This window comes from Varroa destructor, unplaced genomic scaffold (assembly GCF_002443255.2).
Source record: "Varroa destructor unplaced genomic scaffold, Vdes_3.0 BEIS01000003.1, whole genome shotgun sequence".
Classification (NCBI taxonomy): domain Eukaryota; kingdom Metazoa; phylum Arthropoda; class Arachnida; order Mesostigmata; family Varroidae; genus Varroa; species Varroa destructor.
Window position 1 is genome coordinate 10,520,637 of NW_019211456.1, and position 51,718 is coordinate 10,572,354.

Genomic DNA, 51,718 nt, shown 5'->3' on the forward strand with positions numbered 1-51,718 from the left:
CAATATTTGTCGTTTTTACATATTTTAAGTACAACAAAGAAAACCACCCGAGTAGCATTGAGGTATCTCGGAGGATTCCAAATGACATCGCTCTGTTCCCTCCTCATCTCAAGCTCCGTTTCATCAAACCACATCCACTCACTTCTAATTTCAGATGGCAGACACACACTTTTACAAAAACACTACTCACACTACTTCTACTGCTATATTCCTATTAAGCGATCATATATTTATATACGCGGCGGATTATAGTGGCGGGAGCTATTGGGCAATCCAAGTTGCTTGACACTTCACCCTTTGCCAGTTAGTAAATGATATTGTGTGTATAGCCTCCGTGATAGATCCATTTACGAAAATTCGTAACGGGATGATCGATCACGAGGAACTGCTACTTCAAGGAGTCGTTTATCTGAGCAAACGAATAAGTTGTATTACTTTTTTTTCTTTTAATGCCACTTTTTTGAAGTTGCTTTTTTATCCTGATCGACCTGTTAGTGCGATCAGAATATATGCCATAAAGATGACATTATCAGTACTACATATGTCATACGCATTCTGATGTTTTTATCTCAGATGTTCACGTTTTTAAATCTATGTTTGCTTAGCGGTCCGCCCGTATCTTTGGATCTATTAATAGAGTAAGATTACTTTTATTCACGCTAGGCAGTGACCGAAATAGTTAATAAAAAAAAAATCATCAATTATTATTATAGCAATGATATTTATGAGTAAGAATTAATGTACACAGGACAAAGCATAGTGCTTTGCAGATCATTTTTTAGAGATTTTTTCGAGATCTTCGACGCGGGTTAACTAAATCGTCGCATTACAAAGTATTTTGTGTTTGCGTCTTTCCTATTTATGTGTGATAGCTGGCTCTTTTTTGATCCAACAAAGACTTCGGTGAGATAACCGGCATCCTTCCTCATATATTCGATTTTATGTACACATTCTCCACATCACGGAGCCGTCATCCATTTCAACAAGCACACACCCACACATAGAATAACCAATATAATAATAATAATAAAAATTATTATTATTATTCTTTTCTCCTTCTTCTTTTTCTTTTTCTTCTTCGTCTTCTTCTTCTTCTTATTATTATTATCATTATTATTATTATTATTATTATTATTATTATGTTGTATTTAGACCATTTACTCTCATTTGTTAGAGCAATCACATACGTTTTCCTTGTTACCAACCCCATAAGAACTCACGTACGATACCATTTTCAGAGGTTGTGCTTACGTTGTTCTCGGTTAGTAGCTTATTACATACACAATTTTTCATGAACTTATTCTTTTTGATACGTTACATCGAACGTATTCTTAAACAATTGTAATTTCAGTTCTCCTTCGAGTGTCTCATTCGTGTTAATGTTCAGGATGCAAATGGTGCTACGTGTTTTATTACTCAGGTGGCGAATGATCAGAGAACATATAAATCTCTTAAGTGCAAGTAATATAATGGTATATACAATTAGTTATTAATCGTACTTGAACGTATTCCCACGTTGTAAGTGATCATCCGCATATAGGTTGAATTCAATATTAAATGGTGTAGCATTCTTTTGCCATATCATCAGCATAGAGTAACATAATAACACTATATTATAATATTATTAACGAATGAAATTATGCTTAACGAATTAATACACGGGTTACTTATTGACTGAAAAGCCGAAAACATACTTAATGCTGAAAAAACATTAGGTAAGTATGACTTGTCGCGTTCACTGTTGACTTTGCTAGACAACTGTTTTACGCTATTCACATCATTACCATCCTAATCATCGCCATAGTAATAATTCAATTTTTATATGATAATAAAGACTTTTATGATCTTCGATATTACCATATGCATCATACACCTATAGTGGCTCTTTTTCGAAGGGATTCTCTCATTAAGCTTTTACATTCGGACGATGCACTCCTGTGTTCGTGATAACAGCCCATCAAGACAGTCATCAGCTATGCCCTAGTTGCTTTCGCTTTACTGTGAATAACATTCTCTTATCCAAAATATAATTTTGGACAGAGCCACCTACCTTACCGAATCTTCGGTATCTGTGGCACACCGCCATATTAACGACGATATTTGCACACTCTACTTCCTCATATAAACGCATGTAATTCCGCCGCCCTTCTCACCATTGTTATGCACACATAATTAATTGTTTTTTTTACATTAATATTATTATTATTATTGTTATTATCCAGCTTTTTCAACTGCTCCGTCATCACGTATAAGACTACGTAGTACTAAAATACAACTGCTTTCTTTTGCCGTTTGGTGCACATGTCTTCTTATGCTTTTTCGTTAATCTTAGGTGACCACTCATTGTTATTATGTTGTTAGCCTCGATTTTGATCGCGACGGCAACGATGCTTGTGGGATTCTTTGCCTTAGCAACATTACGACTTCGGCGCTCCTCAGACAGCGTCTAGGCAAAACAATAATCTTTCGTGGGACATTATTAAAGACTTTTGACGAGGGTTTAAAAGCCCCACCGCCTGCAGTCGCACTGGTCGTTTTTGAATGTAGCATAACCCGTGGCGTTGATCTCCCAGTAACAGGGGTTGTTAGCGTGCGGTTGAAGCAATGGCGGCGCTGTCACCTGGCATCGCGAAGTGCACGCGTGAAGTCTCTTCTCAGCTTAACAATCCGGCCTTTTGACGAAGTGACAACGGTATCCTCCGTTTCGTCGTCGTCGTTCTCGTCATCTAGAAACTCATCTTCATCGGAAGGATCCTCGCGATAATCAACCTTATGGTGAGATCTTCCCTTTGTACGAGTCACGCGTCCTGAATATAAAATGGACAGAATAAAAAAAGAAACGGATGCCGACCATTAATGATTATGATAAATCGTTTGATGTTCCTTTTTATCTTCTGTCTTTTTGTTGTTATTCAAAGAAGCAGTCAACTGAAATCTTACTTAGATAATAAGGGCATATTTATCAGAAACAAAGATCAAAACTGAAAGATGATACGCTCGAAAAACTTTATTCAGCTTCACACGCCGGATAGATACCGGTAGAGTATCTCCTTACATAACTTATACGTTGCAGCTCACCTGCATCGGAAATTTGGCCAGGCGACGTCTTTGTCGACAACGTAGTTACCGCTTTTCGACGTGACTGAGAACTTCCGCTCCCGGACTCTGAGCTCCTTCCGCTTGCCCTAGATGCCCCGTCTGACTGAGGCGAAGAGTGCCGCTTAGCTCTTCTCCCTACGGAAGGTGTGAAAACATACACTCCACTGAGTTAGGACTTCACACACCGTAGGATTTACTGAATCCTCCATGCACTAGCTAGCGTCGGTATTTTGGATGGGTATACACGATGAAAACAGTTAGAAATCTGGTTCAATTATGTCGATGAATAGTAATGAACTGCACCATTTACAAAGATATTATATATTTACATGCAAGTTATACCTCTTGCTTCCTGCTCAGTACTCACCATTACCGTTGGAGATAGGCGAATGCTGCTGACGGACACCTCTCGGTGCTGTTGCATCCTGGTGGGTACTGTTTGCAGCTCTCCGCTTCTTCGATGGCGGGGAACCGTATCGACTGCCTTCGTCGTCTAAGGCGTCGTCATTTGCATCGCTCTCCTCATCTACAACGATTCGCTTTGTACGAGCTGCCGTTCGCACCGCTCGCGGCCGGTCAGTGCCTGGTCCACCGCTGCTAGACTTCGATTGTTGGAATGGTGTATGCGAGGTCTGGTCCTTGTTTCTCGATGACCGTCTCGTCAAGGGCGATAGCGTTTCTTCTTCTGCGGTTACGCCTTCGCTTGTCCTGTCCGCGTCATCCTCTGCATTGTCATTGTCTGCTTCATCATCATCCGATTCCGTAACCATCCTTCGTGCCGGTCGTGAAGAGTTACTATTATTATTATTATTTTTATTGTTGTTATTACTTGTCGATGACGGTGGTTGCTTTCTCGACGTCCGCCGGCCTCCACCGCCATCCATTTGTTGGCCACGTGAGCCACCGCGTGCTCCACCTCTCCGGCCCGGCGATTCCTCCGTTGTTATCTCCTCCGAGGTCCCGTCTTCCTCCTCGTCGGCCTCGTCTTCATCCTCCTCCTCCTCTTCGTCCTCGTCGTGTTGCTCGAAGAGATCTTCTTCCTCGTACGAAGACTCCCGATGAGCCCCGCCTCGCTGCGAGATTCGTGCCTTTTTAGGGGGCGGCGGTCGATGCCGAAGGCGCGACGAGCTGGCTGTGGATTTCTTGTTGTTTCGGGGAGACAACAGGCCGGAGTCGTCGGAGGTTGCTGGACTCGAACCACTGTTTGATGCCGAGGTTGACGGAGACGTGATCGTCGATGACGACGCTGACCCGCTGGTACCCATAACTAAAGAGGGCCACAACAGTACGTATTATAAACAAGCTCTTTTAGCCCATGTGTTCTCTGTAGGATACCACAAGGATATCACAAATAACGTAAGCAGATTGCCGATGGTGTAAACGAAGTATTTAATATTTCTCTCCTAATAAACCGGACAGTTTCGATACATTCTTTATTGTATTAATTGTGCATAAAAGAAATTCATCCTTTGTGCTACTTACGTTTGACCGTTCTGCCACTCCTGGTTACGAGTTGTCTGGTCGGTGTACTGCCGTCCTGACGCGGCTGTTCGTGGCTTTCCCCGGAGCTCTGCGGCTCCTCGTCCTCAGTCGACGTCGCTAACATCATCGGGCGCTTCCGCTGCTCCCGCTGATGACTTGATGAAGATAATGACACTTTTCCCGAGCTTGGCCGAATCTGATGACGCCGCTGTGCTGAGCCCATAGGTCTTCTGCGGTCTGAGCTTTCCTGCGATCGGCCAGATTGCCTGCTGCTTTTACGGCTACGCTCGGCTCTCTCCGCGTCGCTTATGGACACCATGTCTCTGAACAGAGTTGGCCGTACGATCCGTCCAGATCTCGTACTCTTGGCAGAGGATGAATTCACCCCGTCAGTATTTTCCTGATCGAGATCGTCTTCTCCATGGTCGTCGTCACTTTCAATGACACGGTGATGCCTCCGTAACGAGCGACTTCCCGCACCGCCACTCGTTGACATGCCCGACCCACTTGCAGTGTGGTGCCCATTCCGGTGATAGCCGTTGGCGACAATCGAATGTCCAGAACGTCGTCCGTTGCTATACCCAGATGACCCTGTGCCGTTCCTCGAATGTTGCTGCTGCGGGTGAGATCGACTTCGGGGTCGGATCTCTTCGGAGTCAATTTCCTCCATATCATCATCGTCCTCCTCATCACTGTCGTCTTCCCCGTAAGTTTTGCGTCCTTGTAATCGCTTCATGGCTGCACGATGCTCATGCATGATGGCTCTCATTTCATTTTCGAACATTGCTGACAGCCGACATGTCATCGAGTAGATTCTCGAACGCTTGTTGGTGTTATAATTTTTTGAGTTGGTAAAAATGAGCTGCATATCGCTAGCGAATTCTTCGGGGGTAGCATAATCGGCGTTTGTCAATTTTTGACTCACGGTTGCTGAAATCGTAGAAGAAACATCGAAACGTAGGAGGCTATCGATTGCCAGTTGTGCAATGAAGCAGTCGCACTATGTCAACAAAGATTTCATAACACAACTTAATGAGAAGAGTTATCCTTTTCTCATAGCGTGACCGTTCTTGAATCAAACAACCCTCTCAGTATTTAATGTATGAAGATGGAAAAAGTTGCGCAGAGAATTTTTCACTTACATAGATCCATAGGCATATCCACTACTTCTAAATAATCTTGAAATTCGTCTAAGTCAACAGGTTGTCTGAAGGGCTGAGAATCTTCAATTTGATTCAGCATGGCAATTAACAAGGCGCAACGATCACGCCAATTCGAGGTCGTACGAGTTGTTGGACGACGAACCTCTTCACGTGCTTTCTTCGGACTTGAGCGTGACGCCGAATATAGAGAACCGCTTAGGTACAGCCTAAAATAAACAATATACGCTGTTGATCAATTTTGGCAGCAAAAAAACAATACTTTCTCAAATCATTTATCGCTTGACTCTGTAACGTATTGAGTTTAAGTTACACTACCTGGCTTTCGTTGTATCCTCGCAAGGCATAACAACTTCTAGAACCTTTTTTTCCTACTCACCTCCTACTTGGTCCAGAGCATCCAGAGTCGTCCGAACTAATGTTGCCTTTCGGCGCTACAGTCTCGCCATTGAGACGCTGATAGATCGTGATCGGATCGTCACAAGTCATATCGTTTACATATGCCAACAACACTCGCGTTATCAGCGAGGCCTGTTTCACAATTGCCGAGTTGGGCTCATTGAACTTGTTGGCATTGTATTCCACATACGTAATATCAAATTTAATACCCTCTTTGCGCCGATAGAAGTTGTTCTCAAGCCGAGAGCGAATTGTTGTAAGATCGATGGGGTATGCAATGATCATAGCGTAATCAGGATAAACGTTCAAATCGACAGGGACTAGGAATGGTTCAGCTATTGCCAGTCCCATTACCCTATCTAAACCTGTCATCATTCGCGTTCTGAATGCGTCTCGAGACTCGATGTTGAAATCTTCCTGCGAAGGAACGTATTGCATAGCTTCTCGTTCCTCAGGACTGATGTCTACGCCTGTGCCTTCCACGGCCGGTAGACGGGTGTGGTCGATTTGCTCAAAGTCCCACGGGGACATTCGTTCTTCCTCGCCGTTGTCCCAGCGAACAATGAAACACTGGAACATTGAATCAGGAAACTCTGACTGTATTGGCTCATGTTGAGTAATCGTTCCAAGCCACCACTGATCCTCGATGATGGAGCGAAAACGATCACCCGGTTTCCAGTCACGTAGCATGGCCGTCTGGAAGCTCTGGTACAATACGAGAAAGTCGATTACGTCTGACGTATCATGGTAGCGGATCCAGAACGGCTCAGCACAGCCAGCATCGACGGGATCTGTGCACTCAACCTGGACACAGCACAACCGCGGCGGTAGTAGTTCGAAGCGAACATTCAGAACGCGAACCTTCTCCTGTTCGCGCAGTCGTTTATTCCAAACGAATTGGTGATGTTTTCCGGCCTTGTAGAGCTTTAGACGACGTACAGCATCGCAGTACAACTGATGACCCTGCTGGAAGTACATGATTATATCGCCCACTTGCGGTAAGTACGGCGTTCGTCGCGGCATCGTATCCGTGAGCCAGTCCGGAAATCGAAACTTTTCGGGAACTTCTCGTACGTTGCCGTTACCGCTTGATGTTCTTGCTGACGAACCGTGCGAATGGTCACCGCCAGCAGATAGCCGATGACGATGGTGATGCTGGTGATGGTCCCGCTGGTTCTGGGGACTCAGGTCATTGACCGCCTCGCCGTCATGTTCCAGGCTGTCATCATCTTCATCGTCACGGCGCCTGTCACGTCTCCTTTCAGTCGTCCTCTGGCCAGCTCCGCTTCTCAAAGGTTGTCTCCGTTTAGCACTACTACTACTACCACTGCTGCTATTACCGCCTCCGGCAGCCGTCGCTGATCTCGAAGTTTGGCGACGCTCTTGTGGCCGTTTGCGCTCGGGCGGCTGACGATGGCGAACAGATCTTCGCACACTGGCACTGCCACTGCTTCCGCTGCTGCCACTAGTGCCGTCATTCTGTTGATGATCCGACGTTGGCGTATTGTCGGCGTCACCGCCGCCGTCCGCACCCCCGGTATCGTCGTCCTGGCTACTCTCCTCTGATCGCTCGTCTGTCTCCTCACTGCTACTCGGTGTCGATGGCTGAGCACTGGTTGGCTCTTCCCGCACAGCATTACGTCGACTGCGTGTTGCTAAAAAATTCAACAAAAAGAGGATAATAAAAAAAATGAAAAGACCAGCTGCTGTAGCGCGTGCAGCATTCACTAACTAACACCTTGTTGCATCAGATAAAAAAAATTTATCCCTAACCCAGTCTCGATATCATCAATTCCAGTGAGGAAAAACGCCCTTATTTTGGAATAGAAAATATAAATATACGCGAATTCATCACTATGCAAGTCAGCACGTCACCCAGAAAAAATCTGCGATTCGGCACCTAATTCCACTCCTGCGCACTGATGGTCATAACGAAGAACGAAAGATGGTTTAAAAAGAGGATTGATGCAACTCTTCGTTACCATTAGAAGAATGGCTTGACGAAAAGGAACCGAGTAGACTTCCGTCGTCAGAATCAAACGTCGCATTTGCCCTGGGGGCTTGCCTTGGACGAAGACGATAGTTCCGGGCTGTTATAGTCATAAAAAGGCTTCAGTATCGAAGTGAAGCGAGCGTCATAATCGTAATCGTTGGCTGTTGCTGGTCGTAAGAATAACAAGCCGCCGTTAATACAGCGACCCCCAACGTGCATTCACTCGTAGCTTATCATTTTATTCTAACGAAAAAATGCGCTAACCTGGCAAAGAAATTCAACTCAAAACAACGAAACACGAACGGTTCAGGCTGGTGAACAAAACAAGTTAGTCAGAAAAATTCGGACAATGTTTAACGATCCCGTGTGTCGTTCCGCCAACTTACTGCCTCTCTGGCGACTCGAGCCGGCTGGGCCTGAGGCGCCACCGCTGCCGCTGTGGCCAGTTGCGTCTCTGCCGCCGCCGCCGCTGCTGCTCCCGCCACCAGCACCACCGCCTCGACCTCCACTACTCGTCGCATGACTGTTCCGACTGCTCCCGTTTGTGTGACTGCTGGCGTTGTTGCGGTTCCTCGTGCGATCTCTTCCGGATGAATCTTGTTCGTAATCAGAATCGCTCTCTCCGACCTCCTCGAAATCGTCGTCATCCATTTCCATCTCATCCTCAGCGACTGCGGCAGCGGCCGAACGTGAAGCTGAAAAACAGATGGCAAAAAATTATAGCCCAAAAATGATGCAGTATTCCGTATTGTACAGCACGGAATGCTATGGAATATGGAATGTGCCAACCAAATGGTGGCTTCAAATGTTCAGACTGTTCACTTAATCGACAATCTAATTTACATGGGAACGAAGTTTTGGGTTTATTAAAAAGTAAGGTGCAATACGCTAAGCATCAAGGCAATGATAGGATACGACATCACTAAGAATCATGTTGGAAATAAATATTTTTTTAACTTGTACATACATCGCGAGCTGTTCTGCGATGATAGTAAGCTCAAAGTCATAACGCCGCGTCGGCTTCGGCTAGAGCCGCTTGTAGCTGCCTTATTCTCTTTCTGCCGTAATCCGTAACTGCGCTGTCCGCCATTTTCAACAGGCTGATCCTTACGTTTTTCCCTTATAAACTCTACAATCTCAGTGTCAGCCAACAGCCGCATGCGCTCCAGTTCACGTTCGAGTTCCGCTTCTTTCATTTGCTCCATAACCGGACGCTTATTCAACCCTGATGACTGTGCACTTGAAGTTTCAGACGTTGCGCCGGATTGGAGTTGTTGCCAGTTGTTACCTCCTTGTCGAACGCCCTCGACCTCTCCATCACGGCGCATGCCTCCTCGACTTGACGGGGTGCCAGGCATCCCTCGAGCAGGTGGCATCCGTGGACCGTCATTAGACGGGATAGCTGGTCCCGCCTGCTCTTCGCCTTGTTGCTGCTGTAGCCGTTGAATCATATCGTCAATGTTCAGTCGCCTGTTCACTACCCCAATACCAGCTGGCTCCTGTTCAGGTCCGTCAGCGGGGTTGTCGCGAACAATCTGTGCCATAACAGGGACAAGCAAATTTTCAGGACAGTTTTCTCGACCAGGTACAAGGCGTTGAATTGCGGCCGGATACGGATTACCGTCAATGTCAACAAGAAAAGGTGGCGGTAGCAAGTGCGGAGCTAGCTGGCTCTGTTCATCGAGTACGTGATGATTAGCATCACGTATCAAAGGGCGGTAATCAGTGTGAAAGAACTGCTCGACTGGCACTTTCTGGTAGGCCTCGCCGCTACCAATACCATAGATCGAGAGATGGCCGTGCGAGTCAGTAGCACAGAAGGTCAGTCCGTTAGGAGAAACTTTCAGGTCGAACATCGCACCGAAGCCTTGGCCCTCAAAAAAGTTGAAAAAAGTTTTAATTGCTTTCGACGTCGTCATATCCCAAATTATTACACGACCATCGTGGCCGCCTGTATACAATATGCGTCGATCTGTCGGGTGACACTCAAGTGCATACACGTCGTCCTCATGACCTTTGAGAACGGCCAGCAGTTGGCCCGTGTAGCTATTCCAGACCTTTATGGAATGGTCTCGCACGGTAGTGAGCACTTTCGAATCATCCCGAGTCCAAGCCACCATGTTGACCTTCATCGTATGGTTGGGCGCCGTGCCAGCTTGCGGCTCCAGGACTGTTGTCATTTTGAGCGTAATAGCCGTCCACCGATTCGCCTTGAACGACCAAATATTCGCTGTGCCATCCTTGGATCCACTAATGAGTCGCATGTCGTTATTGGCAAACTGAATTGAGTCTACACGATCCGTATGCCTAGATAGCTCGGCGATTCTCTCAGGTTCCTGTTTGCAGCTCAACGATTCGTTCGGTTTAAAGACCTGGTATATTCGCACCATATGATCTTGACATCCAGTCGCTAAAAGTGTGCCTCCTGGACTGAAGGACTGACAAAGAACTTGAGTCCTCGTGCGATCTATGAAGCGGCGCGGTTCGCTTTGGAACGTCCTTTTACGTCGATCATATTCCCAGAAGCATAGACCGTCCTGGGCAGTAGATGATAGAAAAGATTTGTCCTGCCGTACCGAAGGGCAAAATTTCAAGGAGGTGACCGTTGTTCCGTGTCCTATCAGGACGGCCACAGGTCGCAGAGTGCGCAGACACCAAACACGAATTGTTTTATCTAGGGAACCGGATGCGAGCAAACTGTTGTCGGGACTCAGAGACAAATCGGTGATTTCCGATTGATGACCTCGTAGAGTTGCCCTCAGACGGCCATCCGTTGCGCTCCAAATTTTGACTAGATGATCATCGGCTCCCGTGAATATGTACCTTCCGGTATGATCGAAAAGCACACAGTACACTGCTTGCAGATGACCCATAATTCGACGATACAAGCTCGATCCACTGTACCAGCTTATTGGCACGGCGCTCATCATGTTTCTGTGCGGGTTCACTTTTGAGCCTTCGATGAGCAGCGCTAAAGAAGGACACTGAGTTGTGGACATGTTCAACGGACGACGATCGAGTCGCTTATGGAGATATTCGCCCGTTCGCAGCGGTCTTTTCGACGCCACCGACTCCTTAGTCCGAAGAACTGAATATCGGCCACATCCCAAAAGTGTTGGCGGTGCACGAGGCAGCGTTGTGGGTACTGTGATAGATAACTGGGTGACCAGGTTTTCGCACATCCGGAGAAGATGATCCGACTGTACTGGCCATCTCTCCACCTATATGAACAAAACAAAATAACGGAATACAGGTTATGATACAAGACTAACGAGCACTTAGAGCCACTCCTAAGCTATACCAAAGCACTACTATTATCTACTCTAAACCATATCTATGAAATCTTACGTACTAACATACAATAATATCTTATTGTATCCTCATACAAAGCTAAATATGAATATAAGAAACATCAGTGATGGTATATGTACTATCGATAGATCCGCAAATGTCAGCTTTGTTGGAGATTCTGTGCATGTTAGATGTCCATACCAGGTGTGTAACGACACTCACCATTTCTTCGACAGTAACATCGTGGCGTCCGTTTTCCCAATCTGTTCGCTGTGGCAGTAGCTAAAACGCACACAATTGGAAGCATCGTGACTTAATAAATCAATATTATTCAAGCATGCGTTTGATTTTATATAGACGTGGTGTATATGTCAAAAATTACGGGTGTTACAATGATTTATTGTTGGAAATAGCAGATTTGGCCTGTCCACAGCACGAGCAACTCTCAAACAAGCCATCAAAGGTCAAAATTATACAAACCAACGAGTAATTCTAAAATTCGCTACATTTGTTTCTACATTCGGTATAGTGTTTTCAGTCAACAGCGCTCATCTTTAGCAAACAGGGTTAAAGGCGCAGTATTACTTCCTCTTATCTATCGATCTTCCCATTCATATCGATATTCGACCATTTGTGTTTTGTTCGAAAAAAGGCCAACAAATAAAATGCTCGCTACACAATTTGAAAAACACACGTTCCTAACATAGTTCAACGCCTATTTTCGACTTCTGTATCTATTTAAACGATGACCTCCATCTAGACAGAGTATGTGGCACACGGTCACATATAGCCAAATGGACAAACAAAACATGGCTATCTTTGCGTGTGTATTGCTTCATAGATATATCCACGAAACAAATGTACAAAACCTACCCTGTGTTCGTTGATTTCTTGTCGGAGAACCCTTGCAGCCGCTTCGCACGGTCCCGTCTCGAGAAATCTCGCTATCAAATAGTAGAGCTCTGTGAAATACAATTAGCACTTTTCAGCCATTAGAGCCCACATTTTCCTATTGCTGCAGATTCTAACCTAACAATTTGCACCAAAAATCGCCGAATATAATTTCCACTCAGAATACACCATCAATGCGATGCCTATATGTGTTTATATGTATATATGAATGAATGCTGCGTTGACGAACACCATATCGCCCTGACTCATAGCGACTCAATTTCCCGTCTCACCAGTTACATTTTATAAGCCCAATTTATTGCATATAATAGATGCTCCTAGATAATCATTATGTGAGAAATCATTTTAATAACATTAAAATATAGCCTCTAAAAATGGCATGAATTGGCTAGCGACTAATTCCTCAAGCAAGATCCGTTCATGGTTTCGACAGCTGCACACCTAAAGTCCTGTCTGCTCAGGCTGATTACACACAATCGACTTCCAAGAACATTATTCGTTTTGATGCAAATAGCACCAAGCCACATAGCCCTAACTCCTGAAACTCAATAAGCACTACAGCCATCTATGGAAAAGCAACTTAGGATTGAAATAGGCACGAACATCGATAATACGATGGTCTAAATCGTGCATTTGGAATCTACTTTGGCCTCTTGTCCTAGCTGCTGCTACGGCTGTTTATACTGCTGTTTGTTGTATGCAAGTCTGTTCGACTCCGTCAATGGCCTAACGGTCCTCGAGAGTTTTAGATCCGAATTCGACCTACCTTGCTCCAGTCGGTCCGGGGAAGGCATCGCGACTTCCCTCTCACGTACACTGCATATTATAGCCACTCACACACACTGCAAACCACCTCAAAACGCTCAAAAAGCCCACTGAATACGCTCCGTAGCTACGGATCTCTCGCACACTAAATGCAGCACTGCGTCCAGACCGCATCGCACTGGGACAGGCCCGTTCGGCGCGAGCATCTAGAACCGGAGTAAACATGACTTTTTATAGCGTTTTGTTATTGCAAAGTGTTTTCCACATGAGCTATTGTCAACTAGAACCTTTAGCCAATTGTTTTGATGGTATATTTGTTGAAAAGTGCAATGACGCAAAAGACCCAAACGTTGATGAGGGCCCTCGGTGAATTCGCCTGTCTTACGGGGCTCGTTGGAAGCGCACGTGCGTTTGTTTATGGGGTATAAGCCGGTAAGGCTCTTAGTAGATGCAAACATCATTTTTGTCCAGTCGGACATCTATAGCTGTGATCACTAGCCGCCGGTGATCATTCCTGCCAAAAATTGGGCACTATTATTTTGTACATGCAAATTTCAACATTTTCCATACTTTTGCCCTCCCCGTTAGGGGTCAATGACCTTGGAGGACAAAATGTGTCGATGAGGTGAAGTGGTCAGAAATAGGGCATTCGACCCCTCAAACTTCGTCCCACGTCACAGCCGATAATAATCCGCCAAATAAAGATTTCGAAAATTTGACTGAAAATTTTGACAAAACGACGATTTTTTTGAACGCTGATCGAGTTTCTTAGGCGGCCTGCGCCGTTGAAAAGTCCTATTACATGCTTAAAGTCAAATTAAGACAAAAAATCGTAAATAACAAGAGATTAAAGCCTTACTTGGGCAATATCTTCACCTCAACAACTTAATTATATCAATACATGACAGGAATACAAGTATATCATACTTTACGTTACGTGTTGACAACGTAAGGTCAAGGTCCTTCCATTGATGACATAACTGTCAATATCTGTAACCCTTTATGTATTTCCATCAATAGCAAATGATAATCTATGCTATTTTAGAATCTAGCATAGAACTGCGAGTTTCTCGGATCAAAAAAAGACTAATAACAGTGCGAAATGCAAAATCTAGTATTTTTTTAATCTCCACTTTCTAGCTTGGCACTCAGCGCAACGATATGCTCACTCGCTCGAAACCATTGGGCATCTAATCATTTACCTAGCCCATTAGCTTCTATGTCATAGCCCCGCAAGTAACAGTTCAATTAAAGGAAATGAAGCACCCGGACGTGCGGTATTCGGCCAAGTGAAGTAACCCCCGGATATTCATTATAATACGTGGCTAATAATAACAGTGTGAATACAACTAGTGTTTGATATAATCTCGTAATTTGCCTTCGATTAGCTTCCACAAACAAAATGTTAATTTATTCCTTGTATGAATTGCACTGTTCGTATTCAGCTGGAATACGCGACTTCCGGGCGCAGATGAAGGCAGTTTGCGTCATTGACGTTATTCTGTTTCGAACACTGATAGAGCAGAGAACATTGTACATGCGTAAGGATTGTGAAAACTAGGGTAAATCATTAGGTGCAGTTAGGCACTGAAAGCAGTCGATAGTTAGAAAATATTTTATTGTTGACTGTGAGTATAATTCATCACGTCATACAAATATTAATATTTGTTCTGAAATAAACACTGTAGCTCAGTCGGGGTTTATTTAGCTTGTCCAATGACCTAGATCCGAATAGAAAAGTTTTTTTGCATTTTCCTACTCTTAAAAGGTGTTTAACGATGTATGTGTTATTGGACGCTGCATTCAAGCATACGAATCAATAGAGTGTCCCCTCCTGAAGGCGACGGTATTTGCATACGCGAATCGCAACTAGCCTGTGGTGCAGCGTGTCGCACACAGATGATTACAGGGTCAATACACGCAAAGAGAAGGATTTTGCCGAGAATATAATACTTATTGCTGTTCAAATCGGAACTTCTTTTTCCTTCCATCGTGTAGTTTTACAAACATGCCCGCATCTTAATTTTGTTGCGAATATTTTCTGATAGTAGCTATAAATAGTAGAAAAGTACCCCCACATGAACGTGTGACCAAAATGTGAAAGACAAAATATGCTTCTAAGGAAGCTTCGGCGTAACAAATAATTGCGATGCACGCGACCTGTGAGAAATGCTGCGAATATAATCCAGGCAAATTAGCCTTTCCGTTTGTTGTCAGCTAACATATCTTGGTCATATAATAATAACCGGGAGTTATTTACGTAGCCTTGTCTCCGCGTTTCAAAAGTTGTGTAGATCAACACAGTTAGGCTATGCTATTCTTTGGTTTTTGCCAGCTAATTAGCAATTATCTGGCGGCCTACCCTCTGACGAGCCTTAACTTCAATATTAAATACACTTCCCCTTTTTAGTAATTGTGATGGTCCAGTTATACACGATCTGTTCTAATGTGTTGTATCATTCTGTATATGGCATACAGGGTAAGTTTTTATTTCTGCCATTACCTGTTCATGTATTCCTTCGCCGCTTATTATTTCCTAGCAAGTATAAAATCTGTGTGATGCTAACAAATAGCAAACGCACCCGTCGGAGGAAAAAAAAACGATAAATGCCAATTTTGCACGCTTTTTGTTCATTTTTATGGGGCTGCTCATTATATACGAGAGATTTCGCCATTCGTATGACTACTGAGCTCTGCTAGGATATGAATAAGACCATTCTGTTAGTCGCCGTCACAAGTGCCTACATTGCAGTTCCGCTTGTGGTCTGATTGCTGCGGCTACTGTTTCTTTATGTAATATAGGGTTGAATAGATTGCTTACAGATAATTTTTGTACAATTGTTTATAGCAGTTAACTATCTAGGCATATACATGGTTGCGAGTAACTTGTTTTTATGCAGTCTTCGGATATAGCCCTATTTTCCTTGACATTATAGTCGTTTCAGATTCCATGCCCACTAACCAGTCGAGAGGCTATTTTGGGTCAATTTCTAGTCTTGAAGTTCTCGCAGCTTTATTAGACAGTATCGTGTATTTGTTTCACACCTCACTTTGTTGCTTCAAGCCTATGCTTACTGATCAAACACTTAAGTACCCGCGCATATCTTTCATATTTGATTCGATATTACAATATTTAAAATTTGGTGTAATAGAAAAAGGTATGACACAGTTGGAGTGGTTTTGTTTGCGCGTACGTGGTTGAACCGCGAAAGAACCATTTGCGATGTCGGTATGTGCCGCATTAAATGGTTGAGCTGAAAATATGCCTTTTACATTATTTGTCTGATGTGTAATAATCACAACATAACCATCTAATAAAACTATCAAATACTGGAGTGTCAACCAAGCGTTAATGCTCGGACGTCCTATTATATCGGCTATCATATTCGGCATTAGAATGCTTTCCTTAACTAATACGTATTTTAGCGTTTATAACAATGAAACTAACTAAGTGCGTAAATCAGAAACGTAATTCAGAAATGCGCTCAGCATAAAAGTATGAACTTAGTTGTTTCCGATTCGGAACGTTATTTCTTTGATACAACATATTTCTTTAGTATTACACTGTTCCCTTCTTAGATTTTTTTTTACCAAATATAGCGGTAATAACGCACGTCACAAACACATTCATCTACTTTAAGCATTGTTTCATACGCAACTGAATAATGTAATAGTATCACTTTTCAATATATAAGTTTCGGCCTTCATGGCGTTAAAGTAGCATCCAATATTTCGGCTAAATTCTCAGGGTAAAGCTACCACTACTTCTCACGTTTACTGTTACTTTGCTTAATTGTTCTTTGGCTTTATAAAATCATTCCTATTTGTTTTGATTCAATAGTCGATTTGAATGTGCTTCTGACTTTTTTTACCTTCATTCTCACTTGCCTCAATCATTACTCTGCCCATGATTTGTCTATTCAGCTCATAAATTATATATTCTTTTTTACCGATTCAATTTGTAGCAGGCGCATGCATATACCGCGCAGTTTAATTATCCTGTAAGTACTCCACTCATTATCGACTATTGACACTATATATGTGGTTTAATTTTGCCTCGCGATCGAGCTTAGGTTGTGTTTTCCAAAAGAGAATTAACTGCATTCTTCATGGTATTGATGAGTATTTTTTAATGAAGGCCCCTCCCGTTTCATCATCCTTCTAAATATGCATATATTCATAGATTTCTACGTCACTTACGCTCCACGTAAAGCATACAAAGTTAAGAATAGTCTTAATTAATTGTATGGAGACTATTCTTAGCTTCGTTTTATTGTATACTATAATAGAATACGCTTTGCGTTTCTACTGGCTTCATCTCCCACCAAATTCCTAGATCTTTATCAGTTTTCCTTTACTTCCATGCTCGTAACCAATAACCTGTAATTCAACATAACACTTTGATTAACACTTAATAGTCTAGCCACTGGCACGCCAGTGAATTAGGAAAACATTTTCCAATATTTATACGCCTTACTTTCTTTAATTAACATGTACTTGTAGCGCGTGAATTCTTGTGTGTATTCCCGCATTCCTATTTATTAGGGAGAACTATTCACTTTCCATTTGCCGCATTTGGCAATATAATCGTATTGATCGATCGATGATCGTGAGTCATACGAAACCCATAGTCATAGTAAAATGATTTTAAAGATTCAATGGTAAGAGTGTTTAAATTGTATTCATCATTTTCTGGGTTACAACGGGCTGCGACTTAGCTCAGATGAGTGCTTGAATAGCGTTATATGCTCTATAGTTGCTACTAGCTTCCAAGTGTAACCGTAGTGTCTACATGTGAATATGGTATAGGCAATTATTCGTCATATTATCACACATACACTGTATGAGTAGAAGGTGTCGTGCAGTGTGGAGGATGCGTGCCAATCGATATACAATTACATTATGCCATATGAAGTGTTTTTGGATTACAGGACGTGTCTGAAACGCTATACCCTTGGTGGTTGGCTGCCTTGATGGGGTCATCGGACCGAAGTGAATTAATTGTATCTTCAACTTGGTTTCGGTATAGTCGCCACTTACAAAGCTTTGCTAACCGCATTGCCGTTGCATAAAGGTGCATTTTATTTGTATTACAGTTTTATTTACCTGAGAAGAAGCGAAATGCCGCCTGTCCTTCGTATTATGATGGTACAAAAGGGCTGTGCCAATCGACCGTTCTATCACATAGTAGCAACGCATCTTAGAAGGCGGCCTGATCAGCCTACACTCGAGCAAATCGGAAGCTTTGACCCCATGCCAAATGAACACAATGAGAACCTCGTAAGCATCAATTACGACAGGTACGTCCCGTCTGCGTTTAACCTGATCTGAGTAAGGGTTCTGAGGTTTTCACCAATCGCCAGTGATTAACGAGCAAGATTCTCATGAACAGTTTATGGGTTAACTGTACTAATGTGCTACACTAATTAAATATGGAACCACAACTCCATCCGTTCTTTTGTAAGGATGTGGCATTTGAAGACACTTCATGATCGAATTAAAAATAAGCTCATAGATATAAGATTCTAATATAGCAGATGAAATTTAGAGAACCATAGTCATATTAGATTGCTTCGAATATTTGTGATGTTAAAGTGTTTTTTGCGATGATAACAAAACCCACATCCATAATTTGAGCAAATTAAAAAGACTTAAAAACATATTGCCGAGAAGCAAAACGGTAATTTATTATGAGAACCTTTGGGATCCCGCATTACCTTTAATGCAAGTAGGTAAGCTTTTGTACTATATCTCCAAGTTATATTAGTTACGTATGCTATACGTAATAAACAATTAATAGACTTCGTATGACTAATTTTTTAAGTATAGTACATGCCGTTTGGAAAACTAGCATTTCTAAAATATGTGAATCGATATGCATTAATTTCAGATTAAACTATTGGCTCGGACAGGGCGCAACACCAGCCCGTGGCGTTGGCATGTTGCTTGGCATGGCCGGATATACAATGCTGCACCCGTACAGTTATAAGCGCGCATGGGAAGTTCGACTAAAAAATATGGATATGAAGTCCTCAACAACGGACGTTCCCACGAAACCGCCGGAGGCTTAGCATAAAGCCACAGCAGAAGAACTCAAAGAAGCGGTATCCGCTAGTAATTAATTATCTCTTTAGTATATATTATGTTACTGTAACGAATTATACTGTTTGAACGAATATTAAACATATTTTTAGATATGACAGCCAAATAATTACCAAGAAATCTTTATTTTTAAGCAATTACTCTCATTTAAAGGGCAGTTACATGTGCGGTCGAGCGGGTAATATCCAAAAAGGTATTCAATCTCAACACGGCATTAAATGATCCTAGTATACTCAAAGAAAGTTGCAGGGTGAGAAATTTCACATGTATCGGCATTTAATTGCACGGCATATCATCGAGATCGACAGTTTTCAGGAAATAATCACACTGTTGTACAAACAAAATGATTTGGGCCCATTCATTGACTATCTGCTATGCTTAATTCTAATAACCTATTTACTCAAGATATAGACTGGCTGCAAATACAATATCTCTTCGAATCAACGTGGATGCTTGTTCAACTTTCTTATGAAGTTCAGGATTGCCTATTACCTTGGCGGCATCCTTCACGTGTCCTAACAGCTCATCAAGTCGCTGGATACACCGCACGATGGTACCTTCCTGCTGATTGGCTGCCAATTGCATTATTTGTGCAAACGTCATGCCACTGGCCCAATGGTAGACGATGTTGACGAGGCCACGGTTATACTGGTCGCAGAAAATGGCAGGATCTTCATCGAAGCCACATTCGCGACGCACTTTGCCTACGTCTGTGACTAGAGTAAGAAACTGCTGCATGATCTCTTGAAGAGATAGCGGGATTTTAGCATTTTCATTGTCTTCAGCTTTGCCCTGGTAGACAAATACCGACAGCAGAGCTGCCACTTCGTTGGGCTTGCACTTGAATAAGACGTCACCCACAAGGACCTCTGTAAGTACGACTTCATGATCACTCATAGTGCGAGCAATACGGCCTTTAAGTTTCAGCGGTCCATTAGGCTCGACATAGCCGAGCTTTTCCAAAACCTGTAAGTGCTTGTAGTAGTCAGGCATCATTACCATGCCTTCTTCAGAGAGCAACAATGAAACGCGGTAAAGTTCAGAATTTACGGATCGACGTTTTTGGGCAATTTCCAAGTGAGTTTCAAACAGTGGACACGATGAACAGGAATGTGATAATACATTTTGCTCTAGCAAATCTACATTTTGCATCTTCTCAGCAAAATCTAAATCAGCATTCTTTATCTCTTTAATTAAATTGACTTTTTTGAAAGTCCAAGATTCCACTATGTCAAACATATCCTGACCCGCCTCACGAAGACCTTTCGGCGTGTTCAGTTTCTTAACGTCTACTTTCAGTTCTGTTGCACTCAAGTCAAGCATGTCCTCTGGACTTAAAACAAGGAGCTCACTCTTTGGAATATTCGATCTAGTTATTTTCCTTGAAGCGGGCCAGTAACTGCGGCCTTCCTCCTTCTCAGCTAGGCTAATAACGTTAAGTTGATTTTGTTTCACATTAAAGGATGTTATCACCCCGAGTCGAGTTGACTCCCCTACCCGAGCAAATACAACTACTTTTCCAGGTGAAAAAATTTTACTTGATGCCGCAAGTTCAAACACCCGCTGCCATAACGTCAGTCTATAGGCAGCTAGATGCTCAAGATCAGCTAGGCATTCGCTGATGCTCGAACAGGAATTACAATTTACAGGTTCCATTGCTGCAAGCTTTTCTGTTAACTTTTCTCTATCTTTAACAAATTTATCCTGCTGCGATTGTTTTGAGTCTTCAACGAATGAGTCGCGCATAACTTCTTCAACACGCATTTGCAGTCCAGCCTTCAGATTAAGGATCATCGTATCAGTCACCTTGAATTTCGACTGGAGCAATTGTGGTTTGCCGGTCATCATTACCTGCAGTGAACGTGAGTCCGGTACGTCTCCTTTAACCATAATAAGAACAACGCCAACGGTATCCTTGCCGCGACGACCTGCTCTGCCAGCCATCTGAATGTATTCCGCTGGCAGCAAGTCGCGAAACTGGTAGCCGTCATACTTACGAATGCTATCGAATACGACGGTCCGAGCAGGCATATTGACGCCCATCGCAAAAGTCTCGGTTGCAAACAGCAGCTTCGTCAAGCCTTTCTGGAACAACATTTCGACCACCTCCTTCATGATGGGAAGAATGCCGCTGTGGTGGATCCCAATGCCGACCCTGAGCAACTGCTTAAGCATTTCGACCTGCGGCAAACGACGATCTTCCGGAGAGAGTCGTGCCGTGCAGTGTTTGATAAATTTATGAATCTGGGATTTTTCCGTGGCTGACGTCATGTCTACGCTTCCAAGGGCTCTGGCGTTGTCATCGCAACGTTTCCGAGACAGCGTGAATATAATTGCCGGACAATAATCATTTTGTTGCAAGTATTGCACAAGACCCAAGTACCGGCTTCGTTCGTCTCCGCCCTTCCATTGGTTAAAAGAACCCCTCTTAGCTGCGCACACCTGCAAACCACAATTCAGACCCAAGCAAAAATATTCGTATTCGTTATTATTATGATGAACACATAAAAATCCAGGTAAAAAAAAGAAAGACGACGCAATCAACGTACGGATAAGAATCACTTTATGTTAAGTAATCTGAGTGTTACCACGAATGCCTGCGTCAGAAGTCACGTGTCATTTCAGGAAATATAGGTGTACTCAATAAGTCCATTGAATCTGGTCTAATAATATAAGCTCTCGCGATATGTTTCTCCGTATATCTTTATTCAGTTATGTCTGATAATCATCGACTGCATACGAGCATTACCTGTAGGTAGTTCTTGCTCTTAAATTGGTTTGATGAGTCAAGGATCAGCACTGCTTGATCTGGCAATTCGACAGCCTGAGGTTTTTCCTTGGCTTTGAGCAGAGCCTTTTGTTCTTTCGAGGCGCCTATTTTTCCTAAATAAAGCATATGCTCCAGTGCGACCGGTCGTTTTGTCGTTGAAATAACATAAATGCTTTTCTGCTTTATGCGGCCGATCCAGTCAGCCAGCTCTATAGCGTTAGGAACCGTTGCTGACAGCAGAACCAGGTGAACATGTGGCGGTAACATAATCAACACCTACATGCCCATAAACACCTCTTTTTTAGATGAAATAATTTTTAAAGCAACCTTGTAAGATTATAAAAAAACACTTATTCAGATGTGCCACGAATTATCTTAAATTAACTGTTAGTAACAGTAATTACCTTAACAGAATTTCACGAAGTACCTACGAGAGGTAGAAAATGCTGCTCATGCAGGCCTTGATAAATCCAAATAACTTGCCTCTTCCCAGACTACTCCACGATCTGCGTCGTTGATGTAATGACACTCATCAAAAATTACCCATTCGAGATCATCAATAATCGAAGCCTTGTTGTAAAGCATCGACCGAAGGATTTCAGTTGTCACAATGAGAGTCGCAGCATCCCGCTTTATCTGTACGTCTCCGGTAACGATACCGACATCTTCAAACATTTCCCGAAAATCCCGGAATTTTTCATTTGACAGTGTTTTGATCGGGGAAGTGTAGATTGTCTTTGTCATGTGCTTTTTCGCAAGGGCGATTGCGTATTCTGCGACAACAGTCTTTCCTGTTCAACCGAACCATATCACACATTTTTATTACTCTGTCCTGGTTAGCCTGATGTAAAATAAACTAAAAGTAAGTTATATGTTATGAAATCGATAGCAAATAAATACAAAAGCCATTTCAAATAATCAACATTGTTTGTTTACAATAATCTAACATTGATGTTTTAGAACTACAAATAGTCGCAAAATGATATGATGTAACGATGACGGAGCAAACAGCATCTATGAGTGAGTTGTATGCACATCAACTAAACAAATATAATCGAAAACTTAAAGCTCTTTTTACTCTAAATAAAACTTCTATCTGCTATGTGTAATGTCTGTGTAGTTTATTAAGGGGCTAGACGGCAGCAAGAGTTTACTTGTTTAATAACTCATTTTTGCACAGTTACTTACCGGCTGACGTGTGAGCTGATACAAAAACATTTTCGCCTTTCTCTATAAGTAGAATCGCTTTCTTCTGAAATGTGTCAAGCTCAAATGGCCATGTATATGCAGGATTTGGGTTTAGTTCGGCATAGTTAGGCACTGTCTCCGCAATGTTCACTACCTCAGCCCATTTGCGTCTTCCAATCGAGCCTTCTTCCGTCGAGGGCAAGTCTTTAATTCGAAGAACTTCATTTAGATTCACCTGAGGTGGTTCGTCTAACTGTTCTTTTGGAGGCTGAGTACAGGATTCAGCTTCTCCGAAATGTTGAAGATTAATAGAACGATCTGAGGCTACCATGTCCTCGAGGGGCGGCAAGGACGCAAGGAAACTCTGCATGTCATCTGAATCGGGTGATAAAGTGCTACTCGCCTTGTCCACATCGAACTGACATGGAACTGGCAATGAGGTTTTATCCAAATCAACGTCATGGTTGAAACCAGGAGGCTTACTGTAAGTTTCGTCGAAGTCAACTTTGCTGATCTCAAGTTTCGGAATTACCTCACGGACACCCTTAATTTCGCCAGTTGCTAAATCTCGTACCGCGTGTAATTCACCTATCTGTGGCGGTTGCTCAGTCCTACAGACGAAAAAGACGCACTTGATTTGTAAGTAATAGTGGATAAGTAAAAAATGCTTTACTATGTACTTAACAAAAAAAACGTATACGGTTGTAAACTGCTATAGCCAATTGACACGATCGAATCCGATATCATTTCTGAGGTTCAAAAAAAGTATGTTCGATATTCCATGCATTATGGGTTGATTTCTGTACAGCCACAAACATTTCGAGATCTTACTGTAAACTAAGGAAATATTCGAATCGGGGTTATGTCGACATCTTCAAACTCTGGAGCCTACCCTTTGATTGAGATGTAATTAGCTTTAGAATAACAACGCGGAGGCTGTTAATGTACAAACCGTAATGGAATTCAACTACAGATTACAGCAAAAAAAATAGCAGTGAATAGGCAGATGAACCTGAGCAGGTTGAGAATATTTGGAATGATCCGGGGTAGGTGCAGTTTTGGTGGTTTTAGTAGAAGTTCCTTAAGTTTTTGTTCGAAATCCGCTTTATCGGAAAGCACTCGTAACGGCGGTGGAGAAAATGGACAATGATTAAGACCAGATGGTCGTGGAGGGCCAATAGAAGAAGGTTCATAGAGAAGATCCGCGCTTAGTGGATTGGCGAGTTTCCCTACAACACGCAAATCTGAAGGATCAAAGACCAACTCCATTCTGTAAATAGACGCATTCTAGGACCAGTTAGAAAATATAACATAGCGAAGTAAAACTTTTTCGCGCTAAAATTTAAGGACAAGGCCTTTGCATTTTTAGGATATTTTTTTCTATAACGAAATATAACGAAAATAAAAACTGTTTTATATTTAACAGTGAAACTATGTCTTCTTTTTAACCCACACAGGCACGAAACTAATACGTATCACTCGTCCTGTAAAGGAGTATTCATAATTAGCCAGTTAGCAAACTCTTTTTCGACCATTGTGAAGTTCATCCATTGACTACATATGAGATTTTCCCACATCGCGGACATAGAATTTAAAACATACCTCGACCAATTTTTGGTGAAGATTTGTTTCCGCACAAAACCAGGATCGTATTTTAAAATAGTAAACTAGCGTCATATACTTGGTAGTGGTAAAACAAATGACTATTGGTGGGTCTTATATTCAATGAGCTTCGAACAGTTTGGTCCTTCAATACACCAAAAAGCAAGACGTAGCGCCTGTTAGGCGGCATAGACTGACGACACTTATAAACAAAGGTGATGGCGCTAATATTCGAATCTCATTTAAAAACTGCTGCGCATGTTCCTCAGAAGAAACTCTTAAGACCAATTACGAGCGTAGGACAAGGATAAGCTGTACAAAGGTATACTTATAGCTCAGAAGCCATTTTCCACGAGTATGATTATTCCGATTTCTGCGGCGGAATAACTATGTGATTTTACCAAATAATTATAAAAAATTACTAAGCAGATTGCGCGTCGTTGCAATTTCATCATACTCATCCGAACCAGTTTAAAAAAAATAAAGGTAAGAAGTATGACCATATTCATTCGATAGAACGAAACTCGACAGTGAGCTGAGCGAATCTACCCGATAAGTCGAAAAAATCTGTGGATCTGAGCCAGATGGTTATGAGTCTGGCGCCCATAGATGGGTAGTTCTAACCATAGATGGGCAAGCATCTTTTCTACAGCGCGAAATTTTACAAAACAACAAATTAAATACAATAAAGTTCTATACAATATAGTAAACTATAGTATTTCTTGTTCACTAATTAGAAGTATTTGAAGCCCTAATTTGTGTTATTTAAAAAGAAAAGATAGCGTTTTGATGCCGTTTTATAAAATCCGTTTATCATATAAGCTTGAATTTTGTAGAGATTGGATTTCAGACAACTAGAAATAACTCTGATAAAAATATACCAATGAATAACGTGATAATCTCTGTGTGTAGCAAATTTCTATAGCTTTACATTCTCATAAAAATCTAAAAACTATATTTTAGATTATGTGACCATTTCTGTAGTTAGCTTGATGGAGGATCTAAAAGTTACAATTGTCTTGCACTATTACCTCGATCTCCATAGATAGTGAAATCAACATCGTCCACCGTGGGTATTATTGTTAGATGTTTTATAATTAAAAACATTGGATCTTATACTAAGCTCTAAAGAGGTTTCGGGACCCTCGAATTTATATGTAATGTGATTCTGCATATTAACATAGAATTCAATTGATATTGAGTTTCTGTTGCTTCTCTGTGTCGTACCTATAGACGTAGATATAGATAGATTAACGAGGAAAGTTAATGCCGTCGGTATAGCCAATTAAGTTTGCCGGAAATGGTTACTTAGCAACGATCGTGGATTCAATAATTGTTTCTTACATGAGTAGGCTTCTGTCGGCTTCTCCATGTAGAATCGCCAGCTTGTGAGGTATCGATAAGTTGTTATGATGCCGTAGACAACATGAGATACCATCTAGTACTTGGCCAAAATTGGTAGTTCACGATTTGCGAAAGGCCCTCATTCGATCAAAATGATTGTATGATAACATTAGTTGAATTACGTGTGATTCAGAGACGACAAAGCGTTGGGTGCCAAAATATCCAGGCGCCACTACTATTAATATCCTGTTATTCGCATTGCGATAGCCCATGTATAACGAAATGCTTCGAAATACATGAGGGCAAAAACGTTGCTCTTATCAAGTCTGCTTGATATATATCGTGCCCAGTATACCATTACACTTTAGTAAGCTTGAAACAAATGCGTGACATCAATGTGCGAAATGAATCTGTTCTCTGTTTCCCTCATTATTGGCTGTACATTCAAGATAATACAATTTTCTGCGCACTCTCAAGTTATATGAAATAGAACCCTGGTGAATTTTTCCTTATTTAGCTTTAGCTTACGAAGCTCGTGAATTTCCGACGATTAATATTTATTTATTAAGTACGTTTATATCGCTTATCTAACACTAAAATATTTTCGATTGCTTTGCAATTATATGAAATGGATTAGCCGAAAAAAAAATTGCAGTTGCATACAATTATATTAAATGCAAACACACACACATATTTATATGCATTTTCTTCCAAAAATATGCTTTATTTATTCCAGTATTTGTTGCGTCTGTTACAAATTAGTGTCATATTGTAGTTATCGCTTCTGCCTCGTACACAGTTGTTATTACTATTATTGTTAATATGACAATGCCTATCTTAGTAGTACTTATCTATTATTAGTGCTTATATAATAATATGATTATAGTATTTTTTTCAAACATATTTCTATTTTTTTTCCCACTTACAGTGTATTTATAGATTTTTTCTGCTCTTAGCAGCGTCCAAGATGTGACGATTAAATTTGAAAATGTTAAACTACTGATAATGTTGTACTTTTCCTCGCTCCTTTAAAAGTTATGAAACACATACTTAGCCAACGAAACACTTTGCTCGTAATATCAATGCTCCGCTCCGCAGCTCAACCTTCTCTTTGGGTCAAATTGTTATGGGAAAATATTATTTGTGTTTGACGGCGTTATGGATTATTACAATTCTTATGGAGTTTCCGTCAGTATATGTAGCAATATGTATCATTCCAAGTCGTCATTTATTGAGATCGTTTGATTGGCAGGAGTATCATGTTGTTGCAATGGGATTTCCCTTTCACTATTTGGTATAAAATATTGCTAAGTAAGTTCTAGAATGATAAATTTTTCAATTTCAGGTTTTACATAATGTTGGCGATGATGTACTTTGACGACGATACTGGTCGAACGTGTCCGAAAAATCGGATTTTATGCGTAATCATATTTTGCTAATATTATACATCAATCGCTTAATTTACAACTTTACTTCACGCTTACTATCGCTACTGAGGCAATGACCGCTACCCATGCTTTGAGATATATTTCTTCACTATAATATTTCGCTATTTTCGATGTGAATTTTCCTGCGTGCGTCTGAATCGACCAGTATCCACAGTAATTAATGACAACTATGGTAGCAAAGAAGCGATTTTAGTGTGATTCTATATTTCATATGCACAACAGCCACACGCAAGCACAAACGCGAATCCTATGTACACGTATATAGACACCCGTGCAACCATTAGTAAACTGCATATGCTTATCTGTGCCGTATATCTAACTCGTTACACTTTTACCCGTTTGAGATATTTGTCTGTTGCATTTCAGTTAGTTCACTCGGTGGTCCGTAGTGTCGTACAAACGTATCTCCCAGTAAGGCTACGCAGCCTGTATTCTATGAGCGACAGTAAACAAATATAAAAAACCTCAGTGTGGCATATGATATTGACGGTAGCGACGGTAGAAATCAATGTGATGTAGCTAGTGAATGATGAGATCATTTCTATAGATGGCCATAGCATACAATTAGTACGATTACCACTTTTCCGCGCTAGAACGATCACCGGCTGATTTTGTTATGGGACGGCTGCAGTGTCGTCTGCTCAGCAGCACGTTTACTAACGTAAGCTATTGAAGTCGTGCACAAGCTATTACATTCGACTTCAAGCCGGAGTTTGTATTTGCCTTCTAGCAATCTATTTGCTCTCTAAGAAATGTTCTCAATAAATCGTCAATTGACCTAACCATTTTCCATTTTTTATTTGCTCGCACTTCGATTTGGTGTCATGAAATCTTTGGCTTCTTACTGAATCAGTGGTAACACGGAGCGAACAAAACGACAAACATGTTCGTGTGGAGAGTGTTCACTCTTGATCGTTACATATAAAACAATGTAAACACGTATATTTTAACGAAACAATGGCTCGCTCACTTTCCAGTAAAGTAAAACAAGTGAAAACATAAAAGCGTCCTAAACTTTCACCTAATGACTAGTAGCCGAACTACAATGATTCAACATTGCATTTCGAAGATAAACCTCGCCATATGTTGATAATCAATGAGTAATGTTTCGAGCAAAACTTCACTCATATATATATATATATATATATATATATATATATATATATATATATATACACATACACCAGATAACAAAAAAACAATAACTCTATCAATCAATAATTATTAAAGTAAAAATAGCCAGCGCAGTATAAAGTGTCGAGTCGCATGTAGTGCCTATAATAACGCCGAATCAAATTAAGCTTAAGTTACATTAATTTTTTTTAATAAATATCAGTCTACAACGATACAGATATATCTATGTAGCGTTTTTGTCTAGATAGTTTGTCGCCAGTCAGATATCTCAGATTAAATTAACCGTAAAAGCATGTTCATTCGTACTCGGATTACCCACTACTGAAATATCCACGTAACTGACTTCATTGACGAAAATACCTTCTTGTTTTGCATTAAAGTTGATCGATTCATTGTTTTCCTCGTCCTAAGCCGAAGCCCTATAAGAAGATTTTTCGTCCGCAAACCATTTGATTTACTGATTATGACTTGAGGTTAAATCCCTCCTCCTAAAAATGTATCGCGCTATCGTTATTCCAAGACTAATCGATATCCTAAGGATCCGATGGATTTCGTCACTTGAGTATCATATTTGGCCTTCTAGACACGTCTTGATTTTCCACACTAGACAGAAATAACACAGGACAATGATTTTTCAACGCAGCAATTTACAACTAAAGGTCCTGTGCTGTTGAGAAAGCTGTTTCTGTATTGACTACACAGGCTAGCTGGCTATTTGGAGTGTGTTGACCGTTTACATATTCACGACCCTTCAGCAAGTCTGAGCGCGAAATCAGGAGGTAAGGCGCTTTTTTTAAGTGAGTGGGCATTTTTCCTATGAAAATTCCTCGTTCCCGCCTGAGCAAATGCCTTGTGGCAGATGTCACAGCGGAAGGGCTTTTCACCTGCAAGAAGACACAACCAAATATATAAAAATTATTAATATGCCTCCTAAAACTCTCTACGTAGAATTGTATTCTTTTTCTTTTGGATTTTCCTTCGATAGTCCATTCTAGTGAAGATTATAACGTTCTATAATGTCTGCAAAAGAAAACACCGCTTAAGCATATAATCAATAATAAATATTGGCCACTACCTCTGTCGCAGACGGCGCAACTTGTTTGACTTTATTACTAAACGCACTAGTAAGGCTCTAACAAGAGATTGTTCGACAAAACAATACTCTCAGTTACTCCAACTTTTACAATTTTTGAAAAGGCAGATTTAAAAAAAAAATGTTTAAATACTTAGCTCTCTTGTTAGTCATATAAAAATTACAGTTGGAGCACCTAGTAATCTTTGTGAGTCTAATCAAAGTACAAAGAATAGCGTGACAATGAGAAAATCACTTTTAGGACAGTAGGCTAGGAAAGCCTGCTAATGTAACACGTACCGGTATGCGTTCGCATGTGCTCTGTGAGATGATGCTTCATGCTGAAGCCTTTATGGCAAACCTCACACCGATGGATCCGGCCCTCGGACCCTCGTGGGTTGCGTGGGGCCACAGCGGCAATCACCTCAGAGACGGGGTACAACTGTAGCAAAATGCAGCAACAAATTGTTAGTGTACATATATGATCAAGACAGTATCTATATCTTGAACAAGCAAACAAGCTACTCTAAGAACTAAATTTACTTTGTTTAGCTCCAATGGCGATAAAGGACATCAAAGGTTTGCGCAGCTAACTACCACTTAGTATAAATGTTAGAATCAGAGATTACGCGGTGACAAGGAAAATAGAGCATCAATGAAACCAATACCAAAACATTTCTATAAACTAGCGTCAAAAGTTAATTTATAATAATGGCAAGCGTTACAATTAGGACTTAATACAAGTGTATCTCTTGATCATGATTATATTATAACAAGCGCACGAAGACTAAGTAAATTCTAAACTCATAAGTGGATAACAGTCCATCTGTGTGGATTTACTTAATTCATAACAAAAATATTAGGAAAACAAATTGGAAAATCTGAAACAAAACTGATTGTTGATATTGATAGACACGTGCGAGTGGAGCCCAGACATTTACAAAAAAGAACCCAACCACGAGAATACTAGTTAGGTATGAAACGAAATTCGAAACAATTTGTCTTCACATGCAGTCTTTTTAGTGATAGTTTGTTTGTTTGTTTATTTATTTTATAAACTGTATCACGGCAGCTCTCATTTTATTGCACGTTTGGCCTCTGATTTATAGCTGAAAAAAATACTCACATCTCTGGCGATAACGATCCGATCATCCTGACTACGACGAGAGCGAAAATCCTTGTTATTAAGACTTATAAAAGACGACGGTGCGTCTATAAAGAGGTGTCCTGAAAAAAGGACGAGAAAAAGGAAAGCCACGAAACTGAGTGTAACACATCCCATCTTAAAATAAAATACTCAATGTGCTTTCAAAGTACTCCACAATAATAAAAAGCTCAAAACACGTGTTTTACTTAATCTTTATTGATTCGCCTTACAACTGTTCGAATATATTAAAGCACTAACCTAAGTAACATTGCAACAATACGTTTTATATGTTTAAATATATGTAAAATATACATTGTTTATTAGTTAATATGACCTTTGTTGTTCAGCGAAAAAGGTGCCCCCTGAAAGAAGAAAAGTACTATTAGTCGAAGCAAAGTAAGCGAGCAAGAATTATGTCACACCATATTATTACATACCACTGATTATAAGTCTAAACAAACCGCGTTGACGCTTATGTGATTTCCATGTTTATTTTGACGGTGTCTCCTTTGATAGCGACGCTTACCCTTTGTAAAGCTACACTTGTGTTCGTTACATTGCATACACCCTCTAAACCAGTGGTGTGCTTATCAATAGGCTAAAAAAAAGGTATTCGCGCGTCCGGAGTACAATCTAAGATAGCACATTTCGATTAGGTGAAAGACGAGATTGCGGAAGTAGACAACCTGTGTTTGAGGTAGATGAACGTCGATGTACTCATAGACAAGAGCGCAATTGTCGATGAATATTCAGTAATTAGTTTGGCCTACTTCTAGCCTCTACAATGACAATTACCGAGCACAGCCATAAAAGATAATATCAGTGATCGAACTATAGGAGGCTTACATTGGTTATATCGACAGTTTGAAAAAATCCTAGTCTCAAAATAAAAATATATGTGGAAACCTGGCTTGTTATACGGTTAATGATAGCTGTAATAAATTTAAGAAGAAAACAAATACGATACTGATTTACTCCAAGAACCTCCCGAAACTAAGCCTGTACTTAGTTTAGGTAGTCTCTTTTTTACATTTTACTTTCGCAAAACTCAGAAGTCTAAGACGCTATGGGGTGTTCTCTTAGCTCTCCAGACTTGCGTTCCCTTGCCGCTTAATCGCATGTTCGAACACGCACGCACAAATATAGACTAGAACGGGTAGCTATAACAATCATAATAGTTTAATGCGCACTTAAACACACAGTTTTGCCAAATTTATTTAATCATGAATCATTCAAATTTAGTTGCTTGCAATAGGCGGCACATGCTGCAAATACAGAAAGGGTAAGTCAAATGCAGGTCTGTCTTATAAAACAAACCGTTTAGAAAACAGTCAGAATTTGCTGACGGTTCAGAAGAGGCCAGAAGAACTCTGTTTTAGAATGAACACAAGGCGCCTCTATCTACCTAGTATTCCATCCTTGATCGGTGACGCCCTTTCTCTGTCAGCAGTCAACGTTTAACGCAGACGGGTTACAGCTGTCAGCAGTGGAGCGCAAAGCGAAACGATAGTTTATAAGGCAACAGATTTACCTTTACCTAGAAACGTGAGAGTTCAGTGTCGCTTGTTAAAATTGATTGCATACAAAAAAGGAACTTTCTTGTGTTTTTTTTTTTCGCAAAATCCAGAGAAAATACGAAATTTAAGAAAAGTTTAACATAGATCATTTGCACTAGTAAATGACTATTGCAAGTAAACGTTACGTGTCTACCTATACTATAGGCCGGCCTAACTTGGTAGGAAGTTCGGTAGGCGGTCTCAACTAGTAACGTATGGTACATTTTAGTCGAAAAAATGCAATCGAGTATCAGTCACCGCCTACTGATAGGGCATACAAAATTACTTTCTGAACAGATATTTTCACAGCATCTAATTAACTTAGGTGCTTCACACCTTTAGAAGAATATGTTGGCTTTGTTGTTCTTGTATGTGGACCTGTTCGTGTCCTTAATCTGTGCTTCTTGTTTCATTATGCTTGATGTGTAGTGGTTAAATAGAAATTAATGATCCGGCTGGCTTGAAGAGCTTCTGGAAAAACTAAGAATTTGGATTTATAAGTGGGCAACAGCTGAAAGTTACGTATTTTCTAATTTTCGAACCCCTTGACAAGGTTCAGGATCGACGTGAGTTTATGACAGTTTGCCTAATGAGTAGAAGATTCCCAGCGAACAGCATGGGTGTAGCGGTGACTTAGATGGCTTGGCCGGCCGGCAGTCTCTGCTTACAGGCAGACGGGGCAGGTCGCTGCGTCCTTGACTTTCGTCAACGACGCGTAAGTCCTATGCACTTTATGTAAATCCAAGAAGGTTTTATGTATTAATTCGTACTGCTATTATTAATCACTCTGTGGAGTATTATTATTTGGTACAAAGTAAGGTGAGCTAAACGCAGCTGGTAGCAGCCTGTTTGAATAGTGTGACTGTTCTGAGCAGCATGAGATCGACCACTTCCTGGTTTAAATTCCTGCAGTTGGCGTATTACTATATAACTTATTGGATAGCAGATGTTCCAAATCAATCAAGTTTTATCATTACTCGCGTAAGGTTTCTCAACTGCATAGCCTGACAGTCTCCTGTTTTGAGGGTACGCTAAGCGATAGAAATGTTGGATATCGTACTAGACGATTTTTTTTCAGAAGTAAACAGCCTTCTAGCTCCGTGTTCCATCGACCTTAAGTTTTTATAGTGCTAACAGAGGATGTCTTGCACTAGCGAGTTGGTTTCATTACACATTAGACAACTACGGGCCAAAATCGAAGTTTTCGCTTTGACTTACATTTAATGATCGAGCTTATTATTTGATGTGCTCGCTATATAACGTATTCTGGCTACAAAGAGAGTTTTGCAAGTAATATATTTTCTCATGTCAGACATGTCTCTACCTAAAGCGTTTTGAGGTGCCTCAACTATGATGCATTTCTAGTGTTAATCTCTTAGGTGACCTCTTTTACATGTAACGTTAGAAAGATATGTATTATACATATTGGTTGCTAAATGGGTATAGTCAACAGGAGCGGAACTTCTTTAGCGTGATGACTCGAGCCAGTATCTTAAAAAATGATACTTGACTTACAGCTACAGAGAACACAAACACTCTTATCCCTTTCTGTGGATTTATGTGACAATTCCGAGCAGAGCGACACTTCGATATGTGTTCGGCCCAAAGCAGATTACGAACCATAGTAATGGCGAGATGAAAAATTTGCAAAAGAAATTGCAAAAAAGGATATAAATTAGTCGATATGAATAAAATTCTAGTGACGATACCGTCTGCCCATCTGGCGGTATCGGAACTTGACAAACTTCAAGTCATAAACGAGTCTCGTGGAGTAGCAGTGCTGCGACCTGGCTAAGGCCTCTTAGGACCAACGACACGTTCAATAACAAATTCGTCATTGGTCACAACGGAGCTCAGTTGCAATTATCACTAGTCACTGTCGTGGCCATAGGGACAACGAACGAACGAATACTGAAACGGGCAAAATACGAGCCGTCTTCATTATATAGTTATAAGTTTGCCTTCGGCCAATTACACGTCTGACCAAAATCTACAACGGAATTGCAGTGAAATCTACTGCACAGATATCTATGATACGGAGCTTTACTGATAAATTTCGTTAGATGTGAAAATATGTGTTACCATTACGATTATTGGTGTACTTACTCAGGAGTAAACAAAACCCTTGTATACTCAAGCAAGGAATTATTACGCTTTTTCCGTGTGAACAGTGGATACAAGTCGGCTCAGGACAGATCAGCCAAGAAAGAAACAGCGGTGCGCGAAGAGTAGGAATATCGATTTCGTTATTTTGTCGAGATACTTTTCATAGCATCGTAAAACTGCGACTAATACAACAGACCGCAGTCGCGCCTTCAACGATCGCAATGGACAACACTGATTACACACAAGCGCTCAGTCACAACAAGAACAACTGGAATTTCACTCTCGGAAACAATCAGTTTACTCTAACAAAGATGCCGCGTAAAAACAGCTCCTTACTTAAGCAAACATCTTTTCCACTTTAGCTAGGTACCCGCTTAAAATATCTGATATTTTGAACGCTAACGTAACATTGACTGTCTACTTTGGCCAGAAGGCATTATTCACTATAAACTATGATTCGAATGATTGACAAAACCATACTTCTAGCGTTTTTCACAGAAGTACAAAAACTAAGCTTATACAGTCTAACAAGCGTGTCATCCGTCGGAAGGAGAAAATGACACTATTTTGTATGCGACAAGAGTTCCTTGCGATCATTATGGTAATGGATGTTGGTTACACTATGGTGTTAGGTGCCCAAGCTAATTCTAGATAAAGACAAGATATATATATCATGGTCGGATATACCATAAAGTTAATTTCGAAATTACTTTGCGAAACAAACAACTTCAACATCAACAAAAACGACGCTCTATCTACCATAGTTTAAAAACTTACGCTCCCGAATTGTCCAATGATTTCGTAGGTCAGAGGGAAGTGTTTCTCGTTCAGCTGCTGTTAGTTAGTAGCAAAAAAATTGGCTGATTCAACAGTTCGCATCGATGTGTAATTCAAACATAACATAATAACAGCATTTTTGGTTACATAACGGCTCAATATTGCGGCAAAGATGTTTAAGGGGGCACGCTTGCACCTGGTTAACAAAGCTTTATTAAATGACACCATCTATGTACTTGTCGGACGATACCATTTTGTCAGTGTAAGCTTTCGAGTTATAATCTAGAATAACTGGGATGAGGGCTTCGTAAAGAGCCGTTTCGTTTGGACAATAGTCAACGGTCAAGTAATTAAGAAAGAAAAAAAGAGTGAAAATGGCTTCTCCCCCATATATACACAAATAATTGATTGGTCTTATCGATGAAACAGCATTAGACCATGAAACATCCGCATATAACATCGTATCTTTGTCGTATTGCGCCGAAACTATACTAAACAACGTCGCTGTGGACGTTCCACGGACGAATTACAAAAGCAACGATATATAGGTATATATGTCGGAGAGTAGAAAGAACAAAGTGGAATGAAATAAGACAAAAAAACAGGAGCAACACGCAGCTTGTTTTATATTTCATTTACTACGTCAGAGGTTGCATCAGAGACATGGAAGCGTTACTGCGAAGTCCAAGCGAAACTGTGACGGAGAACCCCGGAAGTGTAGAATCATGATCTGACTCGACTAGCGAATCTATTAATAACAGCATCAAAAACGCATAATACTAAACAGTAGATCCCCCTAGCCATGGAGTTGTACATAGCCACTTCGAGTAAGAATATTGGCCACTGAAAATTCGAGAAACAATCTTCATGGCGATCCTCATTATTATATGTCGCACAAATGCCACCTAAGTAAAAGGTTTTCCGGACTGCCTGCCGCAGCAATGCCAGCGGTTTTCCTTGGCCTCATGGCTTCTAATTTACCTGTTTTCATCATAATCTTTTTTGTCCCATACACCGCCGATAGAAGGAATTAATTAAGTGCAGCTTTCAGATGTCGCCTCTCCTCGTGCTGCTGTTGCTGCCGTTGTAAAAACGATGATTACCAAATAAAGTAGAATGAACGCTTTTTCGCCAACTTTTTACAATAAAATCAGTATAATACCATCACGAGTCCATGAAAAAAAAAAACTGATAATAGATAAAAAGAAAGACACGAGTAGACAGTATATGACAGAGCCACTTTTTCGAAGAAATAATCAGCCATAGACCGTAGCCAAAAAACGGGATGTAACAACGTCACGGGAAATGCAATAAGCCCTAGTCTAAACAGTTACAAAAAGATGATGAAAAGCTTCAAGAAAGCACATAATGCACATCTACTGCCTCCAAGACTAGACGAAATAGGCAAAGGGTACACCAAACATTCAGTAGCGACGGAATTTGCAAAGACGAAGAATAAGAGCAAAGAGAGCACGTAGAACAACGGTGAAATTAACGAGCTATCGTAACGAAGCGTCAGAAATTTAAGAAACAACTGCAACAAATGGAAGTCTGGTCAAGGCATAGCGATGTTCCCCCTTTGGCTTTGCGCCTCTACTGCTAGATAACACATAACGAATTGGACCTAAAAAGCTAGGCCACCTTTGGGCGACGATGCACAACGCTAGTAGCATTATATAAGAAAAGCTTTACCGCCAGCCATTTCGGCTTTCGCCTTGTGTGGCCTGAAATTCGCAACGGCGATTTATTCATTAATCATATACAGCTGACTAAAAACAATGACGTTGACAACAATGACCGTTCTGCTGATAGCATTGATTGTAGTATTTGGGGAGAGCAAAAAGTTCAAGAAATAAATGAATGAAGCTTCTCCTTTTCATGATCAGATTATTTATATCCCTACGTATTTTATGATTAAATTATAAGTGAAGTGTAAACAAAAAATTAAAATTTACGCTGGAAAGCAGACATGCTTACAAGTGTACATGAAAAAATGACTGAACGAGAAGACTCTCTTAAAAACATACATACATATTTGAATAAATAGGTAGTGATTCGACAGGATTTTAAATTGATGATAGAGACAGACATGGCTAAGGATGATGCTAGGTGATGGCCGCGGTGTTAAATACAGATGGCACTTATAGAAGAAAAAGCAGGCGTAATGGTTTTAATGTTAAATAAATACATAAATTATATACTACTACAATAACCTCTGTGTCGTATTCATAATGGAGGTTTTCTACCAACAATGCGAAAGACCAAAATATTTTCACTTAAATGAATATTATTACGATCGTAAGCGTTACAGCAGAGCCATCAACCGGTTCTATGTAATATCACACGGAAGGACTATGTCTATTGTTGTTGATGTTGTCGCTGACGTTGTAGCAATGTTTTCGCGTCATTGAGGTAGCGAGCTCTACCGTAACGTCAAGCTGCTTATATCGCTTCAAGCATGTACAGGCGAAACACAACGCTGTTCGCAATCGCGACTTCGTGGTCGAAGTAATCCCATCAACAGATTCAATAACGATTACTCAAGCAGCCTTTGGGATTTCATTAAGAACAACTTAATAATCAAAAAGGACAAACATGCAACGTTCCTAGCGATTCAGAAGACGATGATAAATAAAGGACATAAACGACGCAAGAAGAAATTCCGCGAGTAGACTGCTTAAAACATAAAAGACATCGAACTTTGTATCTAGAATAGTACATATTTCAATTAAGGGTGCTATTGCTCACTGAATACGTTGACCAGTAGTAGCCACTTACCCCATTTATTTTGGTTAATACAGGAAGAGGGCATGTATGAGTGCTATTTACCCCAGTTATAAATATCCTTTTGTAGGTGTATCGTAATAACTGTTGCCGTAATCTGCAGTATTGCTCTTTTGAACGACGCCGGAAAGCTAATCGTATCGAAATAAGTAGTTGCTTATGAAGTTTTTCAATGTAAATAAGTGGTATCGCTTACAGGCTTTGAGCCTTGTTTAGGCTAAAAGCTGAGTAAGCTTAACTTCTTCATTAAATTAGGGTGACAAATAGCGCACGTTATAATATGGTAACAGTCGCAGTTATGTTAATAGTTTATGTTGTACTTTTGTATATACCTGCTGTCCATCTAAACCTCAAAAAAATTATTTGTCCGAACGAACACGCTACTTAATGAAAATCAGCCTTTTTCATGCCCTTAAATCAGTGTTCCGAATGGAGCGATATAGATGCGCACCTGAATATCGCGTCCGGTCTAAGTAAATACTATAAGACGTCATTGTATATACCAAATGGCTTGTGTCCAAGGCTTCGTGGTATGCCTGCAGGATAAGGAACAAAATTTGTAGAGCACTTGAAGGACTGCTCTTTCGTTGGCAGTAATTTTTCACAACAGTTAGATAATGAAGGGCCAAGACCGAAGAAAAAGGACATCAAATTGCCTTTCTACAGCCAGCGTAGGTGAAATAAGGTAAAAGACTGTAGACACACAACTACTTCATTTTTTAGGGAAATTATTTGTCGCCAAGGTTATTGATATCGACCACTGGGCTCATTTGCACTGAATCTATCTGGTACGTAATCCTTTATATACGTAATTATTCGATTTTATTTCTACCTTCTGACTTCTCCCTTATCGATGGTCAAATGTTACGTAACTTTTTTTTTTTTTAGCTATCCTTGTATTTAAACCATAAAACTGTGTCCTTAATTCGCGTAGCAAAAAACAGAATTTTCAGAACTTTGATTATATGGGTTACCGACGGCAAAACGACTGCCGAAAGACCCGCAGAGTGTGACAGAAGGACTCCATAGTGAAATGCTAACAGCTTTGTTTGTTAAAGTTTTTAGTACCATAAGGTAATGGTCTTATATCATACTTCGCCTATGGCAAATGTCTACCTTTGCCGGTATTAACGGCGCTTAGTCTTATCATCATGTTACTAGGTTGCTGAGAAATTAACAGGCATAAAAAGGCTAATTACAACTGGATAATAAACAAGAAAATATATCTTAGGGCTACCGACATATAAAACAGAACAAAAGAAATACAACTCAATTAAATCACAATTACGATATTGCACGCTAGAGTGATACAAAACTCTCGATAACGGTACATTTTTCCCTTATGTTTAAGTCAGTCAGTCAAAAATACAGCTTATATGGCTTTGTACAGAAGTTAGTTCAGACAACCGTATCAGCACGTAAAACGTTACGGGGCAAGAGATATTCATAAAGAATAATTTGGTAAGCGTTGCACATAACACAGTTTACGTGAGGGTGTCGATGTGAATGCGGGCAAGACAAAATTTAAAGAAACATAAATGGAAGAGGGGGAAAGAGAGAACGTTATGGTTTAAACGGAAGCTGATGATTTTTGGTCTGATCTTTTTTGAAGAGGCCGTTAATCAAGTGAAATTATTAACGCACGGGTATTTACAGACCGTGGTTATCCGATAGCACTAAATAAATCAAATTGATCGGTGTCAGATCTCAGACACGTTCCCTTTATAGAGAAATGCAAAACGTTGACATGGGTTGATTGAAACCCAACTGAAAACGAATGACCTCCATAGAATAGGCCTTAAATAGGCAATAGTAAACATACTTCTGAGGTGAGTATTGTAATTAAACAGCGCATTTATAGTTACGGCATGGAGTTAAACAACAAGATTATTTTCAATATTCACTACGTAAATATTAGTCAATCATCGTCAACTTCGTCCGATTCTGCCATGAGTCGACTTAGGGTCTGTAGTCAGAGTTTGCTAAAATGAACCCGACTTGTGGCATTTTTAAGTTTTATTAGGTAATATTTCGAAATTTTCTAGGAAAAACATTGTTACCTCATAGTCAAATTCACTTTAAGCCTTTAAACAATCGTTCTTCCATTCAATAATATTACTGCCCAGCTATCAGAAATACGATACTGACGATAATAGAACCCAATCATGTCTTTCTTCCCACGAAGATTTCTTATCCGAGGGACACACGCGCACACGTGTCGGAACACGCACCGAGTTACACAAACACGTACGCCTTCATCAACATCATCCTGGGCACAAGCGACCTGTGATACATCGACGCACACGCAAAACAACATCACAACCATACAGAATCTTTTTGTCGAATTCGTATTTGTTGCTACAACAGCGACCACAGACATACATACGCCGGCTGCTGCCTCCTCTACATTGTTACGACTTCAGCTTCACTTCTCGATGGACGAACGCCGCGCACATCACAGACCCATTTTCGAGCACCAAAATCGGCACTAAACATAACAACGACAACGACAACAACAACAGTACCTCATGCTTTACTGATACTGTTTTCGCTGAATTCAGTAAATACATTGATTGTCACTAACAGGCCATAAAGCTAATACGTTGCGAAGATCAGCTTTCTGTGTGTCCCTGTGTTTTATTGGCCAGCCCAAACGGCTTGTCTGCTTTTTACTTAATTTAGTAATGACCATTCATCTGTTTGAAACGCAACAAATACTAACAAACGGACCGCTATGTGAGTCTGTTCTATTTGTTGCCCAAATATGAACATGAAATGGAACAGCGTGGTTCGCATCAGAGGATAGATCAGAGTTGAGAGGCACACTCATTGGCACGACAGACAAGCTAATGCTCGCATGACGAAAACAAAAAAGCAGTAGCAGCAGCAGCGTAACGAGAGTTGCTCGGATGGAGAGAGCCCAACAACGGTAGATTCGCGCAAGCGTAATCAACGAAGGCAACGAGTACGGCACGCTGTATTGTACCTTGTTGGCCGCAGCTTCGGGCTTCTGTCAGGCTAATGCAGGCGCTGGCTTGTTTGTTCGGAGAAGTTGGGCACTGCCTGCGCTAGAGTTAGGACTCGGGCGTGGTTGGACCAGCAATTGGGGGGAGAGAAGGAAGGACGCTTGGGGAAGAGAGCGGTCGCTCGGGTGAGGGCGCTACTCGAACTCATGATGATAATAAGAGCAACAATAATAATAATAATAGCAGTAGCAATATGGAACGCAGCGATGAAACACGCGAACGTCCTTGACCTGGTGGACGAAAGCGTGCTACTATTCAAGTTAAGTTACTAGGTTTTGCACTTTCAGAAAAACGGTCGCATTATCCGTAGGGGTGTTTGTTGTTTCTACAAATGTGGAGATCACTTTATCGTTTGAAAGGCCAGAATGTTTTTCAAAAGCATTAGGGGTTTATACAGCAAAGATATGAGGTCAAGCCCGCCAGACTTATCTTCTATGTATTTCAATCGTACATTTCATAACGAGGTTGACATTCGATTTACTGCTGCGTGAAAACCAGCGGAGTAGAAGCCGACCAGCCATTTCAGAAATCTCTAAAATGCAGAACAGTTTTGTGGATTATAGTAATCAAATTAGGTCTCGTCACTTCAGTTTTACAGCAGAGACTGCAATAAACACGTGGCAAACGATTGTTGTAACCCCAATAGCTTCCAAGAGCTTTACAACGTTCGAAAAATATGAAACTTATTAAAGATTTCGGTCTTTATAATTAAGGTTTTTTTGTAAGGATTTTAAAACGATCCATTTTTCTTATGGTGCATTGCCACCTCAACCTAGAAAACATAATTTTGATTTCTATAAAAAAAATATCGACCAGTTTCTCGGTGTATAGTCTTCAACAGCTGGTCGTACATAAATTATCGATGCCGTTTTTGATAGAAAATTGAGTGCCTTACTCTGGAGCTATTGTGAAGGTTTGACTGGACAGATCTGGATACCGGAATTACTATAGTATCTGTTTTATATGTCTCATGACAACCATTTGCAAGAGAACCAGCGCGAAATTCGCTTTAATCATTACGCCGCAAAGCTGACGAGGTTCTAGTCGAGTACTGTCCACTACTGAACAAAAAGCCTTGGTAGGTTGTTGAGATCAGGGATCTACCTTTGATGAAAGCTTTCACATGCCTTTTTTTAGAGACCGCTTGTTTATTTTACTAATATCTAATATACTCCCTCTACAAAAATAATTTCGTCTTATTTTAAAATGGATGGGGTAGTGCTAAGAAGGCTTATGGGCCTATATCTAGTCTAGGTTCATAAACCTAGTGGCCGATGACATGGGCTAGGAAATAATATTGAATGAAATTTTACCGGCAATAGCTGACCTCCTGCTTCATTTAGAGTCTTAGGGTTGCTAAGAGTCTTAGGGTTTTCCCGATCGGTTCCACGTTGCACTCTTGAGACTCTAAACCATGTCCTTACCTGCAACCTATGGGAGCCTTTGTCGCAAGCTGAAGTTCGTGAGTTCTGGCTTTTTGCCTTGTTTGAGTACGCTTTTTGTAGCCTTTAAGCTGAGAGCGGCCATTCGCAAGATATCGTACACACGCTACTTGTGTAGATACTATAGGGAAGATTCAGTATCCATATTCGCGGACCAGTAATCGATCCGCAGGTCCGATATTTCAATGTTGCGTAATATAACAGCTGATATCCTACATCTTATATTGAAAGCTAGCATTCCACTTTTCCTAACATTTATGTGGTATTTAATGTTAATTTTTGACGATTTTTATATTGTTTTATTTTTATATCACTCGGTTTTATATTGTCTAGAATATAAAGTTACTACCCCTAATGTGTCTTGACTGATTTCGTGATTAGAATCATTCAGTCGCGACGACGTTCTATGCTCACCGGTTCCAATGGACTTTCTCGCCTGACGTTGCTAATTCGCTGCTTAGCTTAGAACGAAGCTCGAATTAGATTTGGTTCGAACATCTTGCTTTAGTATGCACAGAAAGGCCAAAAATTAGTTCTTTGTTGCGGCGGATACGGCCTGCTGACATGGAAGGTGACTTCTATACCCAATAGCTTTGTTGTATCCAAACAACAAAAGCGACTTACACCTGGAGTTCACACGTAGGCATGAAACGGCAGCTCTAATATTCCCATCCAAACTGACAGGACACTGACGTTGGATATTCATCGATAAGGCATGTGTACCAGATGTCTCTCCAGTTTCAACCAGCGTACAAAAAAAATGACGCGAGGTTTTATGTTATTTCCGACTACTTTGTGAGCATTGTATGAAGGGAAACTGTCTGGTATTACATGGAACTTATACCTTACTCATTGTTTCAGTAGTGGTAGAACATTCGTCCGCAGCACGTCGGTTACACCGCGGTCGGGTTATTTTGGCCTCGGCTGTGATTTATCGCTTCGATAGCTTAGATTACGTCCGTTTTATGTCTTGAAGACATGTAAACGAAATAGAAAGCTGTTGGGGTCCTGCTGTTTGCATCAGAACCAATGGACTCTTTGTCATAGCTGACGGTTTAAGAAGCTGACTGTAAGGAGCCCTCGCCTAGGAGAAAAGTACACGGACGTGCAATGTATCTCTAGTCAGCTCTGTCGGCCCCGTTCTGCGCTAAGGCTGGGGCATTTTTCGGGCAGCAGCGGGAGCTAAGGGCGGCAAGTAAGGGAACGTGGCCATCATGTCCTATCGGATTTCTCACAAAAGTACTTAGGTGCAAGTACTGTGCGCTGTACAGTGTATAGTTACCGATTTTCGAGGTTTGCAAGTCGTATAGTAAATTTCTAGATATTTGTTTCGTCTCTGTATTTTATACAAACCTATGAATATCGAACAAGAACACTTCCGATAAATGAACGTAACGGTACAATAGTGTTTTTTTGTTATAATAAATTGAACTTTCCTTACTTGTGGTCAAACGCGATGGCTCCATTTAAAAGAATCGTCTTTTTTTTTCACAATAATAGGAAGAACATGTCAGTTTTAGAGTGGTAAAAATACGCAAGCGTCAGGATGTATTACATCTTCTTATTTGTTCTATCCGATAAGATATTTTTACTAGAAGCTGCCAACGGCACTTGTAAAATAACTGCAAGTCTTAAATGGGGCAGGAATCGCGATATGTGCTTTATTCTCTGATTCGTCTAGAATAGACAATTTTTCTAAATTTATTTTGTGAATAAATTAAAATTATTGAAGCTTCCCTCATCTCACATCATTTGCTCAGTTCCAAACATAAAGAAAATACAAAGCATTCATGCGATATTTGGTGCTCTTTGGCTATCACATTTTACTTGGCGATTCTCATTAGCTGGAATTTTCCATAAAGACCTCAGCTTTAACTTCAACGCCATCAAAGCCAGACTGCTCTATTTGACTGTTAACGAGACGTAATCTGTATCATTTGCTTCTGAGATTAATCAAGCCGAGATAAGCAGACCGTTTTCAGTAAATACATTAGTAACGAAACATACTTACCATCAATGCAAATCAGTTGCTGAACAACCCCTGATTTGTCTTGAGATGTCTCCATTATACGTAAGAGCAGATTTTCAGTCTGCAATCACATTCTGAGTATTGTGTATAGTGAAGAAGATGTCATGTAGCTGTGCTTCTTTCTGAAAGGCGTATCCGCAATAAAGGCAAACGTTTCAATAATCGTACGGAAATCACGGATGGCTATTATATCAAGGACTTACTTGTATGTCCATTTTATTTTTGATATTGAGCAACGATTGACTCCTATGATCGAGCAAACAAATCTTGCATAAGAGCATCGACTTCCTTATTGTCGCCATTAAAAAAGCGATTAAAGATATGTACAAAAACGTTTCAACGCGACCTTTTAAGCGGTTTATGAAGTAGCGTATCGAAACAAATGGCGGTTACAGTGATAAACCAACGCATCCATCACAGATGCTTTCTAGACCAAACGCGAAGTTTTTTTTAGATATATCGATTTTCATAGATAGCCTATAAACGAATGACATGGAGCTTTAATGTATTCCTGGCGTTTTGTATGTGGCTTGGGCCATGCGTACGTGCTACTTCTTCTAGCAGTATGTACGAAAAACCCAGCGATAAAGGTAGGTGCGTGTCTGGAGTTAATTGGCACTGGAGCTGCATATGGGGCAAGTGTTCCGGATCCAGTCGGCGCCAGCACCGATTCGCTGTTACCGTGCACTTCCTTGTCCTATCTTGGTTAACCCCCCTTTCCAGAGTTTTCGTTGTCAGATGAAACGCGCTACGTGACTATGGGCTCGCTGCCCTCTCCAACATAGGCTCCCCGGGAGAACGGAGTGAAACTTCTGTTAGTCGAGGGTTGGAGGTCTCAGATATCGGCGAGCTTTAGGAAGCCGTAGTGGAGATGTTGGGGAAACAGCTGTGCGAGCTAAGAGCCAGTATTCTGTGCCTAAGCAGAGTTGCAGGGGTCAACCGAAACGCAAGCGCCATACTGAAGGTGCACGCAAACGTGCATGACACACACGAATAAACTCACTGCCTTGCGTGGGTAAGCTCTTAGAGGCGAATAGAAGAAGGTTGGGCGAACGTTAACCTAACTGAGGCATCGATTCTACTATTTGTTGCGATGGTAAAAGAAAGCTACCTTGCAGTTTGTCAGGTAGTAGAAAATACAATAAAGAAGATTTTTAGGTGTTTATTTAACCAAGAGGCAATATTTCGTCATCAAATGTGTGGTAAGTGATCATTTGTTTTAAATTGTGAAACGTGGAAATTTTCATTGATAATCTCAGGAAATAATTAAAATGGTATTACTGAGAAAGCAGTTAAAACGAGTTCAATAGTGCATGTTCGCTAAGATCTGTCACGAAAGTGCAGTTCCCTTAGGGTCTCCATCGGATAGAATAGTTTCGACAATCACTCAGCGCTACCCGTACCACTGCTAAGTACTTAGGCAAAGTACGCAGAGAACGGCGTGATGCGCGTGAAGTAACAATATCTTAAATGTGAAATAATTCTATAATGAAGCTAGCTTTTGATTAGGAAAGAAGGGCATCATTGCCCCGAGGCGTAACCACAACGTAGAAGCTAACGCCACGGAAAATGGCACGGGGTGGTTTTGATCTTCTGTGATTTTGATAAATCTCCAATCCAGCGAAAACCAAATAGTCACGCCAATGAAATGGGGCATTTGCTTGTGCATTCCGTTTCCCAGCCTTGCTTTTCAACGACATCCAATAATCTTAAAATAAAGCTTATATATATATATATATATATAAATATTTAATTAAACACGAATAATTACATTACATGTACATAACATTGCCGTGTCTACGTTTTTTTTTGTATATAATTAACTTTTTTACTACATGTAATGTATATAATACTGATAAATTGATTTATTTATGTACGTAACCTTTATATTAAGAGAAATCATTTTCGCTTAAGATATATGTTCTAATAAAATCGGATTGTTATATTAGTTTACTTGGAAAAAAAAATCTGTATTCATGGGCGTTCCTTAAGCTATGCGTGGTACATTTGTGTATTGATTAGGGTCATTTGCTGAATTCGATCAAGCATGAGTTTGGACTAAACATAATCTGTTTTTGTATAAATTACCTATTATATTTAATAATTAACTACAATCAGAAATGTGCCGGACATATTTGAGCTGAGTATGCATAAACAATAATCTTCTGTACAACACATTTTTGTTAGTCGGTAATCAGCTGATGAAGACAACTTGCCAGTTCAAAATGAGAAACTATTCGCTCCCATAAAGAAGTATCAACCATAACAGTGTAATTACATTTCTGGCTGAGTTAAAAAGTAATTTTTTCTTCAAAATCTAAACAAGGTGCCACACATTGCCACTATAATAATTGACACTCGTTCTTCGCATTAATCGACACCGGAACGAACGAATCACTTTAATCTTTGGAGGAGCCAAACCGATTTACGCGTAGTAATGCAATGGAAACGAGTCTGAGGATCTAAATTGTTGGAAAATTTGTGGAAAGAGAACATGGTATTTTGGCGTTCCCGACATACTCGTATATAAATACGGTCCTCCAGTGGTACTGCATCTTTCTTCCCCTCAACCACTATATGCTGTATACATATATTGTAACTGGTCGCTTTAAATCAAATTGTTAGATGGTGCTGTTGATTTTACAGAAACACACCTACTCTGGACAGGTGGCACCTGTGTGCTTAACGCTCTGTGCCTGCCCCATTGGTCACTGAGATCCCAGACAGCGTATGTCCTGCCACAGAAGACTCTTCCACATGAGAAATACCCAGCCTGCACAGCACTGGCCAGTACTTATGAGCACATCATCCCCACAACTACAAGCCATAGTCCCCTCATGATTTCGCCATCATTACGTGGTCGACATACACCTCTTATTACGCTTTTTACAGAGACAACAAATCTAGACCAGACGAAACAGAGTAAGTCGTTTCGGCAGACAGTCGACGATAAACGTTTCTGAAACGCTTTGTGAAGAAATCGCTGGTTGTCGTCGTCATCATCATCATGATACACGTATCCTCATCGTGAGAAATAGCCCAACGACCCATAACAGATATAGATGACATAATTATTATATGCCTATGCATACATTATTGTGGAGTATTGCAACACACTGCTTGACAATCACAGTAATGTAACGCCCGTTCATTAACCAGTCATAGTGTGACACTTATAGAAAATGGTATAGTGTAGTTATATACAAACGGCCTGAACATGAAAGAAGCCATTCCATGAGAGACGATAAAATGCCTCTCGTAAAAAACTTAGATTACAAATACCGTGTCGAATCAATCTGAGCTGAAGTTCAAACTGCCTATCCTAGCATCGGACACATTACTTAAAGAACACCAGATGTCCATAGAACATTTTCAAGATAACTTGTAACACCGCTAATAAACGTGTACGTATGTTCCGTTTTATTTAAATCTACCTAGTAAGATCCGTGTTCAAACCTGTCCCAGATCAAGACGTAATTTTTTTTTGTATTTTCGCGCTACTACTAGCGCTACTACTAGTAGCGCCTCCCTTACAAACCTTGGTTCAGGGAGGAGTTTATCCAGTTTTCGTCGCTGGCTGTGTCCCGGTTCGGCCATCTACTACGGCCGATACAAGCGGCAAAGTATAGCTAGCTGTGTAGGAACAGGTTTTTTTTTTTGCAGGAGTGGCGCAAAACATGGGTCCTCTCCATGGCCATCACATACACTACAATGAGCGAAGCCATCATTGACCCACGACCTCTTGATGTCTCCATGGGGTGGCTAAGATCGACAACACTAACAGCAACAGTAGCAGCAGAGGATCGTGTACTGATTGTCGACGCAATCACCCTAAAATCACGATGCTTGACTATTCCATATTATATATATATAGATATATCCATACGTAGGCAGCAAAACAGGTTCACCTATCATTGCAAAACAATATCATTATCCTTTAATATAAAAATGATGACAAATAGGTTAGATGTGCAGTCGATAAATGGTATAATACTAACTAGAATACATACAAGGTCTCATCAATATTTGACTTCTCGTTCACATTCAATGGAATAGAATACACACAATGAGTATTTTCCCAACGACGACTAGTAATACATCGATTTTGTTTATTGAAAATTCATTATATTAAGCTATTTCTTGGCTAGATTTGATTATTCAGCATTTAAATTCATTTGTCTAGTACGTAGGTGTGTACGTGTGTGAGTATTTGTATTTATGTATATTCATCTGTACATGACTCTGAGACAATAAGCAGCGATCGAGCGACCGGGATGTTCTTTCTGCGAATAAAGATAGAGATTTACAACAGCGCTACAGGATCCTTTTAACCACTGTAGTATATATATATATATAAAAGGTATGGTGATGATATGATTTTATCATTGCAAACATTTGGGCATCAGTGGGAAATGGTGGTTGTGAATGAAGGCATACAAAAATGGTGCATGAATAATCCTACAGTTGCCTAGCTGTTTTTTCTAACTATGATCTTCATTAATTCTCGTTGATGAATGTTGCTATACGTTTCATCGGAGCTGTACGTTTTACCAAAGTTCTGTGCGTATATAGTGCATAGCATATTATGAGCATGGGTAAAACGCGAGAGTGACCTGTCTTTATTTGGCTGGCAAGTTCGTACGTCTTCTTGTTGCAGCTGCTGCTGTCTAAATGCAAATGTAGGTTGTCCCGGTGAGTGACGTTTATGCTCGTAGTGCATTTAGCTGCTAAAGGTACAGGTTTAGATGGACGGGGCGACTGATAATCTCACACAATCCTCAGTCTTACCATCCTCCAGAACTACCACCCCCGCCGCCATTGGGCGCCCAGCTCCCGCCTGCGGTTCTATGTGCTCCATTGCCTCCATTGAACGAGTTCGCAGGTGCGGGGTGTATTGTCGCTTCCTTTATGTCCTGGACGACGTATACCTGGATGATGTGAAAAAAAAAGGTTCCTATTTATACTTACAGACTGGCTGCTGTGATTAGTGATGCGGTTTAATTACCGTCAATAACGTACTAGTAGGCCTCTTGGATCACATATCATTACCTCATATTTGTTCGAAACCACGCGTAGACACATTTTGTTTCGTGATGAAGGCCAGCTGTCTGAACTAATGCTTAATAAAGGCAGACCCGGATGCAAAATTTAAGACACCGATTCAAGTAGTGGTATGGAAAATTGAGATGAAAGAAACATTTGCCTTATCGCTTATACCTTGCTCTGCTGCAATGAACCACCATGATTCCTTTGAGGGGCCTGTACAGCTTGCGGCCACCCAGGTCCAGCAACCATTTGCATAACCTAAGAGATAAGAATTTGATAAGTCCATTGGTAAAAACTGCTCCCAGTAGCGCATATTTCGACTTAAACCTATGCGATATCCGTTTGTTTGTCACGTGTACTTAAACATGTGTTTAAATTCCATTTACCATTAATTAACTGATGCAGTGAGGAAAGTGTAGTCGCGAACATGAAAAATACATCTAGCTATTCATTTTTACTTTCTGCTATTTTTGCCGTACAAATTGTAAATACTATGAGACGGTTATTGACGGATCAGTTGTTTGACATAATGATCCTTTGCAATCTTTTGACGTGGCAACTATCAGGCATCATGTCCTTGTCTGCTTTATGCATGAGATACTGATTTTTGTAAGGGTAATACCTTAGTTTGTTGAACACCTCTGCCATTTCCGTGGCCTTTTTGGGGCATTAGTGCGGGACTTTGCTGCCAGCCTTGGTTTCCACCTCCAAAGGTCCTTTGGGGAGCAGGTGCCCACCCGTTTGAGTTGCCATTATGAAAGGATTTAAAGGAGCCCGCAGATTGCTGAGGGGCATGCTGACCTGTATTTTGTTTCACGGCCTCGATGACGAAAATCTGAGAACAAACGTACTTTTTTTCAGCTGATCAAAACGCATAATGTTGAAAGTCTCCATCAGCTGATTGTTTCTCACTGATTTCTCATAACTTTCGATGGAAGGCTTCAAGTTCAGTTCATTCTCAGTTATAGCCTGCCTGCTTGAGGTACATGCTAACTTTGCACAACAGATAATAATAACTTAACACTAGCGAATAGATATATCTAGTTGTTTTCCTTGTTTATCGCAGTCAACTTTCGTTCCCCGGTCTCACCTGAATTTTTACTACTACTACTACAGTACTACTAAATATGTATAAAAGTCACCCAGCTGTAATGTTTCACCTTGGTCTGTTGACCCCCGGACTGTTGACCCTTAGTTGGGCCTTGCTGCCAACTTCCGCCACCAAGGTTCCTTTGAGGAGGGGGGGCAGGCTGTTCCCAGCCTCTGCCACCGTTAATATTTTGTTGAGGAGTTGCTGCCGGAGCCCATCCGCCATTCCCTTTGCTGCCAAATGTTTGCTGTTTGGGTAACTGTCGCTGAGAAACTAAGTGAAGCGTTCCTTTTTTTACAGCTTGGACGACGTACGCCTAATTGGAGTACCGACGGGTGCAAAAGCGAATATTGGTATGTATGCCGGATAAATATATACGGTGATACATGAGAAAACCAATTTAATTTACAAAAAAGAAAGAACAACGCTTTTATGCCATTGAAAGCTATAGTTTGTGTCCGTGTACATACCTTACCGCGAGAACGACTTGTTGATCCACCGGTTTTTGATAGAATCTTTCCACCTAGGTCAATTGTACGGACTCGGTGCACGGTCTTAATCACGTGAGTAGGTCCAGCAACGGCGAACGAACCTCCGGCTCCGTGGCCGCTAGCGCCCCCGCCGCCCTTCACAATAAGGACGGTACCCTCCTTGAAATTTCCACCATGGCCACCACTAAAGCCAACCCCTTGAGCACCCCCTACATTATTATTTCCAAAGCCATTCCCTTGAACATTGCCCCCATTACCATTTCCAAAACCATTCCCATGACCATTCCCTCCATTGCCTTTCCAAAGCCATTCCCTTGAACACCCTCCATTACCATTCCAAAGCCACCCCCTTGAACACCCCCATTCCATTACCATTTGCCAAAGACCACCTTGAACACCCCCTTCATTACCATTGCCAACACTTCCATTACCATTTGAAACCACCCCCCTTGAACACCCCCTC

The 51,718-nt window shown here is 40.9% G+C and overlaps 5 protein-coding genes across 12 annotated transcripts in view; 1 reads left to right on the forward strand and 4 right to left on the reverse strand.

Annotated features, from left to right (window-relative positions):
• Positions 1 to 701: 701 nt before the first annotated feature.
• Positions 702 to 13,267, reverse strand: BRWD3 (bromodomain and WD repeat-containing protein). Of its 2 annotated transcripts, XM_022800031.2 has the most exons (12): positions 13,103 to 13,267; positions 12,298 to 12,386; positions 11,647 to 11,706; positions 9,101 to 11,354; positions 8,520 to 8,828; positions 8,123 to 8,230; positions 6,121 to 7,795; positions 5,724 to 5,950; positions 4,582 to 5,511; positions 3,467 to 4,366; positions 3,079 to 3,234; positions 702 to 2,807 (listed from the first exon to the last, which is right to left on the reverse strand). In XM_022800031.2, exons 1-12 carry the CDS (start codon positions 13,128 to 13,130, stop codon positions 2,617 to 2,619), a joined length of 6,927 nt encoding a protein of 2,308 aa, XP_022655766.1. In that variant the 5' UTR covers positions 13,131 to 13,267; the 3' UTR covers positions 702 to 2,616. The 2 variants fall into 2 exon arrangements, with proteins under 2 accessions (XP_022655766.1, XP_022655767.1); XM_022800032.2 differs by lacking the exon at positions 8,123 to 8,230.
• A 1,257-nt stretch (positions 13,268 to 14,524) lies between these two features.
• Positions 14,525 to 19,312, forward strand: mRpS16 (mitochondrial ribosomal protein S16). Of its 2 annotated transcripts, none has more exons than XM_022797600.2 (3): positions 14,525 to 14,663; positions 18,198 to 18,401; positions 18,992 to 19,312. In XM_022797600.2, exons 2-3 carry the CDS (start codon positions 18,223 to 18,225, stop codon positions 19,170 to 19,172), a joined length of 360 nt encoding a protein of 119 aa, XP_022653335.1. In that variant the 5' UTR covers positions 14,525 to 14,663; positions 18,198 to 18,222; the 3' UTR covers positions 19,173 to 19,312. The 2 variants fall into 2 exon arrangements, with proteins under 2 accessions (XP_022653335.1, XP_022653333.1); XM_022797598.2 differs by having other exon boundaries at positions 14,574 to 14,729.
• Positions 19,310 to 24,956, reverse strand: tst (superkiller complex helicase subunit twister). Of its 2 annotated transcripts, XM_022797597.2 has the most exons (6): positions 24,764 to 24,956; positions 24,174 to 24,431; positions 23,162 to 23,772; positions 22,457 to 22,764; positions 21,953 to 22,249; positions 19,310 to 21,645 (listed from the first exon to the last, which is right to left on the reverse strand). In XM_022797597.2, the coding sequence occupies exons 2-6, from the start codon at positions 24,428 to 24,430 to the stop codon at positions 19,600 to 19,602; spliced, it is 3,519 nt and encodes a 1,172-aa protein (XP_022653332.1). In that variant the 5' UTR covers position 24,431; positions 24,764 to 24,956; the 3' UTR covers positions 19,310 to 19,599. The 2 variants fall into 2 exon arrangements, with proteins under 2 accessions (XP_022653332.1, XP_086841108.1); XM_086984982.1 differs by lacking the exon at positions 24,174 to 24,431.
• A 1,844-nt stretch (positions 24,957 to 26,800) lies between these two features.
• LOC111248155 (zinc finger E-box-binding homeobox protein zag-1-like) lies at positions 26,801 to 41,208 on the reverse strand. Of its 5 annotated transcripts, XM_086984988.1 has the most exons (6): positions 34,571 to 35,763; positions 32,801 to 32,944; positions 32,314 to 32,445; positions 30,888 to 31,270; positions 30,062 to 30,203; positions 26,801 to 29,573 (listed from the first exon to the last, which is right to left on the reverse strand). In XM_086984988.1, the coding sequence occupies exons 4-6, from the start codon at positions 31,041 to 31,043 to the stop codon at positions 29,431 to 29,433; spliced, it is 441 nt and encodes a 146-aa protein (XP_086841114.1). In that variant the 5' UTR covers positions 31,044 to 31,270; positions 32,314 to 32,445; positions 32,801 to 32,944; positions 34,571 to 35,763; the 3' UTR covers positions 26,801 to 29,430. The 5 variants fall into 5 exon arrangements, with proteins under 5 accessions (XP_086841114.1, XP_022655733.1, XP_086841113.1 ...); XM_022799998.2 differs by lacking the exons at positions 32,314 to 32,445; positions 32,801 to 32,944; positions 34,571 to 35,763 and adding exons at positions 40,280 to 40,619; positions 41,118 to 41,208 and having other exon boundaries at positions 30,888 to 30,988; XM_086984987.1 differs by lacking the exons at positions 32,801 to 32,944; positions 34,571 to 35,763 and adding an exon at positions 40,280 to 41,169.
• A 7,491-nt stretch (positions 41,209 to 48,699) lies between these two features.
• LOC111246411 (uncharacterized) overlaps positions 48,700 to 51,718 on the reverse strand; it is a 20,971-nt gene continuing 17,952 nt past the window's right edge. Inside the window, exons 3-7 of the mRNA XM_086982740.1 lie at positions 51,235 to 51,604; positions 50,835 to 51,080; positions 50,297 to 50,509; positions 49,846 to 49,932; positions 48,700 to 49,556 (exon numbers count right to left, since the gene is read on the reverse strand). Coding sequence (XP_086838866.1) covers positions 49,413 to 49,556; positions 49,846 to 49,932; positions 50,297 to 50,509; positions 50,835 to 51,080; positions 51,235 to 51,604 — 1,060 coding nt within the window. The 3' untranslated portion in view covers positions 48,700 to 49,412. The remainder of the gene's footprint in view (positions 49,557 to 49,845; positions 49,933 to 50,296; positions 50,510 to 50,834; positions 51,081 to 51,234; positions 51,605 to 51,718) is intronic.

What these genes read in the sequence shown, in the direction of transcription:
- BRWD3 (XM_022800031.2), bottom strand. Translation starts at nt 13,130, where the DNA reads ATGCCTTCCCCGGACCGACTGGAGCAAG. An exon ending in CCCGGACCGACTGGAGCAAG is followed by an intron (nt 12,387 to 13,102) that starts GTAGGTCGAATT and finishes TGTATTTCACAG; the next exon opens with AGCTCTACTATTTGATAGCG. An exon ending in ATGTTACTGTCGAAGAAATG is followed by an intron (nt 11,355 to 11,646) that starts GTGAGTGTCGTT and finishes TTGTTCATATAG; the next exon opens with GTGGAGAGATGGCCAGTACA.
- mRpS16 (XM_022797600.2), top strand. Translation starts at nt 18,223, where the DNA reads ATGCCGCCTGTCCTTCGTATTATGATGGTACAAAAGGGCTGTGCCAAT. An exon ending in GTAAGCATCAATTACGACAG is followed by an intron (nt 18,402 to 18,991) that starts GTACGTCCCGTC and finishes CATTAATTTCAG; the next exon opens with ATTAAACTATTGGCTCGGAC.
- tst (XM_022797597.2), bottom strand. Translation starts at nt 24,430, where the DNA reads ATGGAGTTGGTCTTTGATCCTTCAGATTTGCGTGTTGTAGGGAAACTC. An exon ending in ATCAGCTCACACGTCAGCCG is followed by an intron (nt 22,765 to 23,161) that starts GTAAGTAACTGT and finishes TCGGTTGAACAG; the next exon opens with GAAAGACTGTTGTCGCAGAA. An exon ending in AGAGCAAGAACTACCTACAG is followed by an intron (nt 21,646 to 21,952) that starts GTAATGCTCGTA and finishes TGTGGTTTGCAG; the next exon opens with GTGTGCGCAGCTAAGAGGGG.
- LOC111248155 (XM_022799998.2), bottom strand. Translation starts at nt 40,511, where the DNA reads ATGTCTGTGGTCGCTGTTGTAGCAACAAATACGAATTCGACAAAAAGA. An exon ending in CATGATTGGGTTCTATTATC is followed by an intron (nt 30,989 to 40,279) that starts GTCAGTATCGTA and finishes TCCTTTTTTCAG; the next exon opens with GACACCTCTTTATAGACGCA. An exon ending in GCACATGCGAACGCATACCG is followed by an intron (nt 29,574 to 30,061) that starts GTACGTGTTACA and finishes GTCTTCTTGCAG; the next exon opens with GTGAAAAGCCCTTCCGCTGT.